General features: G+C 34.3%; 2 protein-coding genes and 1 long non-coding RNA gene across 6 annotated transcripts; 2 read left to right on the top strand and 1 right to left on the bottom strand.

Moving 5' to 3' along the window:
* The first annotated feature begins 12,050 nt into the window (after positions 1-12,050).
* LOC123573504 (uncharacterized) lies at positions 12,051-18,507 on the top strand. 4 transcript variants are annotated; one of them, XR_012435321.1, is made up of 3 exons: positions 12,051-12,273; positions 13,987-14,140; positions 18,264-18,507. It is a non-coding gene; the product is annotated as an uncharacterized lncRNA (long non-coding RNA). The 4 variants fall into 4 exon arrangements; XR_012435319.1 differs by lacking the exon at positions 18,264-18,507 and adding an exon at positions 17,096-17,516; XR_006698059.2 differs by lacking the exon at positions 18,264-18,507 and adding an exon at positions 17,093-17,516.
* Positions 18,508-40,212: 21,705 nt separating this feature from the next.
* Positions 40,213-54,778, top strand: CSN1S1 (casein alpha s1). Its single transcript, XM_015450112.3, has 15 exons — positions 40,213-40,275; positions 42,425-42,457; positions 42,902-42,922; positions 43,349-43,387; positions 44,161-44,184; positions 44,690-44,713; positions 44,800-44,841; positions 45,730-45,753; positions 47,107-47,139; positions 47,951-47,974; positions 48,946-48,987; positions 49,939-49,956; positions 50,431-50,472; positions 53,028-53,182; positions 54,409-54,778. The coding sequence occupies exons 1-14, from the start codon at positions 40,225-40,227 to the stop codon at positions 53,151-53,153; spliced, it is 543 nt and encodes a 180-aa protein (XP_015305598.2). The 5' UTR covers positions 40,213-40,224; the 3' UTR covers positions 53,154-53,182; positions 54,409-54,778.
* An 8,797-nt stretch (positions 54,779-63,575) lies between these two features.
* Positions 63,576-71,192, bottom strand: CSN2 (casein beta). The gene is made up of 9 exons (XM_015450111.4): positions 71,145-71,192; positions 68,878-68,940; positions 68,139-68,165; positions 68,006-68,032; positions 66,990-67,010; positions 66,854-66,898; positions 65,215-65,745; positions 64,612-64,653; positions 63,576-63,909 (listed from the first exon to the last, which is right to left on the bottom strand). The coding sequence occupies exons 2-8, from the start codon at positions 68,926-68,928 to the stop codon at positions 64,648-64,650; spliced, it is 708 nt and encodes a 235-aa protein (XP_015305597.3). The 5' UTR covers positions 68,929-68,940; positions 71,145-71,192; the 3' UTR covers positions 63,576-63,909; positions 64,612-64,647.
* Positions 71,193-72,089: the final 897 nt, after the last annotated feature.

Genomic DNA, 72,089 nt, shown 5'->3' with positions numbered 1-72,089 from the left:
TTGCTTTCTTAGGGACCCTCAGTCTTTGCTAGGTGTTATCCTTTGTTCTCATCTTTGTTGTATAAACAAATGTGACACATTATAATGACAGGAAGAGCATCAGTTTTAGATTTGCTTTGATTTTTTTTGTGAGACAAAAGTGAAGTGGTCACCTGGAATCTTTGTCCTGCAGCACCTTGGCTATACACCAACCACATAGCACCTAGGGACAAAATCCTAATTTAATTACACAGAATAAATAGTACAACAAGTAAGCAAAAGTCAGGTTTTAAAACATTAAATTGTAAAATTTTCTACAGTAAAGTATACTAATTTTTAAAGAATTTTTTTCAAAAATTGTATGAAGTGTGTTTCAACTGCTAGTTTGCACTCCTGGGACTAATAGGTGATCGAGGCCTTTAATAATTTATCAGTACTGGTTCACTAATTGTAACAAATGTACTACACTAAGGCATTAGTAACAGGAAAAAACTGGATATAGATGATATATGGAAACTCTCTGTGCCGTCTTCACTAATTTTCTGTATGTATAGAACTGTTCTAAAATTAAATGTTTATTAAAATAAATGAGATAATATATCTAAAAATTAGAAAATAGTAATGTTTCAGACACTCAAAGTATGCAAAACTCAACATTAAACACAAGAGCAGAAAATAAAAGAACACTTGGAGAAGAAAAAGTGATTTTTTTTGAAATAAGAATTGAAATTGAGGAAATTCAGATAAAATAGATTGAGGAAAACTATGGTGTATATAAATAATACTAGAAATGAGAATCAGTGATTTATACAAAGAAATGATTGAGAGACATTGAAGAATTCTTTTTTGCCAATACACTAAAAATACGCAGGAAATGGAGCTATTCTGGATAAAATATAACTCTACTCAATAATAAATATAAAGAAATAACTATAAATGCCACATTTTGATAACATTTGTTTAATATTTATTGAATACTATATGGTCATAACCGTTAAGAAATTTAACAATTTAATTAGTAATTAAATAATGCTAGAGCCTCCAAAGAAATTTAATTAGCAATTTACTAATTTACAAAAAATACATATCAGATTAAGATGGTTTTATAGATGAGGTCTACTAAATATTTAAAGAAAAAAAATTCCTGTTTTTAAATTTCTGATGTTAACAGTGATATTCCCTTTAGTTCCAGTAGGAGGAGGTAAAAACCTAAGAAGTTTTCAAGAAAGCTGACCCAACTGTTAAAAGCTAACAGCAAATCCCGACTTTGGAATTTATTTTAACTCCAAACACCTTTTTGTGACATACATGAAGTCTTTAAAAGGTGCAAAGTCTTACTTTATAGATTTAAGTATTCTCTGTCCAGTCCAAATAGAAATATTTTAATTTTTCATTTGGGGAATAGTTGTAGTGACCAAGTAATATTAATGAATGGACTAAGGAAAACTACAAAGTACCATCTTTACCCCCAGTACTCCCCTTTTCTCCATCACCCCACCCCTGCCTACCACACATACACACACACACACAAAAAAAACAAAATCTGGGGAGACTTAATAATCCTCTCTATACCTTATGTACTTGAGAAGTTTTGTGGGTAAGAAATCTATTTTTATTGTGATCCCTTTCTTTCCATAAAGGGAGTATCAACTTTGATCATTAGGTGACATCAAAGGGCAACATAATATACTCAGATGACTAAATGCAAAGTAACTGAAAAACTAAAGGGGTCTTGCAGTAAATCATCTTTCTTTAATTAGACAGTCAGAAATTCTGTATCTAGCTGGAAATAATATTAAACATTTTTTTATTTCCTAAAAGATAACCTATCATCCAAATCATAACAAATCCTTCAGTCATAAATTCTACAATTAAATACATGACTTCAGAATGTGAATTATTTTATCTTTCTTTGTTGAGAGATAAGCATTACCAATTTTATTTGTCTATACATTTCTATCATTACTGAATTAGATCCTAGACATTTAAACTCATCGGGTATTAGTCATCAAAACATACAAAGAAATTGTTAACTACAAGCATGTTCTTATTTGTACCTTTGAGTTGATGTCAAGGCTATGGGGTTAGGGATGAATATCTAATTCAATTTCAATTTCATTAAAAACAATGAATTTGTGGCCATGTATATTTCAAGTACTACAAGTTGCTGATGATACCGCAATGTCTCTACTTGTCCTCAAAGAATTTATTGTATGGAAAGACAAACATGTAGATAGTCAGTTAAAGTGTTGGTAAGATACAATGCTGATACACATGAAAATTAGACCTCAGAAAAGGGTAATGTAACAAACACTGGAAGGAAATTGATGATAAAGCAGGTGTAGGCCAGGCAAGAGCAAGAATAGAGTGGAATAATACAACATGGAAATATTCCAGGAGAAGGGAACAGCACGTGCATAGCGCTAAAGGAGTAAGAGCTTCATGCATTCTTAAAACTGAGGGAAGTCTGTTGTGATTGTATCCCTGAGAAAAAATGGATGATGCAGGGTGGTATGAAGTGAGGCTAAAGATCTAAACAAGACCCATATTATGCAGAGACTTATAGGTGATTTAGCTGTTTGATTATCATCCTAGAGCAATGGGGAGCCAGTAAGTAAACATACTTTAATAATTAAAAAAAAAAAATCCGCTTTGCACTTTACTGTAGTGGTGGCAAGGAGGCTCAAAGTAAATTTTTAGGTTTCTACCTTGAGAAGATGAGGACTCATAATATGAGAAATGACCAAAATATAGGAAATGGTGATCCAAAGATGTTGTACACCATCCCCCTCCACCATGCACACACACAAAGCAAACATGTAAAATGGCTGGAAAAAAAAATTCTGAAAATGTCAATCTATAAGGAATGGTTAAGGAAGGAAAGCTATCCAAGAAAACAAGAGGAAGAAAAGCAAGAAAGGTATTTTATCTTATTAGAGATATCATGAGAAGAGGAAATTCCTTGAAAATAAGAGGGTCAGTAATAAATGCTGCAGAGGAGTTAATAGTACACAGATTATAGAGGTCATTAATAGAGTACAGTCCTTGTGATACTCAGTATTGTGGAATATTTGATTTAAAGAAGTAGAGGGACCCTTGTTCTATCGAAAAGAGAAAAAGAGCAAAGGAGAGCACAGACTAATTTGCAGGTTTGATGGCAAGAACAGTGAATGCAGATCTGATGCAGTCAGGTTTTCATGGCAGAAAGACCACCAAATTAGCAGAATGGAAAATAGGAAATACATTAGTTTTTGTGGGCAATATTTATGATCCAGATGCCTTTGGAGCTCATAAATAAATAAAAGCAACAATGTGCATAATATTGCTGTTGTTGTTGTTGTTGTTGTTGTTGTTGCTGCTGCTGCTGTGTTCAGTAGGGTTCAACAGTCCTGTTGCTGGGATAGATAATTCACACCAGAGGCGTCTTAGATGGAATTGAAGGAAAATGTGTTCTTCTGGTGCAAACCAGATTTCTTTCAAAGCATTTCAGAGCATTCATTCAAGAGGCTAATAGAAAGGAAGGTTATATTTAACATGAAATTATAATTTCATGGAACAATAGTCGTTAAACTAATAGGTACATACCTGGGGGCTCATAAATATATTCTGAGGGCTATCAAACACATGTACTTTTAAGAAATCATTTCACAGAAATTCAACTTTCAATCATACTCTTCCCTAAACTTCTATTCAGCATACACAGGGTAGAGGCACCATATTAGTCCTCCTTTCTCACCCACCCTTTTACAATCACATTCCTTTTACTTAAAGGATAATAAAGACATACCCTTTATTCAACCCAAATCTAAATATAATATGTTGCTGTAAGATAGAAATGAAAAAAAAAAAAAAAAAAAAACCTTTGGGGCACAAAATAAACGAAAAATTCAAACGATAAGTGACAGCAAATCCTCCTATAACCAAGGCACCAGAAATCCTATCACTCATGTCATTAAAAGAAGAATTTCTACTACAATTTCAGCTTTTTGATAAGTAACAAATATATAAACAAATGCGTATATGTTGTTTTGATCAAACACACAAGAATAATTCAAACTACATGCATATTTTAACATTAAGACAAGTATAGTCACTAAAAATATGTTTAAGACTACTAATTTTCATTGTATTAATGCAGTCTTATGATTGAGGAGTATAAAAGTATAATTAATAGAAGGCTTCCTATGTTAGAAATATATGATATTGAAATAAAATTATGTACAATAAGTAAGAAAATGGATGATGTATATTTTCTGAAAGCTAAGGAAGAGCTTGCTCATGACTTTTATTTATTTATTTATTTATTTATTTTTTTGAGACAAAATTTCACTCTTGTTGCCCAGCTGGAGTGCAGTGGCGTGATCTCAGCTCACTGCACACTCTGCCGCCCAGGTTCAAGCGATTGTCTACCTGAGTCTCCTGAATAGCTGAAATTACAGGTGTCCGCCACCATGCCTGGCTAATTTTTTATATTTTTAGTAGAGAGAGAAAGGGTTTCACCATGTCGGCCAGGCTAGTTTCGAAATCCTGACCTAAGGTGATGGAGGGCATCAAATTGTAATAGTATTTCAATTCCTTTGATTATTTTAAAAGATTGACGTCACCATTCTTTTTCGAATCAGTACATACAATGTGCTGAAACTAGATCCAATGTAACTAAATTTATGATAAAAATATTTTATATTGACATAATTATGTATAAAGGATTACATAATTTTTTAAAAATTAGCAAGTATATAATGAAAACCATTAAAGATGTGGAAAAGCTATGAAGACCATGGTTAAAGAAATTAAAATGGAATTATGAAGGTTTTAAAAGAAGTGTAGGAGAGGTCAGTAAAAGAAAATACAGGTTTTCTTTTTGAGGTTAATTACTTGAGGTTAATATGTGGGAAAGTGTAAAGGGCTGAGAGAGTTGCATGGCTAGTGCTCATATGTCCTCAGTGGGTGTTTGTTGAGTGACCAATTTTTACAATGGTGTTTATTATGGGAAAAGTGAAATTTCTTTTGTCATTGGTTTTTAATATATTATAGTTGTGCATATTTTGAAAGTTTCTGTCTATAAATCAAATAGTAGCAACACTGTCAATCACATTTACATGTAGGCAATACTTCAAACAAAATTTTAGTTAAAAAACTTTCATTATCAACTCTAGAAAAGGTATAAAAAGATGACTGTTTTTATGTACAGATAAGCTTGCATCAAGATAAAAATAGACTTGAAAAACCAAACCCAACAAAGGATAATTTTTCAGAATTTGTTAAACTGCAGAGAGAGGAGGAAATGAAATATAATACATATCCTTCCTTTAGGTAAATTTTAGTTTTTATTTAATAAATGAATAAAATACTTTACAGACTTTTTCAAAAATAAGATTCTATAGCCAAATTTAATCTAACTTAAAATTTTTAATATTTAGAATTTTAATATTTTTCATTTGGGGAAATTTCTTCCTTATAAAAATTCAACCCTTCCTGGTTGATGCTTAACCATATTTTTTCTTTCTTTTTTGTTCACATGTTTTCATAAATAAATTGGTCTCCCATTCGAATCAATTTATCCTGAGTACATATGTAGGCCAGTAAATTATTTATTTTGAGGCTTCATAGAATTTGAGTTCTCTGAGATTTTAACAGAATTGAGTCCTGCTCTGAACTCTAGAACTCCCTCTACATCTGATCTGCGGCTTCTCAAGATTAATTTCCCTTCTGACTATAGACATCCCTGTCAACAGAAATTATTTTTGAGCAATCATTTTTCTCTCATATTTTACAGGACATTTCTCATATTACAGAGTATGAGTGAATAAGTGGATCTTTCTTATTCAAGTGAAAATATGTAAAGGAGCAAATTATTCAATTATAACACTTTATATGTCACTTAAACATGTGTTTTTAATTCAATTTCATAACACACTAGACTGATGTAAGGCTAAATGAGATCAGGAACCAAAGACCACATCTCACACTGAGGATAGTAATCTCAGTTGTTGATTATTAATTGTAAAATAGGAAAATTTATGCAACTAATAGTATTGTTTCAGCATGAACTCTCCAAACTGTTTAAAGTTCTCTTTGTATATATAATTAAATGGAAACTGGGCAAAAAGAAATTGAATAAGGAGGAAATGTTATACATCTACATTTTGACGCATAAAATTTCATTTGAAATGTTCATTGCAATGTTATTTTTAATGAGAATTTTCTGATTTGCTGTACTATACATAGTATATGCTATAATATACATGATTCTGAGTGAAATTGCCATACAGTATTACTGAAAGATAATACTATATGAGCTGAATCACAAAATGTTAGGCTCAGAAGAAATTCTTCAGGGTTTTTAGACCAATAACTTGCATGCCTTGGATCCTTCTTGAACATCTCCTGTAAGAGACGACTAGTCTAGGTTTCAACACATTTATTGAGGGGATCTTATCTCAATACAAAGTATTTCAAAATACTGTTACCCAGACTAATTTGTAAGCATTCAAAATACTTAAATGAATCAAAAGAAATAAAATGATATCTATTCTATTATATATTTAAAATATTCCACATCATTAAAGTTTTTTAAAAAATTGAGAACCTAATGAGAGTAAGGAAATCAAAGGATAACAAATGATCTCACAACTTTAGGGGTAAACTTTAAAACAAAAATGTATCTCAAACTAGTACCAGATTACAGTTTTGTTAAATACGCTCTATTTTGTTATGTATTATTTTATACTTCTTTTCAGAGGTACTCTTAGTTATTGTTTTCCAACTATTATAAAATGAAGATTATAATGAAATTCACAGGAAACAAATTTGGCTCCTTAGAGCAATCTTTAGAGTATGTGACAAACGGAGTTTTAAAAATTGATCCATTGTCATCATGAATATACTTCCTTGTCTCTGTGGAAAGCATTTAATGTGATGTTTTAAATGTCATACCCTTTAACTTTATCTCTCATTTATGGATTCATTCAATGATTAGTCACTGTCAACCGTGTCAGGCAATGTGTTCTTCCTTCCCGTCAGGAACTTACAGCTTAATCTGGAAAAAAAAAAATAGTAAATTACTAGTATAAGTGAAACAAATGTTAAAATAAGGATAGGCATCAGAGATTGAGAATATAGAGGAGAAATATCTAACTCCACTTTAGTTGTCATGGAAGGTTTAGTGTTCTAGACAAGAGAGTGACATTTTAGATTCAAGCTTTGAAAACATCACAGAAGCTGCAGTGTGGAAAAGTTGTCTACTATAGAAAATGGAGAGAGATGGAGACAGTGGGAAGATTACACTGAGAAGAATGGAGATACAGTAAATTTGCAAGATACTAAGAAGGAAGGTTTGATAGAACTGGTATTTAATTGAATGAAGGGTTACTGAAAACAGACAAATCAAAAAACAGACGAAATCTTGGTCTGGACCCCTAGTTGCAACTGACCTTTTTTGTGAAAAGAGTATCATAGACGATAAAATTTTGCTAACCCAACAGATTAATATAATGTATTATTTTCTTCCTTAAATTCCCATTCACTTAACTTGCCCTATTATTTTGTATTAATATACAATTTCTGGGTCTTCAAAAAAGTATTTTAATGTTTAAAGAGATATGTTGGCTGGGCGCAATGGCTCACACCTGTAATCCCAGCGCTTTGGGAGGCCAAGACAAGCAGATCACTTGAGGTCAGGAGTTCGAGACTAGCCTGGCCAACATTCTGAAACCCTGTCTCTACTAAAATTACAAAAATTAGGTGGGCATGGTGGCAGGTGTGGTAATCCCAGCTACTCAGGAGGCCAAGGCAGGAGAATCGCTTGAACCTGAGAGGTGGAGGTTGCATGAGCCAAGATCACACCAGTGCACTCCAGCCTGGGTGACAGAAGGAGACTCTGTCTCAAAAAAAAAAAAAAAAAAAAAGGTCACAGGACATTTCAAATTCTGTTTTACATTTTTCAACACAGTGATCTTGAGAATTCAGAGGAAGGGGTTGCTCTTTATTTCTAGAGAGGAGACTCAAGAGAAATTAACAAATCAACATTTAAAGAAGAACCGATACCAATCCTATGAAAACTATTCTGAAAAATAGAAGAGGAAGGAATACCTCCAAACTCATTCTACAAGGCTAGTATCACCCTGATACCAAAACCAGAAAAAAAAGGAAAACTATAATCCAATATTGCTTATATATTTTGATGCAAATATCCTCAACAAAATACTAGCAAACCAAATTCAACAATACATTAGAAAGATCATTCACCATGACCAAGTGGGATATATCCCTGGAACGCAAGCGTGGTTCCACATATGTGAATCAACAAGGTGATACATCATATCAACAGAATGAGAGATAAAAACCATGTGATCATTTCAATTGACGCTGAAAATATATTTGATAAAATGTAACATCCATTCATCATAAAAACCCTAAAAAAACAGAATATAAAAGGAATATACCACAAAACAATAAAAGCCATCTATGATAGATGTACAGCTAGTATCAGACTGAATGTGGAAAACCTGAAAACCTTTTCTCTAAAATCTGTAACAAGATAAGAATGCTCACTTTCACTGCTGTTATTTAACATAGAACTGGAAGACTGAAGACCTAACTAGAGCAATGAGACAAGAGATAAAAAAAAAAAAAAAAAAAAATGTGCATTTGAATTGGACAGAAATAAGTCAAATTATCCATGTTTTCAGATAACACAATCTTGTACTTGAGTAAACCTAAAGACCTCATCAAAAAACTATTAGAACTAATAAACAAATTCAGGGCTGGGCACGGTAGCTCACACCTGTAATCCAAGCACTTTGGGAGGTCAAGGCGGGCAGATCACGAGGTCAGCAGTTTGAGAACATCCTGGCTAACATGGTGAAACCTTGTCTATACTAAAAATACAAAAAACTAGCCAGGTGTGGTGGCAGGCGCCTGTAGTCCCAGCTACACAGGAGGCTGAGGCAGGAGAATGGTGTGAACCTGGGAGGCAGAGCTTGCAGTGAGCCGAGATCATGCCACTGCACTCCAACCTGGGCGACAGAGCAAGGCTCTGTCTCAAAATAAACAAATAAAAATAAAAATAAACAAATTCAGTTATGTTGCAGGGTACAAACCAACACAAAAATCAGTTGCATCTCTATATGCCAACAGTGAACAATCTGAAAAAGAAATCAAGAGAAAGTAATACCATTTACAATAGCTACAAACAAAATAAGCTACCTGTGAATACATTTAATAAAAGAAGTGAAAGATCTCAACAATGAAAACTAGAAAGCATTGATGTAAAACACTGAAGAGGATACACACAACAAATGGAAAGATATTCCAACTTCATGAATTGGAATAATCAATATTGTTAAAACATTCATACTACCCAAAGTAATCTACAGATTCAATGCAATCCCTATCAAAATACCAATGACATTCTTCATGTAAGTAGAAAAAGAAAACCAAAAACTGAAGTTCATTTGGAAACATAAAAGACATCAAATAGCCAAAGCTATCCTAAGTAAACAGAACAAAGCTAAAGAAATCACATAACCTGACTTCAAATTATACTGCAGAGCTATAATACACAAAACAGCATGGTACTGGCATAAAAACAGGAATATAGACCAATTAAACAGAATATATAACCTAGAAACAAATCCAGACAATTACCGTGAACTCATTTTTCACAAAGGTAACAAGAACATACACTAGAGAAAAGACAGTCTCTTCAACAAATGGTTCTGGGAAAACAGTATATCCATATGCAGAAGAATGAAACTAGACCCCTATATCTTGACACTTGCAAATCAAATCAAAATGGATTTAAAAATTAAAAACTTCAAACTATAAATCTACTACAAGAAAACTTTGGGAAAAAAATCTCCAGGAGATGGGACTAAGCAAAGATTATTTGAGTAATATTCCACAAGCACAGGCAAGCAAAGCAAAAATGAACAAATGAAATCACATTAAGTCAAAAAACTTCTCCACAACAAAGGATACAATCAACAAAGTGAAGAGACTACCCACAGAATGAGAGAAAATATTTGCAAACTATCCATCTGACAAGAGATTAATAACCATAATATATATAAGGACCTCAAACAACTCTATGGAAAAAAAAAAAAATCTAACAATCTGATCCAAAAAACGGGCAAAATATTTGAATAGACACTTTTCAAAAGAAGGCATACAAATGGCAAATAGGTATATGAAGAGGTACTCAACATCACTGATTATCAGAGAAATGCAAATCAATACTACAATGAGATACCTCATTACAGTTAAAATGGCTTATATAAAAAAGACAGGCAATAACAATTACTGGAGAAGATGTGGAGAAAAGGGAAACCCTGTACACTGTTGGTGGGGATGTAAATTAGGAAAACCACTATGAAGAACAGTTTGGAAGTTCCTCAAAACATTACAAACTGAGCTACCATATGATACGGCAATCCCAGTGCTGGGTATACACTCCCCAAAAAGTGAATCAGTATATCGAAGAGATACATACACTCTTATATTTGTTGCAGCACTTCTGCACTCCTATGTTTGTTGGAACACTGTTTACAATAGTTAAGTTTTGGAAGCAACCTAAGTGTCCATCAACAGATAAACAGATAAAGAAAATGTGGTACATATACACAATGAAGTACTATTCAGCCATAAGAAAAAATGAGATCCAGTTATCTGCAACAACATGGGTGGAACTATAGATTGTTATGTTAAGTGAAATAAGCCAAGTGCAGAAAGACAAACATCTTATGTTTTCACTTATTTGTGCTATCTAAAATAAAAACAATTGAACTCATGGACATGGAAAATGGAAAGATGTTACCAGGGGCTGGGACGCATAGTGGGAGATTGTAGGAGGAGGTGGGTATGGTTAACGGGTACAAAAAATAGTCAGAAAGAATGAATAAGACCTTCCATTTGATAGCACAACAGGGTGACTATAGTTAATAATAACTTAACTGTACATTTTAAAATATGGAGTATAACTGGATTGTATTGTTATGCCCAGACCGTTTGTTCCCCAAAGAAGACCACCAGAGTCCAGAGTCAAAGCCAAGCGGCAAGGATCTTTACTACAAGTTCGAACTTGGTCCCTCCATTCCACAGCATACAAGAGGGCCTCAAACAATGCGAGTGCTTGCTTTTTATAGCCTGATGTAAACAGGATATGTAAAGTTACAGGGAACAAGGTAATTCTCTCGGTTACAGAATTACAATTGGTTAACATTATACATTTAGCATTCCTTATCGGAGATCTCCCAGGTGATGTTTTTCTGAAGTTTGAAAGAAATATGGAGGAATGTGTTTGTGCTGGGCTCAGGAAGTTGGGAGATATATGGGGGATGTGCCTCATTCCTTTCAGTATGTAATTCAAAGGATAAATACTTGAGGGGCTAGACACCCCATTCTCTGTGATGTGCTTGTTTCACATTGCAAGTCTGCGTCAAAACATCTCATATACCCTATAAATATATGTACTTACTATGAACCCACAAAAATGTAAGAATAAACAAACGAATAAATTAAAAATTTGAAAAGAGAAATTAACAAATCATATGAGAAACATTCATGCCCTGGATGATTCCACTTGTAATGTCCCATATTTGAATGTTTTTTTGTTTTTGTTTTTGTTTTTTTCCCACTGATAAAAGTTTGCTTTTGCATATACGGTCATTATATATCATAGTAGTATTTGTCAGGCCTCTGAGTATAAACTAAGCCATCATATCCCCTGTGACCTGCACGTATACATCCAGATGACCTGAAGTAACTGAAGAATCACAAAAGCAGTGAAATTTACATGGCCTGTTCCTGCCTTAACTGATGACATTGCACCACAAAGGAAGTGAAAATGGCTGGTCCTTGCCTTAACTGAAGACATTACCTTGTGGAATTCCTTCTATTGGCTCCTTCTGGCTCATCCTGGCTCAAAAAGCTCCCCCACTGAGCACCTTGTGACCCCCACCCCTGCTCGCCAGAGGACAACCCCCTTTGACTGTAATTTTCCTTTACCTACCCAAACCCTATAAAACAGCCCCACCCCATCTCCCTTTGCTGACTCTCTTTTCGGACTCAGCCCTCCTGCACCCAGGTGATTAAAAAGCTTTATTGCTCACACAAAGCCTGTTGTCTCTTCACACGAATGTACATGAAATTTGGTGCCGTGACTCAGATCGGGGGACTTCCCTTGGGAGATCAATCCCCTGTCCTCCTGCTCTTTGCTCGATGAGAAAGACCCACCTACTACCTCTGGTCCTCAGACCAACCAGTCCAAGGAACATCTCACCAATTTTAAATCGGGTAAGCGGCCTCTCTTTTTATTCTCTTCTCCAACCTCTCTCACTATCCCTCAACCTCCTTCTTCTATCAGTCTTGGTGCCACACTTCAATCTCTCCCTTCTCTTAATTTCAGTTCCTTTCCTTTTCTGGTAGAGATAAAGGAGATGTATTTTATCCATGGACCCTAAACTCCAGCACCGGTCACAGACTTGGGAAGACAGGCTTCCCTTGGTGTTTAATCATGCAGGGACACCTGCCAGATTATTCACCCACATTTCAGAGATGTCTAACCACGCAGGGATGCCTGCCTTGGTCCTTCACCCTTAGTGGCAAGTACCGCTTTTCTGGGGGGCAAAAACCCCCTGACTCCTTCTCTCCCTGTCTCTACCCCTTCTTTGCTTTTCTGAGGGGCAAGAACCTCCTGACCCCTTTCCCGCTTTTCTGGAGGGCAACCCCCCCCCAACCCCTTATCTCTGCATCCTGACCCCTTTCCCACTTTTCTGGAGGGAAAGAACCCCCCAATCCCTTCTCTCTGTGTCTCTACTCTCTCTTTTCTCTAGGCTTGCTTCCTTCACTATGGGCAACTTTCCACCCTCCATTCCTCCTTCTTTTCCCTTAGCCTGTGTTCTCAAGAACTTAAAACCTCTTCAACTCACACCTGACCTAAAACATAAATGCCTTATTTTCTGCTACAATGCCACTTGACCACAACACAAACTTGACAGTAGTTCCAAATAGCCAGAAAACAACACTTTCAATGTTTCTGTCCTACAAGATCTAAATAATTCTTGTCATAAAATAGGCAAACGGTCTGAGGTGCTTGACATCCAGGCATTCTTCTCCACATTGGTTCCTCCCTCGTCTCTGTTTCCAATGCAACTCATCCCAAATCTTCCTTCTTTCCCTCCGGCTTGTCCCCTAAGTCCCAACCACAAGTGTCGCTGAGTCTTTCTAATCTTCCTTTTCCACAGACCCATCTGACCTCTCCCCTCCTTACCAGGCCGAGCTAGGTCCCAATTTTTCCTCAGCCTCTGCTCCCCAACCCTATAATCCTTTTATCACCTCCCCTCCTCACACCCGGTCTGGCTTACAGTTTCGTTCTGCGACTAGCCCTCCCCCACCTGCCCAGCAATTTCCTCTTAAAAAGGTGACTAGAGCTAAAGACATAGTCAAGGTTAATGCTCCTTTTTCCTTATCCCACCTCTCCCAACTCAGTTAGTGTTTAGGCTCTTTTTCATCAAATATGAAAAACCCAGACCAGTTCATGGCCCGTTTAGCAGCAACCCTGAGATGCTTTTCAGCCCTAGACCCTAAAAGGTCAAAAGGCCGTCTTATTCTCAATATACATTTTATTACCCAATCTGCTCCTGACATTAAATAAAACCTCAAAAATTAAATTCCTTCCCTCAAACCCCACAAGACTTAATGAACCTTGCCTTCAAGGTGTATAATAATAAAGTAGAGGCAGCCAAGTATCAATGTATTTCTGAGTTGCGATTCCTTGCCTCCACTGTGAGAGAAACCCCAGCCACATCTCCAGCACACAAGAACTCCAAAGGCCTGAACTGCAGCTGCAAGAAGTTCTTCCAGAACCTCCTCCCGCAGGAGCTTGCTACAAGTGCCGGAAATCTGGCCACTAGGTCAAGGAATGTCTGCAGCCCAGGATTTCTCCTAAGCCGTGTCCCATCTGTGCAAGACCCCACTAAAAATCGGACTGTTCAACTCACCCCGCAGCCACTTCCAGAGACTCTGGAACTCCAGCCCAAGGCTCTCTGACTGACTCCTTCCCAGATCTTCTCAGCTTAGCAGCTGAAGACTGACACTGCCTGATTGCCTCGGAAGCCTACAGGACCATCACAGACCCTCTAAGTAACTCTCACAGTAGAAGGTAAGTCCGTCCCCTTCTTAATCAATACAGAGGCTACCCACTCCACATTACCTTCTTTTCAAAGGCCTGTTTCCCTTGCCTCCATAACTGTTGTAGGTATTGACGGGCAAGTTTCTAAACCTCTTAAAACTCCCCAAGTTTCTAAACCTCTTAAAACTCCCCAACTCTGGTGCCAACTTGGACAACATTCTTTAGTGCACTCCTTTTTAGTTATACCCACCTGCCCAGTTCCCTTATTAGGCCCAGACACTGAAACTAAATTATCTGCTTCCCTGATTATTCTGGGGCTACAGCCATTCCTCATTGCTGTCTTTTCTCACAGTTCAAAGCTTCCTTCACATCCTCCCCTCATATCCCCCAACCTTAACCCACAAGTATAAAATACCTCTACTCCTTTCTTAGTGACTGATCATGCACCCTTTACCATCCTATTAAAACCTAATCACCCTTACCCTGTTATGCCCGGACCATTTGTTCCCCAAAGAAGACCACCAGAGTCCAGAGTCAAAGCCAAGCGGCAAGGATCTTTACTACAAGTTCGAACTTGGTCCCTCCATTCCACAGCATACAGGAGGGCCTTGAACAATGCGAGTGCTTGCTTTTTATAGCCCGATGTAAACAGGATATGTAAAGTTACAGGGAACAAGGTAATTCTCTCGGTTACAGCATTACAATTGGTTAACGTTATACATTTAGCATTCCTTATCGGAGATCTCCCAGGTGATGTTTTTCTGAAGTTTGAAAGAAATATGGAGGAATGTGTTTGTGCTGGACTCAGGAAGTTGGGAGATATATGGGGGATGTGCCTCATTCCTTTCAACCCTACTCAATGCCAATATCCCATCCCACAGCACACTTTAAAAGGAGTAAAACCTGTTATCACTCGCTTGCTACAGCATGGCCTTTTAAAGCCTGTAAACTCCCATTACAGTTCCCTCATTTTACCTGTCCTAAAACCAGACAATACTTACAGGTTAGTTCAGGGTCTGTGCCTTATCAACCAAATTGTTTTGCCTGTGCACATCATGGGGCCAAACCCATATACTCTCCTATCCTTAATACTTCCCTCCGCAACCCATTATTCTGTTCTGGATCTCAAACATGCTTTCTTTACTGTTCCTTTGCACCCTTCACCCCAGCCTCTCTTCACTTTCACTTAGACTGACCGTGGCACCCATCAGGCTCAGCAAATTACCTGTGCTGTGCTGCTGCAAAGCTTCACAGGCAGCCCCCATTACTTCAGTCAAACCCAAATTTCCTCATCTGTTACATATCTTGGCATAATTCTCATAAAAACACATGTGCTCTCCCTGCTGATCATGTCCGGCTAATCTTGCAAACCCCAACCCCTTCTACAAAACAACTCCTTTCCTTCCTAGGCATCGCCAGTGGGGTCAGAATTCTTGCACAAGAGCCAGGACCGTGTCCTGTAGCCTTTCTGTCCAAACAACTTGACCTTACTGTTTTAGCCTAGCCCTCATGTCTGCGTGCAGTGGCTGCCACTGCTTTAATACTGTTAGAGGCCCTAAAAATCACAAACTATGCTCAACTGACTCTCTATAGCTCTCATGACTTCCAAAATCAATTTTCTTCCCCCCACCATTGCTCAAGACAACGCTTATGCTGATAAGGTAGCTAAAGAAGCAGCTAGCATTCCAACTTCTATCCCTCACGGCAGTTTTCCTCCTTCACATCGGTCACTCCCACCTACTCCCCCACTGAAACTTCCACCTATCAATCTCTTCCCACACAAGGCAAATGGTTCTTAGACCAAGGAAAATATCTCCTTCCAGCCTCACAGGCCCATTCTATTCTGTCATCATTTCATAACCTCTTCCATCTAGGTTACAAGCCACTAGCCTGTCTCTTAGAACTTCTCATTTTCTTTCCATTCTAGAAATCTATCCTCAAGGAAATCACTTCTCAGTGTTCTGTCTGCTATTCTACTACTCCTCTGGAATTTCTCAGACCTCATCCCTTCCCTACACATCGAGCTCAGGGATTTTCCCCTCCCTGGATGGGCAATTAGACTTTACTCATGTGCCCCAAGTCAGAAAACTAAAATACCTCTTGGTCTGGGTAGACACTCCCACTGCATGGGTAGAGGCCTTTCCCACAGGGTCTGAGAAGGCCACTGCAGTCATTTTTTCCCTTCTGTCAGACATAATTCCTTGGTTTGGCCTTCCCACCTCTATACAGTCTGATATCGGACCAGCCTTTATCAGTCAAATCACCCAAGCAGTTTTTTAGGCTATTGGTATTCAGTGAAACCTTTATATCCTTTACCATCCTCAATCTTCAGGAAAGGTAGAACGGATTAATGGTCTTTTAAAAACTCATCTCACCAAGCTCAGTCACCCACTTAAAAAGGACTAGACAATACTTTTACCACTTTCCCTTCTCAGAATTCAGGCCTGTCCTCAGAATGCTACAGGTTCCGGCCCATTTGAGCTCCTGTGTGAACATTCCTTTTTTTAGGTCCCAGTCTCATTCCAGTCACCAGCCCAACTTGAACTGCACTCCAAAAACTTAGATAAAGCCTAAAAACTTAACAACCAAGCAAGTAATTATGCTGAACCCCCTTAGGCTCTCTCTAATTAGATATCTTAGGTCCTCCCAATTCTTAATCCTTTAATACCTGTTTTTTTCTCCTTCTTTTATACAGGCCTTGTGTCTTCCATTTAGTTTTTCAATTCATACAAAACAGCATCCAGACCATCACTAATCATTCTATACAACAAATGCTCCTTCTAATAACCCCACAATATTGTCTCTTACCACAAAATATTCCTTCAGCTTAATCTCTCCACTCTAGGCTCCCACGTTGCCCCTAATCCCACTTGAAGCAGCCCTGACAAACATCGCCCATTATCTCTCCATACCACACCCCCAAAATTTCTCCTGCCCCAACACTTCAATACTATTTTGTTTTATTTTTCTTATTAATATAAGAAGGCAGGAATGTCAGGCCTCTGAGACCAAGCCAAGCCATCGCATCCCCTGTGACTTGCATGTGTATGCCCAGATGGCCTGAAGTAACTGAAGAATCACAAAAGAAGTAAAAATGCTCTGCCATGCCTTAACTGATGACATTCCACTACAGAAGAAGTGAAAATGGCCGGTCCTTGCCTTAAGCGATGATATTACCTTGTGAAATTCCTTTTCCTGGCTCATCCTGGCTCGAAAGCTCCCCAACTGAGCACCTTGTGAACCCCCACTGCTGCCCGCTAAAGAACAAGCCCCCTTTGACTGTAATTTTCCTTTACCTACCCAAATCCTATAAAACAGCTCCACCCTTATCTCCCTTCGCTGACTCTCTTTTCAGCCTCAGCCCGCCTGCACCCAGGTGATTAAAAAGCTTTATTGATCACACAAAGCCTGTTTGGTAGTCTCTTCACATGGATGCGCATGACACTACCAAGTTACTGTCTTGATTCTATTCTCTCTATTAATATCTTTCCTTGATTTCCTAGCTATATTTTGTCTCTTTTATGTGATGATAACATATTTTGGGATAGTAGTCTTTTTCCACCTTGACTACAACTAATATTGGGCTCATTTATTTCCCTTTGGACAACCTAATGTCCATAAGCAAGACCCATGATTTAAAGTATCTTTGCATTAATCATTATCAGTTTGTACAATATTCTGGACAATTTACGTTATTAACAAATAGTGGTGAATGGATGAATAAACAATATTTCTGAGGTTGTGTTTTGTCCAAACTCACATTCCTATGGAGCCAAGCAGTTAATAACGAAGAAAATGAGTGAATCAGGCTAAACGTATGTTAACGGAGAATTGCAGGAAGTGAGTTAAGTTGAGAGTGCATAACTTGCTTAAAATAGATACAACTCGACCCCTGACCGAGTTGTACAGATTCCCTGTAGGAATGTCAGACCAGTGTTTTTAGGTCATCGATTTCTCAAGAAACACAATAATTACTAAATTATATATCATGTTTTTAAATGTTGCAAACGTTTGAATGCTTCAGATCCCCCAAAATTATTCAACTTATGGGACACCATTTAGCCATCATTTACTCTACAAAGTGTGCTGAGTGAGCCAGATGCTCAAAAGTCTTTTTTTTTTCCCTTTTTCCTCTCTTCTTTCTTCCCAACAGGTCTCTGACTCTTATCCCAGATGCCCTTTCTTCAAATATCTTTTCACATATTAAATTACTTCCTACCTCCGTTGCCCATATTTTCAGGTATGGTCCCATAAACAGAGGTAGTCTGCTTGCAGATATCATCACCATTTGATTACTTTCAAAACCAACTATCTGATCTCATACTAGGTGGTTGCAGAAGGAATTTAAGGATGAAGATCAAGGAAGATTTTGGATTATCATTTGAAATAGTGAACAGGACATAGCGTCAGGCTAACGTCCTCTCGCCATTAAAGGGAAAGGATAAGTTTGAACCTCCTGGGCTAGGAGACAAGATAGAGATAAAATATATTGTAAAATAGAATTACATCTAAAAGTAAAAACTTGATGAAACTGATTTCTGATTGGGATTGCCAGGGACTTCAACAGCTTTTGTGGTCCTGAGTCAGTCATGTACTGGTTATGCATGATCTATGGTTGCTACTCAGAAATTTCAATCATATTTAACAACCATGTTAGTTTTCTGAATATTACATATAAATATTACTTTTAGAATTACATTTTTGAAATGGAAGTGCATTTTTTAATCTAAAACAGCTGATCTATGTCCATATTCATAAAATGAGACATAATAGCATTATTGATATCACTTCATTACTTTTGTATCTCTACTTCTTTCCAAATACTAAAAAATATTAATATTTTTTTCTGAGGTTACTTTATGCTTAAATCTCGAAAAGGGTAAGTATTAATAACTTTGTCAAATTATAATTTTAACTGTGAGAACCGGATATATCAATATTAGATCAGCAGTAGAATAACATTGATTAGATCATATAATTTGAATAATTGTCTACTTTTTCGCTCCTCAATACTTTTGAGACTTTCAATTTAAAGAACATATGTGAAATACGTATAATATGTGTATAGTTTAAAGTATAGTTAATCTATGTCAAGAATTAAAAGAGCAATTTGTTCTTTTTTCCCATTTACTTGTTTAATTTTGGCTGAAGGAAGATAACAATGCTGGAGATCTCAGGTCAGGGAAATATTCCTTGCAAAAAATTTCCTGGTTCTGTCTACTTTAAAGTGTTGCCAGTGAGTTCAGAACATTCCTAGGAAATACATTGTATTTATTTTCTGAACATGTTATCTGTAACATCTTAATTTCCTAATGCATCATTTTAACACTTTTCATTATTTCAAACTCATGAATTATTGTACACTAAACACATAAACAATTTTCATCATCCTTATTTATGTTTAACTCATTCTATAAAGCTTACATAATTATGCAAAGCAATATCCATAAACTGAATATATTTAGAAATTACAAAGCAATGGGCTGAGCATGGTGGCTCACACATGTAATCCCAGCACTTTGGGAGACTGAGGCAGCAGATCAGCCTGGTCAACATGGTGAAACCCCATCTCTAGCAGAAAATAAAAAAAATATATACAAAAATTAGTTGGGCATGGTGGCGGGTGCCTGTAATCCCAGCTATTCAGGAGGCTGAGGCAGGAGAATCGCTTGAACCCCAGAGGCGGAAGTTGAAGTGAGCCGAGATTGCTCCATTGCACTTCAGCCTGGGAGACAAAAGTTAGACTCCATCCTCGCCCCCCCCTCCAAAAAAAAATTACAAAGCAATGAATGTACTCCTGCAATTTCTTTTAACAATTACCACATCCCAAACACTAACTTTAGATCAGTGAAGGTAGAGGAAGTGACAAAGAGAAAAAATAAATTTGGCTTCTTAAAATAAGAATAGTTTAAGGAAGTGTGATATATCAATGCAATGTGTAAAAATCTTTTTATTATTTAATCTCTAAGTTTTGATTTGGATATTATTTGTCTTTTCACTTCTGAAAATCTATTTATTTGCCCAATACTATGTTTTAGATTATTAGGTTTCATTAGTAGACAACACTGCAAAAAAGACTCATCTTGTGGTAGTTATGCTGTAAAGAAGTATAGGTAGAAAAAACCTATTAATACATATATTAGAAAGTATATATTAGACTACAAGATGGTACAGGATATTGAAGAGAAAAAGAGAGAAAGAAAAGGAAAGAAAGTAAGTAAAGGAATGGAAAAGCAGGCTACAGGGCACTGGTATGGTGAGCAGCGATAGAGCTGTGAGGGCACATTGAGGTGCCACAGTGATACAGCTGTGAGATGTCAATGAGACTAAGGTACATGTCACCCAGTATTTGTTAAATGGAAAATGAGATTAATTGTCTTTGCTACAAATTTATGTATAATTTCATTTAACAAAGTATTATAATTAGATTTTTTATACTAGTGTAAATAGTTTTCTAAAAGAATCTATTTAATAACATGGTCTCATACTACAAACATTTTTATTTTTATTTTTTAAAATCTGAATGAAGTACAGGAATTTGGAATAATTTTTGTTTGGTTTTGGATAAGCAAAAAGGACTATTCTTGTTTAAAATCATCAGTTTTATATATCCCCAGGAAATGGAAGTCTCCAGAATATTAGAGGATTTTGAAACTTCTTTCTGATTCATCTTGGACTGTTAACTCCTGGCATTTCCCCTGGGGATGGCATCAAAATGTCTTAATATTGAAATTCTTTTCTTGCTTTATTTTTTCCAAGCATGAACACAGACCTCCCTCCACTCTTCAAGATATCATTACACAAAGCTGTTGAATATATCATCATTTCCCCACACTTGATGTCAGAAGGGAATATTTCAGAAAAAAAACACACACACTAAAACCAAATTATGACATGAAGGTTAATAAAATCTATGAGGTAAACTCCAATAGTCTCTCAGGAGACATCATTTTTCTTGTACATATCTTAGGGCCATATGTTGGAATTTACCTCTTTTTAAATGAGTTATTCATAGCCTGTCACTTCTAGCTAAATTCAAGACTCTCATATCCTTATTTCAAGGTGACTGATGAAAGCCGAAAATCAACTAGCATATAAACATTGTCTTCACCCATAATAAATACTCTTTTACTTCATCTTGCAGAACGGTTCAACAGATCTTATACCTAAACTTTACCAATCAAGACACTGCTACATCTTTGCCAAATTAAACAAGTTTTTAAGAGTCACACACACACAAAAAAGAGAAATGTCTGCCTTTATTTTATTTTAAAGAACATTTTTATCTTACCCAATTATACTAAGATATGTGGCTTGATTTTGAACAGAGATCTATTTTATACCTCAGCTCCTTTTTTTTCATTATTTGTTACTTCTTTCATTACCTCAGCTCCTTTTTTTTTCATTATTTGCTACTTCTTTAATTTAAAGATCTGTATATTTCAACGGTTTGAGAAAAAAATCGTGCAAAGGTAGAAAGATGAAAAAGCAAAAGTAAGTTTGAGAAGTAGCAATTGTGCAGTTGACTGAAGCAGAGGATGGTAAGGAACGAATTGTGAGAATTCATTACAAAGATAATTTTGTGACAAAGAAAACGTATGTGAATAATGCCAAGTTTAGACACAATTGGCCAGATGCTGTGTATGGAATAAAATAGAAACTTGAAAAGACAAATGGTGCAAGTTGTAGAAAGTTCCACTCTAATAAAGAAGATTGAGTTATATCAATTGTGTCCAAATTACCAACCTGGAACAATGATTTGTTCATTCACAGGATCCTATAAATAACTGTGTAACAATGCCGTTGCCTTAGTTCTGCCTTTTGAAATATAGTGCCATTTTATATAGTGTCTAGAAACAAATGCAACATTATCTTTTTAAATTTAGTATGTGTTCTATTATTTTTTGAATTCTTCAGACTATCCTTTGCTTTCCAAGACTGACCCTGACTAGCTACCTCAATTGCCTGAAACAGAAAATTGGAAAATTAATAAAACAATACATCATAATCTTAGAAAAGTTACATTAAATGATTGTGTTTAAATGTGTAGATTTTCTTGTTTTGTTTTGTTTTGTTTTGTTTGCTTGTTTTTTGTTTGGTTTGTTTCTGGCACATGCTCTTTTTCCATAGGTTTTCAAAGAGGCATCAAAGATGAAAACATTTTTGGTTATTCTATTATTGCTTCCAGCAAAGCTTTTAGTTTTCCTCTGAATGTTTCTATATGTTCTATTTATTCATTATATTTCTATTCCAGTTGCTTTAACTATTAATCATAGCATGAACTGGAGTCAGACAAAAGGTTTCCATGTTTTCCATTTCAACCCTCAACTTACTTATACCACAAAAATTTGAAGATGAAATTGTTTCTTCTTCAAATTCAGCATAATCTGAATCATAACATAAAATGTAAGAATTAACATTTTATATTATTTCCTTCACAGGATGTGTACCAGCAACATGGTATTAATTTTATCACCATCCAAAACTTTAATGAACCTCTGCCATTGTCACTTTGGTAAAAAGCAACATACTAGATAAAAACAGCTGAATTAAATTAGAAAAACATAGTCAGGTATTACTAAATTGCCCTATGGGTAGCTAAATAGATATTCTTTCTACATATATATTTAAGTATATATATTATATACTTATATACTTAAGTATTTAAGTATGCATGTATATCAGAATATACATATATATTTTTGTATATATTCTGTCTTTTATTTTCTATGTGAAGAGGGTAGTGGCAAAGGCCTGCTAGTCACCCTTGGCATGCATGCTCTTGGTTTTCAAAGAATTTCTCAATTTAAACAGGTTGTAAAAATTATTTATTAAACTGCACATATTTTAACAAACTAAATCACAACTTTACTTGTGGACAGTCTGAATTTCCTAATGGAATAAAACTTGGCATCTCTAATCTAATACCCAATACCCAATGTTTGGTATCGTGTCATTTTATGGACATGAACACTTCTTCTGCAAGGAAGACCAGCTCTATGTCTGCCAGGAACCTTTGTTTCAATAGTTAAAGGAGAATATTATGTAAAGTGCATTAATAACCTGTAATTTACTATTTTTGCTTGTGCAACATGATTTTATTGCTATATGACTATACTATAGTATAATTCTACTGCTATTATAATATTGTATAGAATTCCGTTGTTATTATAATATTACAGTCAGAATATTTTTCTGATTACTCAATTTAAGTGACCCAATATGATTACTGGGACATTAGATCTCTATAAGCAATCAAGTTTATCATAAGTAATTTTTTTTTCTTGACTTTCTGTCCTCAGAGACTGTAATGTCTAATTTAATTGGTCTATTTATGTGTTTGCTCATTCAACAATAATGTGTTAGTTGAATCTGCTGGGTAGTCCACATTTCTAGATCAAAGATAAAGGACTTATCTTTATTACCATGAAAATTATAATTTCTCTCAGTTATGAGATAATATAACCTATAGACTATACCAGATGCTGGAAATGTAAAAGTCTATTTCTTTCCTAACAACTTCTAGAAGCTCTTGCTCCATGGTCTGTCCCCCATTTGTGTTATGGCCAATGAATGCCTCATGTCTTAATAACTTTCAACTTGAACTAAAACTTCTTTTCCATTGGGGATTGATCATTTTTTTCAGGATGATAAATGAGAAATTATGCCTAGACTTGCAAATAGAAAACGTAAACCACTGAAAGGTTGCCAGGATATCATTACAGGAAAAGAAATCTGTGTGGAACTTCTAGCATCAGAAAGTGAGAGCATATGACAACCAAGGCATATTTAAAAATTTGAGATGCACCAGTAAGATTCCATCCTAGTTATTTGTACCAGAATTTCCCAGTATTTTCAGGAGATGTAATGATAGGTCAAAAAGAAAGAGTTTTCAAGGCCAGGTACAGTGGTTCATGCCTGTAATCCCAACACTTTGGGAGGCCGAGGAGGATGGGTCACCTGAGGTCAAGAGTTCGAGACAAGCTTGGCCAACAGGGCAAAATCCCGTTTCTACTAAAAATACAAAAATTATGTGGGCATGGTGGCACATACCAGTAATCCGAGATACTCAGGAGGCCGAGGCAAGAGAATTGCTTGAACTTGGGAGGTGGAGGTTGCAGTTAGTTTAGATCACACCACTGCACTCCAGCCTGGGCAACAGAGCAGGACGAAAGAAAAGAAAGGAAGGAAAAGAAAGGAAAGAAAGAAGAAAGAAAGAAAAGAAAGAAAAGAAATGAAGGAAGGAAGGAAGGAAGGAGGGAGGGAAGGAAGGAAGGAAGGAAGGAAGGAAGGAAGGAAGGAAGGAAGGAAGGAAGGAAGGAAGGGAGGGACGGAGGGAGGGTGGGAGGGAGGGAAGGGAAAAAAAGATTTTTCATATTATTGGGAGATAATATAGTCTATACCTTTCTCTTAGAAATTTGTACAACAGATTAGTAAATCAAAGGCTCTAAAAGCCCCGGTACTGAAGAAAAGAAAAAGCTCTCAGCATTTAACCCAACACTTGTTAAATGTATTTGATTACAGTGATGTTTTCCTTTTTACCTAGTAACATTTAGATACTTAGTTTGCAAAATGCAGATTAGAGTTAGAAGTTTAGCACCACAGAGAGGAATAAACATAACTACCTCAAGACTCCTATAAAACCACTGATTATTAACTACACAGTTGTGTGTGTGTGTTGTTTTTGTTTTGTTTTGTTTTGCCCTGCAGAATTCTTAGCATGGGATAACTCTGACTGCTAAGAAAGAAAGCCACATCATTTCAAAGCATGTCTCTCAAGGATTGTGGTTTCTCATCCAACTTTTTGGAAATATGGAAAATATCCCATCTTACCGTAACTACTCTCACATTTGTAAGGATGAAAATACCTTTCATGGTGCATGAAAAATAAAAATACGATTTCAGTAATCCTTTATCACAGATTTGAGAAAAATATCATATTTCTTCAAAAGAAGGCACTTTTCCAACAATGTTTCTTCGGATCTCAAAAGCAGTAAGCCAGAAAAACATGTGATTGCAGAGTACTCCAAATTTCAAGTTAATTAAGTAAATTAGAATAAGCAATATTAATCTATAACATATTAAAGAACTTAGAAAATGAAATGCAGAGATGTTATTATTTATTTCATCTCAGTCTATGGGGACACATTTATCTCTGTATTCTATACATATGTGTCCAAACATGGTAGTAGGTATAAATGTCAAGACAAAAATTTCTCACATTTTAATAGAAAAGTCCAAAAATAAAGAAGTAAATAAGTGTATACTATGATTACAATATAATAAATAACATGTAGTTGTTGTCTACAATATCTACTCTCTTATAAATGTGATCTAATTACAACATTTACTATTCTGTACAGTAAAACTCTCTTATGTGTTACTTACCCCCTTTAACAATAAATGTAATTTTAACCATAGCCTATGCATACTGATAATGCTAAATTTGTGTTACTTTATGTATCACAAGAATTTGCTATAATTCATCAAACATAAATGATTTGCTGATTATTTAAGTCACTTACTTATTTTACTTATTTTTTACTTATTAGCAGAAGTAATTGGAAGATTTCCATGTTTGACTAGGATTTGTAACATGCAAATCCTCAAACTTCCAGTTTTAAATAGCTCTCAGAATGTCTTTTGGAGATGTTGGTTTCCTCTATTATGTGTGATATTAGTGTGTTGGTATGTGTACTACCTTATTTCCTGCTATGCAAGCTAAAAGAACCAAATCCTAATTCTCCATGCTTTGTTATAGCCATGTATGTTTAATATCAGTTGTCAACATGGTTGGATTGAAGGATGCCTAAATGGTTGGTAAAGTATTGTTTCTGGGTGTGTCTGTGAGGGTGTTGCCCGAGGAGATTGACATTTGACTCAGTGGACTGGAAGAGGAAGACCCACTCTCAATGTGGGTGGGCACCACCAAAAAGCTGCCAGCACAACTAGAGTAAAGCAGCCTGAAGAAGGTAGCATAGCTTTTCTTGCTGAGTCTTCTGGCTTCCTTCTGTCTCCTGTGCTGAATGCTTCCTTCCACTCCTCCTGCCTTGGGACATTAAACTCTAGGTTCTTTATCCTTTGGACACTGGGATTTGCACCAGGGGTTTGTGGGGACTCTCAGGCTTTTGGCCACAGTCTGCACTGAAGGCTGCACTGTTGGCTTCCCTGGTTTTGAGACTTTTGGACTTGGACTCAGTCACTTCCAGTTTCTGTCTTTCCCGGTTTTCAGATGGCCTATTATGGGACTTTGCCTTGCACTTGTGTGAGCCAATTCTCCTCAATAAACTCGTGTGTGTGTGTGTGTGTGTGTGTGTGTATACACACATATATATGTGTGTATATATGTGTGTGTGTATACACACATATATATGTGTGTGTATATGTGTGTGTGTGTGTGTGTGTGTGTGTGTGTGTGTGTATATAACTGGTTCAGTTCCTCTGCAGAACCCTGATTAATCCAAGCCAACAAGGTCCATGGCCCAGAGAATCAGATCCTCTCTCTTGGTAAGGCAAATCTTTATTGAATAACCCAAAAGGGAAGACAAGTTTTTATATTTTGGCCCAACTGCTGGGTAATGGTCAAACTATTTCAATGAGATACCCTTGCTGTTCTACCTTATACCTTTCAGAGATACCTTGATTACTTAATATAAGATCTCCAGTAATTCTGAATTCTCCTCTCCAATACCCTTTTCTCAAGATAGCCAGAGCCGGTTTCAGTTACTTACAACCAACAACAAACCCTTGGGGTTAGAGAAGTCTCCTGCATTCTATAATAAATATTAGGGGAAATTTATATGCTAAGAGGGAAGTGATGAGTATGATCCAGGATATATTCAAATGGTGACACTTCGAGGTAGACATGTATCTAACATTTTCCTAACCACCTAGGAAGTGATACTTCAACAGTACCACTGCTATAGTTTAGGTATTTGTGTCCCCACAAAGTTTCATGCATCAAAATCTAATCCCTAGTGTAATAGTTTAAGAAGTGGAGACCATTGGGAGATGATTAGGCCATGATGGCCTTGTACGCATAAATTACATTAGTACCTTTATGAAAGAGACAAAAGACAGCTAGCTGGTTTCTTCCACCATGTGAGGATACAGGAAGAAGGTGCCATGTATCAGCAATGTGCCCTCATCAGACATCAGACCTGCTGGTATCTCAATCTTGCACTTCTCAGCCTCCAGAACTGTGAGAAATATCTTTATTTTGTGTATAAACCACTCAGTCTATGGTATTTTGTTAAAGCAGCCTGAAAGGATGAAGACAACCACCAAGCTGAATGGCTTTAGTTTCCCGGGATCTCCAACGTCAGTATACACCCTGCAAGTCTACTCTGTCCAGACTGTGTTCTGTTTACTGTCGAAATCCTCTCTGGCTCCCAAATTCTAGATGTCCTTTTTCTCTCACCAGCATAGTCCTAATCGCTTCTAAGTTACCTATTCTAAAAACCAAAGCAATATTTTTAGAATTACTGAGTATAGAAAGTTAATTTATATCTTGATTGGGGCAACTGATTGGCTATCGAATTCTAGATATGAAGCAAGCAAATAAACAAAACCTAAAACCAGATTAATATATGTGATATAATGCTATTGGTCATATAGACTAAATAAATTTTGATTTAACAGTAAGATGAAACGTTGTAGAGCCATTCAATGGGATTGTATAGAACTGTGATTTTCCAGGTTTGATCCAAAGGGCCTTAAGAGAGCCCCAGAAAATGAAAAGATCAATATTTCATCAGTAAAGAAAAATAGTCCAATCAAAAAAGTTTACAACTATTTGTTTTATGTTTTGAACTTTGAAGAATGAGATCAACTGCTTAAAATTTGCTGAAAATTAATAATCTGTAAAAATGTGAGAAAATGATGATATAAGAAAAGGTGAAAATAAGCGATTTATGCAATTTAGGTAAAGTCCTATACGTGAGCTTCATATACATAAACCACAGAGCTAATGGGTAGCAAAAGAAGGTAGTTATCAATACCAGCTATGACCACATGACTAGTTGCAGAAATGAGGACTGTAATTGTCATGAGTATTTCCTTACCGATGATTAGTTATTTGGTCAATTATTTTTGTCACTTATTTCTCTTATTTATTTTTAAACATACTATATATATTTAACTAATAACTCAATCTACAACTGCTCTTCAATAAGACCTTATAACTCAAACCTTATACCTCACTTTACAAATTAAACTTCTAAAACTGACTTTATTTTATTAATCTATTTGATTATAAAAATATAAATAATAAAACACAAAGGTATTATAAAGTCATTTGTAGGAATCCACTCACAGCTCAAATATTTATCCAGGGCACAGCAAGTCTTTTGGGGTATAATTTACAAAATAAAGCACAGTGCTTAAGTGTGGAGGCTCTGGATAAATCCAATTGGCACAGCTTCCAACTTATGCACGATACCTGAGTGCCTGACTCATTGTAAGTGTTCAATAAATGCCAGCTCTTGCTATTATTGGAGGAATATAATTGCATCAGAGGGTAGGCATGACAATAAACAGTTCATTGTAGTCAATGCCCTTCCTTGTCTCCTTGAGTGAATGCTTGGAAACAGTAAAAAGGCAGCCAGAAACATGGCTTGTAAATTGCTGAATCAGGGAGGAATACAACTCCTATATCCTTCTTATGGAGCTTCCAGGCAGAGAAAGAGGAAGTTCCTGAAGGTACTTGGATTGAAACAGTTCGTGATCATAATGATTTGAAGCAACAGGAGGTAGCTATGACATCCAGGAAAGAGCTAGAGTGAGGTGAGGTGGGGTGAGAGCATGACAGAGCTTCATCTCAAGGCCCATGGAAAGAGAGTGTCAACCTTTCATTCTTCGGCCTTGCTTATAAGGAAGGAGAATTGCCAATTGTCAAAATCATGTCCAAATTTCTTTTTGTACTGTATGGCCTTCCATGCTCACTTTTGGCCTTTCTTTCCAAGTATATCACCTATCACTTCCCTTATTAACACCATGGTACATCCACTTCAAATCACTGCCATCAGCACACCTTTCTGCCTCCGTATGTAATCCTCTTCTTCCATCCTGACTTCCTCAGCTCACCATCCTATTCATCTCTTAAGACTTCTCTCTCAATCTTTTCATGTTTAGAATGACAATTCCTCTTTTGCACTCCTCCCAAGTTCTGATATTCCTCGACCACTATAGTGTATTTCAAAATATAAAATGCATTAATTTATGTTTGTTTCTCTGACCAAATTATTTTAAAATTTTAATGTCACGTCTCTACATACTGGTTATTAACACTTATCTGTAAACCTCTCCTCTCACTCTCAATGTTTCTAATATTACACAAATACTGATAGTCCCTTCAAATTCCTGGCCACTGCATCCTATCACATGCTGTCTGTTTTGTGAAGTATGGACTTCTTCCATACTTTATTTCTTTTGTGAGCCACTTAGAAATTAAATCCTGAGATAAATTTTACTTGTTAATTTTTTTAAGAGACAGGGTCTTTCTCTGTTGCCCAGGCTGGAGTACTGTGATGCCGTCATAGATCACTGCAGCCTTGAACTCCTGGGTTCAAGTGATCCTCCCACCTCAGCTTCCCAAGTAGCTAGAAGTATAGGCACATACCATTATACCTAGCTAATTTCTTAATTTCTCTTTCTTTCTTTCTTTCTTTCTTTCTTTCTTTCTTTCTTTCTTTCTTTCTTTCTTTCTTTCTTTCTTCTTTCCTTCTCTTTCTTTCTTTTTCTTTCTTTTTCCTTCCTTCCTTCCTTCCTTCTTTCTTTTCTTTTTTTCTTTTTCTTCTTCTTCTTTTTTTTTTTTTTTTAAAGGGATGGGGTCTTGTTACATTACCTAGGTTGATCTTGAACTCCTAGCCTCAAGTGATCCTCCTGTCTTGGCCTCCTGAAGTGCTAGTACTACAGGTTTGAGTCACACTCCACACAGCCTACTTGCTAAAACATTTTATGAATTTTCACGGGCCTCTGTGAAATATTTTCTGCCATACTACACTCTTCATTGCTACAATGCATAATAACTACCAATGTTCAAAATCTTCTAAATTGCTGTCTCCTCTTCCCAATTCACCTCCATGCAATCCCTTTCCCAAAACATGCTAGCCCCACAGTCTTCTTATAGCCACTTTTGCTGTGTCCATCAAAATTCACTTATATTGCTAGTAACCTTTTCCATCTCCTTTACTTCCAAGAAAGGACAAAATAAAAACCCAAATTAAAATCACCCAATTTTATAACCACTTCTACTTTCTGATTACATTCTGCACCAGTTTGTTCAAGTGGCGTCCCTGTCTTGACATATCTGTCATTCCGTAATTTGGTCCTCTTTTCAGTCTTACTGTGGCTATCTACAGTCCTTCAGGGTCTCTAGTGAACCTTTCACATTCATAGGTTTCTTCTTCATTCCATGTTCATCCCAACCTTTTTACTTAAATGACCTTTACCTCACTTTCCTTAGCCTTTTTCCATTAACAAGATTCTCTATCTTAAAACAAACAAACAAACAAACAAAAACTCTAAATGACTCTCAGGCTTTACTTCCTATTTGTAAAGGTCTTCCCAGCTATTCACATTGAATTATCATGCTTTATCTTGATATTTTTATAATGTCATTTATGTTGAATAAATCATCCGTAGTGAAATATTTTTAAAGCTACCATCTAAAGACTGATTTGATTCTTACAAAGTGATAAGTTTAATCATTTCCTATTTTTAGACTGGTACTACTTACCTATTATATTATTATAGTTAAGGTTGACAAGTTTCTTTTTTAAAATTGTGGTGAAATACACGTACAATACAAGTTACCATTTTATCCATTTTTAGGGGCACATTAAATACCTTTACATGGTTGTATAGTCATCACTACCATGCATATCCAAAACATTTTTCATCTTGCAAAACTGGAACTTCATACCCATTAAACAATAATTCGCATTTCCCCTTCTCCCAGCCCTTACAAACCATCATTCTACTTTCTTTCTCCATGCATTTGACTACTCTAGTTACCTCATGTAAGTGGAATCATACATAATTTGTTCTTTTATGACTGGTTTACTTTACTTGACATAATGACATTAAGGATCATCCATCTTGTAGCATGTGTCAGAATTTCATTTCTTTTTCAAGGGTGAATTATATTCTAAGTATATACCACATTTTGTTTATCTATTTATTCATTAATGGATATTTGGATTGCTTTTCCTTCTAGTTAATATGAATAATGCTGTTATCAGGATGGGTGAATAAATACCTCTTTTATACCACACTTTTTTTTGCAGGGTATATATCCAGAATTGGCATTACTGGAAAATGAGATCATTCTATTTTGAGAAAACACGATGCTGTTTTGCATAGAGTCAATGGCATTTTACACTCCCACCCACAGTGCACAAGGTTTTCAATTTCTCCACATCCTCATCAACACTTATTATTTTCTGTTTTCTTTTTTTTTTTTTTTTTTTTTTCTTTTTTTTTTTTTGAGACGGAGTCTCGCTCTGCCGCCCAGGCTGGAGTGCAGTGGCCGGATCTCAGCTCACTGCAAGCTCCGCCTCTCGGGTTCACGCCATTCTCCTGCCTCAGCCTCCCGAGTAGCTGGGACTACAGGCGCCCGCCACCGCGCCCGGCTAGTTTTTTGTATTTTTTAGTAGAGACGGGGTTTCACCGTGTTAGCCAGGATGGTCTCGATCTCCTGACCTCGTGATCCGCCCATCTCGGCCTCCCAAAGTGCTGGGATTACAGGCTTGAGCCACCGCGCCCGGCCTATTTTCTGTTTTCTTACACATGTTATTTGACATGTAATAACTGTGTATATTTATGATGTACATACTGATGTGTGGATACATACAATGTATAGTGATCAGATCAGGGTTATTAGCATATCTATCATCTCAAACATTTATTATTTCTTTGTGTTGGAAACATTTAATATCCTCCTTCTAGCTCTTTGAAGTTATATAATGTTTCTGTTTGCTATAGTTATCTTACACTGGTATAGGACACTGGAAATTATTCCTTCTATGCTTTAAAATAAATCTCTCCCTATCTTCCCATTCCTCCTCACCTTCCCAGCCTCTAGTGTTCTCTGTTCTACTTTTGAGTTCTATGAGATCAATGTTTATTTAGCTTCTACATATGAGTGAGAATATGTGGTGTTTAACTTTCTGTTTCTAACTTATTTAACTTAATATAATGTCTTTTGGTTTCATTCATGTTGCCATCAATGACAGAATTTCATCTTTTTTATGGCCAAATAGTGTTCCATTGTGTATATATAACACATTTTCTTTATTCATTCATCTTCTGTTGGATGCCTATGTTGATTCTATATCTTGGCTGTTGTGAATATTGCTGCAATAAACATGGAGGTGCAAATGCCTCTTCAATATACTGTTTTGAGGAAAGCAGCATATTGAAGAAATGACCAGCAGTGTGATTGCTAGATCATATGGTAGTTGTATGTGTAGTTTTTTAAGAAATCTTTTTATCCTTAAATTTTTCAATCCAAATATGTCCTTTCTGTTCAATTATTTACTTTTAGGCACATTAGTACATCCGTATGGCTGCCAAAATCTTTTACTAGCTACTAAAATTTAAGTAAGCACTGAAGCATTCTTATTATTGATATTATTATAATAACTAAAAGGAAAAATGGATACAAAGATGTTGATTGGATTATGTTGAATTAAGAAAATTGTATATCTGAAAGTCTACAGATTTTTGAAGAAATATTATAAAGTTTGTCTTTAGCAATCCAATGACACTTTGTTCTACTAGTTTTTCTCACTCTCATTCCTTCTCTTGATGGCTTAAGTAAATTCATCTTATGTGTATTTAGAAATTCCCCTACTAGTTACGATTTACTTTCTCCAACAACTATCCAAGGATATGATATCTTGTATACAATGGGTGCTCTCATTGAGTCAATGAATAACACGGTATATCTGAAAGAGCATAGGCTCTGATGTTGAAAGGCTTAAATTGCTATTTACTTGTTAACTGCTCTATACCTCCTGTGGAAGTTAATTTATTTAAGTTATAAAAGCTTTGACTTTCTTATCTATCAAAGAAAAATTAACATCTGCTTTTCCAATAGTATGCAATTCTTATGAGTAGCAAATAGAATAATAATTGTAAAAAGACTTTGATTATTTTAAAGAACCATATTAATTAATTATGGAATAACACATTACATTCTGATGATGAATGGCTTAGTAACCAATCTGGTAAACCATGTTTCTGTTAGCCAATAGGGTCTATTAAATGCATTATACCTCCATAATAACATTATACAAAAATATCCAATGCTTAGACTCAGGAAAGTATATCAATTACAAAAACTATGTTCCAGCAAGTCAGAGAAAGAGATATTTCTGATTGGTAAAATATATATATATATCTATATATATATCTTTATTCATCAAATTATACATTTTTTCAGAAAGAACTTACTATAGTAAAATGAGTAGGATGTGGTTATCACAGTTGAATTTTCATCCAGTTTTCAGGGATGTATTGAGTAGGCCTCATGAGTGGCAAGAGGAATGAATTTTTGATTGGTGGTAACAGAATAGTGGTAGTATAGGTATTATGTAGGAAGATAATTGTGAGGACATCCTACCTACAAAGACAGCATAGTGTTGAGTAAAGAAATGCTTTATTTTACACATTGTGATGCAGGTAAACAAGTTCATAAAAACATGCTTCAGTTTTTTTTGTTTTTTTTTTTTTTTAGAGGTGGAGTCTCACACTGTCACTCGGGCTAGAGTGCAATGTCAGGATCTTGACTCACTGCAAACTACGCTTCCTGGGTTCAAGTGATTCTCCTGCCTCAGCCTCCTGAGTAGCTGGAATTACAGGTGCCCACCACCATGGCTGGCTAATTTTTTGTGTTTTTAGTAGAGACAGGGTTTTACTATGTTGTCCAGGCTGGTGTCGAACTCCTGATCTCATGATCCACCCACCTCAGCCTCCCAAAGTGCTGGGATTACAGGCGTGAGCCACCGCGCCTGGCCTCAGCATTTTAAAATAACTTTGTTTTTATTATACATGTTACATGTTTCTGCTATTTTCTTGTGCATTTTTCCAATGGTGTTTTATATAAAAATCCTCACTATCATGTGAGTTGAAAGGAGAAAACTAAATATTACATTTTCAAATCTACCAGTTCCTTCATACTCAGGGTGTTACATAGACCAACAGCAATTCTCACCTGAGAACTTGTATAAAATATAGAATTTCAGGATGTACCTTAGACCTAATGAATCTGACTCTGGATTTTAACAAGATACTTGGGCGATTTATAAACATGTTAAGGTTTGAATAAGACTGTTTCAGTCTTTATCCCATAAAAAAAATCAAATAGTACAGGATTTCATTAAGCAAAAGTTTAAAGTTCTCTTTTCCACGTCCCTCTTACATGTCATGGCAAACCTTTTTTATTCATGGTCTCTATTAGAAACTTTCCTTTTTTCCTTCCAAACATTTTCTATGTATATACCAATATAAAAGCTTAATTCATGAATTCTCCAAAGTTTCCAAATTCATGAAGTATGAAGATGAACTGGGCACAAAGTAATGAGTTTTTTTTTTTAATTTTTCTTTAAAAAAATCATGTTCTAATAATGTGTAATCTTAAATATACATTCATCTTATTACAGGCACTTTTCTAAAGGTACAATCTAACTTTTCCTCCTAATTACGTAGAAAGTGGATGTTACTGAACATTTGGGGATGCTGAGGCACAACAATTTAAACAAGATTATACAGTTGGTTAGTGAGAGCCAGGATTTAAACTCACAATTTAACACTGGAGCATTGCATTACAACCACTACATTATAATTAACTTACTAAGACTGTGTGCTTTATTTTAGAACTCCAAGGACCTATTGACAGAGCATCGCAGACTTTTAAAAGGCATTATTCTAATTGCAAGCATGAAAGTAAGCATAGGTGCTATATATCAGTGCTACCATATATTCATACTAAATGAAAACTTCCTGAAAATAACTCTATTTTAGTTTCTATTCAGACAACACCTAAGCACATTACTAAGCATCCATTATGAATTCTCTTTTAGGTTCCAAATTGTATGTGAGTTTCTAGAGAAAAACAAAAATATCTTTTACATTTCTCAGTAAGGTTCTTTCTTGAAAGTTAGCCGTTTGCTGCGTAATAAAAGAACATTTTCCTAGAAGACTTATCAATCTTTTATCAAATGTCCTGGGACAACTATGACAAATTACCTTTGAAATTTCATGCTCTGAATTACTGACTTCAACAAAATGAGTCTCTGAGAGCAGGTTTCAATATGAAGCAGAATGTGTAGCAGTAATATACATAACTTTGCATAGTAAAATTTACCACTTGACATAATATGTTTTCCTCAAAATCTATCTATTGCTAATGAGGTCTCCTTTTATTTTTGTATGTATTAATATTCTTTTTTTTTTTTTTTTTTGAGACAGAGGCTTGCTCTATTGCCCAGGTTAGAGTTCAGCAGCACAGTCTCAATTCACTGCAGCCTCCACCTCCCGGGTTCAAGTGATTCTCCTTCCTCAGCCTCTCGAGTAGCTGGGATTACAGGCAGGCACCATCACGCCTGGCTAATTTTTGTGTTTTCAGTAGAGACGGGGTTATGCCATGTTGGCCAGGCTGGCCTTGAACTCCTGATGTCAAGTGATCCACCAGCCTCCACCTCCCCAAGTGCTGGGATTACAGGCATGAGCCACTGTGCCTGGCCTGTATGTATTAATTTTCCAATGAGTATGAATCCTAAAAAGAAATAAGCTTCCTGTAGTTGCCCCTTACCTGATCTATTTCCACTTTCCCTTGTTTAGAGAATCTGTTGGAGGTTCAAAAGTAGTTGTGTCATTTGACTAGAGTGTCCGTGTCATTTGACAAGAGTATCTGTGTCCTAGTATTCCTGGAATAGTCCTGGTTTATGGTGTTGTCTTATTGTAATTATTAAGAGCTGACCCTTTCATTACTAGAAGTGTTGAACATTGGATGATCAATTACATGTTGAACCTACATGTGACCCTGTTACACAGAAAATTAAATACTGACTTTCGGAAGATAATTTCATTTTGTATTTATTTATGGGACAAATCCCTAAATATATGCTTCAAATGGAGCTTTTTTAATGGTTAGAACAGACCAAATTTAACTGATAAAAGCATACAGAAAATTATCAAGATAACACATTAAACCTCAGTTAAAATCTTGCAGACTGGGCATTGATTGCACAAATCTACAGTAATCATATAAAATCATATTTTCTCAAATTATAGTGGATAGTCATATTGTACAATAATAATGATTTATTTTTTTAAAAGGAAAACCTGCTTAACCCTCTGTAATTACTAATAACTAATTGAGGCAAAGTAGAGATTGATCCTTATCTCTAGGGAATTATAGATTAGTATTTATTTATTTATTTATTTATTTGAAAATAGAGATGGGTTCTTGCTATGATACCTAGGCTGGTCTCAAACCTCTGGCCTAAAGCAATCCTTCCAACTTGGCCTTCAAAAGTGCTTAGATGACAGACATGAGGCACCATGCCTGGCCGCATTACAGATTTTTAAAACCCTAAATTTTGAGTTCATGAAAATTTCTAGAGCTGCTATGTAAATTCACTAAGAGGTGGTTTGCCTTATGATGTAAATTAGACATTTGTAATTGTTTACTTGATCCCCTATGATGTCAAGGCTTCTTATTATCAAATTCATCTAAGGGGCCTCATTTGATATGGCCAACAGTCTTAGTTGTCCTCAGGTACTCCATACTCCAGAGGCCCTGTTCAAATCTCTATTTTTGAACTTTTTGTAAAAATTAAAATTCTTTACTTTTTGAGGGTTAATTATCCGTCATACTTTGAGGCTGGAAATTTTGTGTTGCTCAAGTTTTAGATCCCCAATACCTTGTCCAGCACTTTAATCTTTCTGAATAAATAAGTAAATAAATGAATGAACAAATGAGGATACAGAATCTTTTCATAAATTACAGTATATTTTTATATAGCTTGATTTTGAGTTAGAAGTAAAATAAATCAGTTTTCCTGGATACACTTCTGGGAAAAGACAAAAGCAAGGTATTATAATGCAGCTGATGCTTGTCCTCAGCCTCTTAAATGAATCACAGTGAATAGGAAACACTAGTAAGTTATTGAAATTGATGTGATGTAGTCAGTAAGGAAGACACTAACTAAAGAGAACTCTAATATGGAAAAGTACGTCTCTTCTGATCCCCAATCTGAAATTAACCAGTCTGAAACTTCTTTTAACCCAGAATAATGCCCTTTTCATGTGACTGTGAAAAGGCTGTAAATATCATTATTATGTTTTTATTACCTAAAATAGATAGTATTATTCTTTTCCTGTAAAAGAGCAAAGTCGCAGTCAACAACAGTTTTTAAAAACCCTCTCTATTACAGATATTTTGCTCAGGATATAGTATTTTTCTACGTTGTATAATGATAGTTAACATAAAGGAACAGAATTGGGGATAGGAGAGAGGCATTTTCATTTTTTCCCTTTATTTACTTTAAAAAATAGAAAATCAGAGGTATGATATACTTTTCCAAAATCTTTTAAAATTATAATTAATGAATAAATATTACTTCTAATTAGACAATGTTATAATTTGTTAAATACAAACTATCACAACCAATATGCCTAAAAGAAAGCAAATAAAAAATTGTCTGATGTAGCTTAAATACCAACATATAGGGCAGTTGGATTTCCTTATTTGAAAAAAAGATCAGAGCATATACAGTATAAGTTAATCCATAAAGCAGATAGTCACAACAAACAATAGAGGACAAGTTGCATTTTAAAAGGTAAATAAATGGTGAATTATTTTAATGGCCTAGTATACCGATAAAAATTGGAACATTTCTAAGACCCCATTTTGTCCCCAGGATTTCCATTACAGGAATTGAATTTTTCAAAAGATATACAGAGAATTGTATTAATATGTTCCTGTCAAATTATAGATTCAACATAAAATCATGTTTTTATAATAGCCATACTTTTGGAAATTTTTGTATTTTAATTTTCAATAATGCCACTTTATTTCTTGTGTAATCTGTTATCATAGCATGAATCACTCCCTGTTGAAAGCTCTCAGAATTTCCTGGGAAAGGAATTGGACAGAAAATTAGTTTCCTATTTGGGAGAATTCTTAGAATGTAAATAAACCTATTGGTTGAACTGAAACCACAAAATTATCGTTTTCTAATTACCACATTTAAATAGCTGTGAAGCAAAGAGATAGGCCATCATCTTGATCATCAACACACCTTGCTTCTCTCCAGTCTTGGGCTTAAGGTACTGCGTTTACATACAGTAAAATTACTATCATTTTATATTTTACACTTTCTTCCGCTATTTACTAAGTATATTTGTAACTTTTCCATATGTTTACAAATATTAAACCTTCTTATGATTTGCTGGCACCTTAAAAATCCCTTTGCAAATTTTGATACCATTTTAGAACTTTAGGGGATGAATCAATACAGTTTTATAAAAATACCAAATCATTTTTTGATAATTTTGTAACTAAAATATTACATGTTTTTAAAGTTGATACATAATTTCAGTAGAGACTTGGGGTAAGGTAATTTAAATTATTTTTACTTGATTCTATGAGAAGTTGTTATGCAAATAATTTATTTTTGTAATTACCATAACAAAAACCATTTCTAGCAGAATATTTCAAGGCCATTTTTGTTTCATGTCATTTGGGTAATAAAGTTAACTCTGCAATGTGTTTATCTATAATAGGTAATTAGATATAGATGACTACTTTGTACTGATTATTAAATTTAGATATTCAGAAAGACACAAATAGTAAATTTATTTGGGTTCAAAATATGCCTTGTTTATTAACACATTTAGATTCTAAAATTTGTAGACTGAAGCAATATATATAAATGTCAACATAGTATGTTGATTAATATGTGAACCAATAGCATGTGTGACCTGATTTTTTTTCTAATGATTTCTCTGGAAACCATTTTCCCGGTACATGTGAATGTCCATATTTCTGGGTGCTTGCAACTTAATGAAACTAAAGAAATCAAATATAAGACATGTCAATATTTTGATTCTATCCAATTCAATCATCTTCATGCATTTATGTCATGAATATTCCAATGTAGCAAAACATGAAGTTATGACTAGATTATTTTTAAAAATAATTGAAGGAGATGAATAGCTTTTACATAACATGCAGACAGGATTTTTCATGAAGACTCTAAAAGAAAAGAATGCTCTCAAATAGATTTAAAAGAGAAACTCATTTTCAAAAATTTTCAATCAAATTAAATTCCAGTTCTCAGTGGATTTTACTTTATTGCTCACTTTAGAAAATCTGATTTGTGATCTAGGAGGAAAAGTGTTTTCTTTTTTCAATTGTATTTCAAAATTAGCACTTCTCTGTTTCTCTAAGCCCATATTATTACATTAAGGACAAAATGTCATGTTTTAAAGAGTTAGTGAAGAAAAATGTTTGTACGAAATAAGTATTTCTGAATAATATAAGAACTATGACTAGAATGATAAACATTGATATTGAGTAGTAAGGTTTTTAAAATCTTAAGTTTATAAAAATTCACGTTACAGCTCCTCAAATCAGCCTATTTTATCATCATTTGCTCCTTTGTTGAAAAATCAAGGGTTTTTTTTTTTCAGGAAATAAATTTAATATAATATGCTATCTTCAAACCACACTGAAGGATGGTGTTAACAGTTTCTAATTCTCCATACACCTTTCTAATTTTCCAGTACCTTTAAACTAAGGAATGAGTCATCTCATTAACTTACCATTCTCTACATCACAATAACAATGTTTTTAGATATGGTGTAATCTCCTGTGGTTTCTAAGGAACCACTCTGATCACCTGGTTTATGGCTATCCTTTCAATTGGTAATTCAACACAAGTTTTATGTGTAATTTTATATTGATAATGGAAAACAAGTTGAGATGATTAATAAAGTGTAAAAGCAACTTTATGTAAGCCATGAAATAAATAAATAAATAAATAAAAATAATACTATCTAACTCTTTCTTTTTTTGTCCTCTTACATAGGCTTTTATCACCATGAAGCTTCTCATTCTCACTTGTCTTGTGGCTGTTGCTCTTGCCAGGCCTGTAAGTTCAGTAGAGAATTTAGAAAGATTTAGATTCTTGTTAGAAATGACCTAACACTTCATCAAATATGGGATACCCAGAGGAATAATCTTCAAGCACTGCATGATCTCTAGTTGGCCTCTGAAGGCTTGACAATAGAAATACAGTAATGCTTCCCATTTTCATCATTGTTATACAGTCCACTGAGAGCCATAACTCTGAATAAAATGTCTGGCTTGAATTATAAGCACCCCACAATAAAAAAGAGCTAAAAATTTAAAAGTAAGAAAAAGAATAAGGTAGTGCACAACATAATAAGTAGCATCAAACAATGTGATTAGGCCTGTTCCTTGAGTCTACTACAAAATTCTCATGTTTCTAAAAATGTAATAGTAATCCAACATTTCTTTACCAAATATAACACAAAGCCACATATTCCAATGTATCCTACTTTTGGAATCAAAATCAAACCCTCATCTGAGATGGCTTGTGTCAACTTTTCTTCCCCCCACAAGGGATAGAAACCTGGGGTGATTCAGCTGATTGAGTGATCAATTTATTGTGGTCACTGTAAACAATGTAAATAATGAAATTAGATAATGTATATTAAAATTACCTTTCTTCTCAAAAAGAGTGTTTATATCAATTAGATAGGGATGTGAACCAAAAAGTTTCTCTATTCTCTTGTTATGTGTAGTTAATGAATGAGAAGAATAAACACCTGACTGAAAAAAACATCAGTTTAGAGGGATGATTGGAGATATTTGGACACTGAAATTATCTCATACAGAAGCAAAATTTCTGAAATGCAGATATAGTCTGTTGTTTGCACTGACAGACTTGTTCTCTAAATTCCCCTTTGGAAACTGCAGAATCAATCATTGTCAACTTCTGAACCAATAGTCTTTGTTTATGCTATAATCTAAGCATCAATAGAAAGAAATCTCTGCTTGCAAGTTACCAAAACAATGATACATCTTCCTCAGGAATGAACCATCTGAGCAGTTCTTATCTTGTCATTTTACCAGGAAGTGGGGAAAAGCAGCCCAGAAAATAGATGCTACACTTTTATTCCAAAGGAAACAATAGAGTTATGTGTTTGTTTGTTTATGTCACTGTTTAACATGAAGTCTATGCAGATTGAGATCAATTGTCATATAATTTAAGTGATGATAAAAATAAAACCTAGACAATATACCCAAAGGATTATAAATCATGCTACACCCAAAGGATTGTAAATCATGCTGCTATAAAGACACATGCACATGTATGTTTATTGAGGCACTATTCACTATAGCAAAGACTTGGAACCAACCTAAATGTCCATCAATGATAGACTGGATTAAGAAAATGTGGCACATACACACCATGGAATACTATGCAGTCATAAAAATGGATGAGTTCATGTCCTTTGTAGGGACATGGATGAAGCTGGAAACCATCATTCTCAGCAAACTATGGCAAGGACAAAAAACCAAACACCGCATGTTCTCACTCATAGGTGGGAATTGAACAATAAGAACACTTGGACAGGGGAAGGGGAACATCACACACTGGGGCCTGTTGTGGGGTGGGGGCAGCGAGGAGGGATAGCGTTAGGAGATATACCTAATGTAAATGACGAGTTAATGGGTGCAGCACACCAGCATGGCACATGTATACATATGTGACGAACCTTCATGTAGTGCACATGTACCCTAGAACTTAAAGTATATAAAAATAAAAAATAAAAATAAAACCCAAACATTTGAATTAGGAAATTATAATTTGACCAACATTTTTTTATACTAGTTTAAAATCATCTTTAGAATTTTGGTGTAATATAAATAATTCAGAAAACTAAATAAATTGTTTATTATTCTAACCCAGAATTATAAATTCTAACCCAGAATTTTTCTTTTTAAAAGATGTTTTACATAGTTTTCTCAACTCCCAGCCACAATCTAAAGAAAGGAAATGATTATTTTCCTTTGATATTTGTCTATAAGATAATTATGATTTCTTTTTTTCCACTGTATTCCCAGAGAAACTTGGTCTCTGACAAATATTGTTATTAAAACACATACCTTTTGGAAATAGCAGTGTCAAAAATCATCATATGTGTATTATTATATTGTTACTGTCATTTTAGTTACTTTTTGTTTTACAATTCTTGCATTGTTTTTCACAGAAACTTCCTCTTAGATACCCAGAACTCCTTCAGGTAAATACTCTATTCTGCATTCCAAGAACTCACTCTAATTGTGAAGTGTATACTCCAAATGTGCTCTTCCTTTCTCTATGAAACAGCCTGTTTCACTTTTGCTGACGCACCATTTCTTTAGTTCAAGCACTGCCAGACGTAATTTGCTCTCACAAACTTAGAGGACGACACACAGACTTAGAAAAAAAAAATAATAATAAAGGTCTTATTTTTATCCAAGAGAAGTAGTTAATTAAACAGAATCTGTTGACGTGCTTATTTTAATGTATTCTTGCTTTTTTTCATTGTTACACATATTCAAGCCTGTGATTTACAGTTTGGTCTCATTAGAGATGTTGAATCTTGAATTAGTTACCTCTATCACAACTTTCTATGAGCACAACTAATCCTACATTCTGTACTGCAATTGGAATAATACCATTTTAAACTTACTATTTTTTACAGAATCCATCAGAGAGCAGTGAGGTAAGCTCTGTTTATGAGGAGTCAAGATTCTCTCTTCCTTTTGCTCTCTTTCAGTTTGCTATCATGCATGTTGATTGTCTTCTTCTTTACAATTTTTATTTCCCTTCAAATGCATCCAACAACAACTTAAGTACCTGGATTGCTCTCTCAATTCTGTTTGATGAAATTCCTATTCAACTTCTTAGTTATTTTGGTAAGCATAGGCTTATTAAATTTCCTGGCCTGGTGAAGAAGGAACTAATTAAGGTGTAGGTGTTCTTTAGATTGTAAAATTAGATCATAAAACTAAAACTAATTATTTGTTCTTCTACCCTAGAAATCTGTTGGTTTACCAAATTAAATGGAGTATTTGTGTTCAAATGGGAATAATGTGGGGTTTTTTTGGTGTTTTTATTATTTTTATAATTCACAATTTAATTTCAATAGGAAATTATCAAAGAAGGAAAGTTTCTCAGGCTTGTTTTGGTAAGTGTTATCCATTTATTCTTAAAAGAAGAAACATTTTTCTGGGAAAAAATATTTAATTTATATTCATAATGTTTTTTTTTTTTTTTTTTTTTTTTTTTTTTTTTTTTTACTGGGTGCAGTGGCTCACACTTGTAATCCCAACACTTTGGGAGGCTGAGGCAGGATTGCTTGAGCCCAGAAATTTGCGACCAGCCTAAACAACATAACCAAACCCCATTTCCACAAAAAAATTTGAAAAAAAAATAGTCAGATGTGGTGCCATGCACTTGTGGTCCCAGCTACTTGGGAAGCTGAGGTGGGAGGGTCACTTGAGCGTGGGAGGTTAAAGCTGCAGTGAGTCATGATAGCACCAGGGCAATAGAGCAAGAAACTGCCTTAAAAATAAAAAGGTTTTTTGTTGTTGTTTTGTAACCTAAGTTGATCAACTCTTCCCATCATTCAGTCACCCAAACGCCCAAAAAGAATATAGAAACAAGATATGCATATATTAAAGAGTCACTTTATATTTTCATTTGTACTTAAATGTTTGCCTCTCCAAAACATTCTGCTCTCCTTTCCATGACATATGTGGAGGTTTACAGTTTCCTTACTCCTTATAATAGAATGCTCTTAACTGTAAATAATACGTATGTGTCATATTCTCTATAATTTTTTGACTTAATTGCTGAGTAGAAGAACATCATATTTTAATTCAAGGACATTATCTAAATGATTTGATAGATAACCCAACTATGAATGAATTTTAACATAACCTTTTTTTTTTTTTGTAGCCTATACCATTAGAATCAAGAGAGGTAAGAATGACTCCACGGAATATACGGTACAATTAACAAAGGGAAGTAAGTGTTAAGATCAGGAGACTCAGAACAGTGCCTAAAACAAAGTGAAAGTCAAGGATAACAAAATTGAGTGGAACAATGTAAAAATATTGTTAATTGCACACTTACATAGTAGTCTTACGCAAAGAAAGTGTAGGGAAACACCACTTAAAGGTTAGAAATGATACACTAAGGAATACTAGCTCTTTCATGAAAAATAAATTTATTTTTAAATTTATATCAGCACTAATGAATTCTGCTGAGAATGCTAGAGATTGCTGATTTGATTGACTTAATTTTGTAGTGGGAAAGACCATTTAGGGTTAGAAATGATATAATAAGGAATATTAGTTCATTCAGGAAAAATAGATTTATTTTTAAATTTGTATCAGCACGATGTGAAGTATAGTTTCTCATAGATTTCCACTCATTTATGTCTTGTTTCACTAATATTGTTTATCTTTTCTTTTTTATCCCTAAGGAATACATCAATGGTATGAACAGGGTAAGAAGCATCAACGAAATTTAAATTATGTTAAAAGTTTGTCTTCATGAAAACATATTTTACAAGGTACACTTTATTGATTTTAGCAGAGAAAAGTTCTGAGAGAAAAACAGAGTGATGAAATCAAGGTACCAAAGTTTTTCTTGAAAGAGTATGACAAAAGTATATATTCTTGTAGTAGCAAAAAATGTTTTCATTTAGGAAAAGAAAAAAACATTTTTCTATGATTTTTTCCTTTCCTTGAACTTTTCACTCATACATTTGTAGTGACTAATGAATTCTGCTGAGAATTCTGAAGATAATGATTTCTTGACTTAATTGTGTAACTGTGATGAAACAAGGCATTAATGTGAATGAATGAAATAGCAAATAAACAAATAAATGCAATTATGTGTTCATATTTATCACCAAAATTAAATGAATGCTTTATCAAGGGTATTATATGAAGTAATACAATATCTGGCTCAAGAATATTTACATAGTCATACTCCATTATTTTCTTTAAACGTAACGTCTTTGATTTGGATTGTCTACTAGTTTTTTAGTAGAATTGGTATTGAGACAGCAGGTGCTCAAACTTTATGAGATAAAATATAAATCTTCTTAACAATCTTTCATAACTGACTGACTGATTGTCTTGGCAGGATGCTAGTGAATTAGTGCTCTCGTTTAGCCCAGTTGTATTTACTTCATGAGCTTCGGTGCAGTGTTCTGCTCAGTGTCCAGAAGCTAAGTATTAAAAGAGGGAAAACAAAAAGTCATGCTGGATAAAGGAAAATGTAAACTTGCTTTCACTGATTTACTACAACATAGAAGAATCCAAAACGTTTTATTTAAATTTCAAAATGCAGGTTCAGTTAGCTCAGAGATAAGGTAGGCAGGCTTTTTAGTTTTTCTTATTACTTTGATATTGTCTTTTTCTATTTTCTTTGACATCCATTTTATTTGGTAATCATTACTTTTGTATTTGACTATTTGCCATGAAAAATGAAATTAATTATCTTTTCTTTCTTAAGAACCATGTTATGGCAGAGTCTGAGGTAAGACCCGTTCATTCTAGTGAACTCTACACTTATGTATCACACATAGTATATGCAGTATGCTTCATTTTAAGAAGAGTGTCTTCTGAAATTAAGCAGAATAAGACACTGAATTTTAAAATGTTAACATCTTAATTTTAAATTAATTCTATTCTAATTTTAACTTATTGGACTTCTCAAACAGAAATATTATACTCAAGAATGTACAATGTTGTGCTATATAAAGTTGAAATTGGAAGATGGAATTTAAGCCATTTAAACAATAATTAGTAAAAAGATTGCTTATTCATTTAAATACAAAATAAAAACAAAAGGTGCATGGATGTTTAAAATGAGAGTCCCACAGAACGCTGGCTCTGACATCCCAGGGCATGAGATTACTTTTTAATTTTACATACAAATGTATGCGTGTAAGATTTTTACATGAGTATATCAGACACAGGTAGTGGGCGTACTACCCAATAGGTATAGGTTAGTGCAAAAGTTATTGTGCTTGTTTGCCATTAAAAATAATGGAAATACTATTAGGTTGGTGCAAAAGTAATTGCAGTTTTTACAAAGTAATGGCAAAAACGTCAATTACTTTTACTACTTTTGCACCAACCTAATAGTTTGTCAACCCATGTCCCTCTTCCTCTCCTTGGACAGAAAGAATCTATTGCAGCAATTACCTAGGATCAGTGAGCTACACTATTTACAAATATATTTTTTAAATGCTGACTTATTGCATATGGTTAATCAACCATCTCCAGAGATAAAGTCTGTTGAATATTAAAATTAATCTGTTAAAATATGTATGTACTTGGGAAGTAAAATTATATGTATATATAAATATAAACATAAAGGACTTTGAATAAAAAATAAATATTTCAAAGTAAATATTTTTAAAGCTAAATTAATTTTAGTTTCATCTTAAGGTTGTGTATTGTATTTAATGTTTCCATTTTATTCACATCAAAGAAACCCCAAGGGCAGATGAGAATAGATGTTTAACCCAGGGTTATAGGTACCCAGCTAAATACGGTTCTTTCTTAGAGGTTTCATTTGTGTCACAAAAATCTATGTAAAATTTGCATTCTACTCAATGATAAACTTGTGTTTGTTTTCCTAAATTAAAAACTATCGCTTTTAAGTTTTTATGTTCCCAGATAAGTTATTAAACCTACAGCCATAAATTTTCAAGAAAAATTGACACTCCAAGAAAATACAATATAGTATGCCTGAATTTTCCCATACCATTAATTCAATTACAATGTTACCATGGTAAGCATTTCACCATGATGGTATGGAACTAGTTTCCTTCAAATTCTAAAAATCCCAGGGTATAGTTGACACTAGTTTTCTTTATTTTAGAAGACGGAATCTAGCATCAGTTCATCAAGTGAGGTAAATAATTTTGATATTAATTCTGAGTCCCAATTAATTTAAAACATTATGAAAACTTGTACTGTGAGGATTACATATCCCATAAGGTCTGATTGTACAAGGCAGTGTATATGTGGCACTATTCTAGTTTTAGTATGTGAGTAGCTATCCAAAAGAAGTAAGAAAGCAATTTTTTGTCAGAGACAAATTGACATTATTTCTGGGCAAACAATTTTATCTGGCCATCTGTGATGTCCAAATTATTATTTTTTAACCAATTACTTTGTCCTTCACAGATTTTGTTAAAACTCAATCTTATCGTTAAAAATTCTAACAGTTACAATGCTTATAAGCCAATGAAGTAAACATTTCATAAACCATTTAGAATTTAACCAATTCTAGGTTAATCAGACGTCGGTCTCCTTTAACTACTCCCCACACTTTGCCCTGTGTTAATCTTGAGAACAAAAGTCGTACTACATAAAAAGTGGTGTTGTTTTTCCTTTGACTTTGGGAGAAGACCTTCATGCAAGTTACCAAAATAAAACCAACTCAGTTAAGTGGGATTTCTGTTAATTGAATACAAATCATTACTTCACCTCCACCCCCAACATTCGGAGCAATGTAGTGGTTAAAGCAGTGAGAAAAGGAAAAGCAATGTGATTATAATATGTGCTTTAAATTATTAATCTTGTCTCAGCTTTTGGGGAATTTATAATGAAAATCAATTTACTGTAATTGTTTAGTAATAGTTTTGTAGATTCATATTTTAACTTTAAATGTAAATTAATGTCCTGAAATTAAAACTATGCATATTTTTATTTTTTTAAAGGAAAATTCTCTCAGTAAGTCTGCGGTAAGATATGTTTGCTAAATTTAAAATATATTAATATTTTCCAGGATAAATTAAAATGCACTTACTTTCACATATACAGACACACACACACACACACACACACACACCCCCCAAGGGAAGACATACTATACCAATGCCATCTGAAAAAGTGGCATTAAAGATTTATCAAAGGCAAATATACCAAGGAAAGAGTGAGAATGTTGTATTGATAAATTATTTATCCTTTTCAATATCTGCTAGACTTTATTGTAAGTAGTCTGATGGGATCTAGATGCTTTCTTATTCCCCTCTAAAAATAAAACTAGTAACTTTTTTTATCCTGGGTATCTAATTCACAGTTTCACTTGAATATTTGTATTTTATAGTCTCCTTTTGAATCTACATAACATAGTATTTAAGTGGCAGTTTGTAGATTTGGTTACACTTGAGTTTGACTCATAGCTCTACCCACACATATGTGATGTTGAACCGTTCACTTTCCCAGTATAAGTCTATAACTAAACCCCAAAATGTCAATAATAATAAATATTAGATGATGTAAAGCAATTAATGCAATCCATGACACAGAGTAAACTATAAATAAATGTTGGATAATATTTGAAAAATTATTTTTCCCTATCCATTTAATATTCTAATCTAATTTGGCCAAAGTTAAATCTTCACAGTCAGCAAATAAAAAAGTTTTAATTTTCTTAATAATTCTGATATATTGTACTAAAATTAGCTGTTACTAATTTATATCAGACAGAATTATAATTTAAATTCAAGAAGTTGCTTTTTAAAATGTTTTTAAAAGGGAATAATGGAAGAGGTCCAAATTATTTGGGGTAGAAATGGCACTCAGGTTTAATAGTTCCTCATTCTCTACCCTTGGGGAAGAGCATTGTAAGATTCTTGTTTCATCATATGAAAGTGATGGGGTTGGATTGAATGACATCCAAGCAATTGAGAATATTTTTCTTTTTAAATAGGAACAGTTTCGTAGAATGAACGAATACAACCAACTTCAGCTGGTAATATTTTATTCATTATAATACAAAACCATATTCTACTATAGAATTAAAAGAAATTTTAAATTGAGGCCACTTCTAAATATATTTTTATTTTTATTAAGAAATTATTTATTCTAACCTTGACCAATAATTGGCATATTATTTGTATGATTGCCTGCATATTTGCTGGCAATGCTCGTTCTCTTTATTTCTGGACTAAAGTTGTATATCTTATCCGTAATTACTAACCAGGGAGAAAGTGAGTACATTCTACCACAAATTCACTTTTAACCTCCCTGATGATACATTCTGGTTGAGAATTTCATAAATATGCTTACCTGTGAAATCACAGATATGTCAAATAAACTTTCCATTTAAGGAAACAGGAATGCTAAACATCAGATTTGCTTCTGTCAAAACTCACATAATCTGCTTTTCATTGGTTTCAACCCTTTTGAGTAACATATAAGTCTTTCTTTAGGGAGGACAATAAAAACCTTTCAGTTACTATGAGCAAATTTGACATAATGAAGACTTTGGGAAATGCTTTGTTTTAATTTAGCAAAATTACATGCTAGCATTTTTAATCGTTATCAATAGAGGAAGATGAAAATCAATAATGAATTTAATTTGGACCCTAACTGTTACTCTTGTTTCCATTTTCAGGTAACTTGTGTTTAAAATAGTATCCAAATAAATTTAAACATATCAGTGCCCCAATAGAATTCATCATTATTGATCTAGAAAATTACCTGAATAATATATTTTAGTACCATATATATGATATGGCTAGTATGTAACCTCCATAACTGTTAGAACCAACTGGTCCTCCTGAGAGATTTTGTAATATTTTACAGTGTTGTCTCGAGTATTTAACATTGTCCCTGAACAAATGAAGGTACCCAGCAAATGTTTCTTATTCGTGAGTAAATAAAATGAAAATACCAAAACAGAATGTTTTCTCCTCCCTAGCAAGCTGCCCATGCCCAGGTGAGATTATTTATTAAATCTAAAATATTTTAGTATTTCCTTCACGTGTTATATTTTTATAATGCATGCTTCTTTTTTAACATAAATATATTCTGAGAGAGTGTGTTCTACCAACCCTACCTGGTAATATTTTACTTAAAAGTCGCAAAAGATAAAATTTAAATAATTAATAAATAGCCATAAATAGAAAAACACATAGTCCTAGAGAAGCGGTAGGCTATTATTTATCCTCAGAATATGAACCTTACTAATTGTTTATTTTTCCAAGCTATAGTGAGCTTAGCCTTTGGCTAATTTCTTTTTCTAACGTTAGAAAATAAAAAGTGCTTTGACATTTTTTACTAATTTTGGCATAGAATACGGTCTATTCTAAATTTCATGAATGATGTTGTGTACATTTCCGGTGCAATGTAAGATAAATGTGTTATACCAGAAGATGTCTAAGTAATTTAGAATGTGTTTCCTTTTATGCAGGAACAAATTCACAGAATGAGTGAAAACAGCCATGTCCAAGTGGTAATATCTTGCTTAATATATTACAAAACAATAGTATTTTGTTAAGCTTAAATATGTTTGCTCTTAAATAGCCCCCTACTCTTGAAGATATTTTTTTTCTTCTCAAACATTTCTAACTCCCAACTTAAATCTCAGTTCTGACAGCTTCTAAGCATATGGCCTTGAGCACATTGTATATTCTCTTGGACTTTGGTTTCTCATTTGTGGAGAAAATAATATGTGTCTATCAATTTATTTCCTCCTCCAAAACTCCCATGTCTTAATGTTTACAGTGATATGTCGTGTCTTCACATTTAAAGATAATAACTATATGTTTAATTCAGTGGCTCTAGTCCATTAATGATTCAATTTATATACAACATACTAATTAAAAAAAAAAAAAAAAAAACTATGTAAAGAAAGCCATGGAACATCCTTCGTATGAATGCAACTAGAGAAAGAAACTTTTAGTTCCTCATAGCACATCAAATTTTACCCTCAGTTTTTGTTTGTTTGTTTGTTTGTTTGTTTTTTTGTGACGGAGTTTGGCTCTGTAGCCCAGGCTGGAGCACAGTGGCGTGATCTCGGCTCAATGCAAGCTCCGCCTCCCGGGTTCACGCCATTCTCCTGCCTCAGCCTCCCACAAGTGCTGGGATTACAAGCGTGAGCCACCGTGCCCGGGCTTTTTTTTTTTTCTTTTATTATGAAATTCTGTAATCACTTTACAAAGTAAAAGGAAAATAAAGTAAAAGGAAAATAAAGTAAAAGGAAAATAAAGGCAAGCATTCTCTTCATTTGGGCTGCAAAGAATTAATTGGTCCTAACTTCCCATGTAAATAATAATAATAATAATAATTATTATTATTATTATTATTATTATTATTATTATAATGAGACAGATTCTCACTCTGTTGCTGAGCTGGAGTGCAGTGGCGCAATCTCGGTTCACTGCAAGCTTTGCATCTTGGGTTCTAGCGATCCTCATCCCTTAGCATCCCAAAGTAGATGGGATTACCGGCACGCATCACAACGCCCAGCTAATTTTTGTATTTTTAGTAGAGACAGATTTTCCCCATGTTGGCCAGGCTAGTCTCAAACTCCTGACCTCCAGTGATCCGTTCACCTTGGCCTCCCAAAGTGCTGGGATTACAGACATGACCCATCAAGTCAATGTAATTATTTTTAAAAAGATTGTGACAACTATATATGCATTTTTCATATTAATGAGGGTTTGGGGTAGCAATAATTTGACCTATCCTCGTGTTCAGTTGGATGTAAGTTACTAAACTAGTGCCTTAGTTTGTTTTGCGCTGCTGTAGCAGACTATCACAGACTGAGTAATTTATAATGAACAGAAATTTATTTGGTTACCAGTTGTGGAAACTGTAAGTCCAAGATAGAAGGGCCAGTATCTGTCAAGCGAGGGCCTTCTTGTTGCATCATCCCATGGTGAAAGAGCCAAAAAGAATACACAAGAGAGGGTCAAACTCAGTCAAAACAAGCTCACCCTTGCAACAATGAGCCCACTCTTGTGATAATAGCATTAATTAAATTGTGAGAACAGAGCCCTTGTGAACTAATCACTTCTTCAAGGTCCCACTTCTCATCAGTTTGCATTGGATGTTAAGTTTCCAACACATGATCTTTGGGAAACACATTCAAATCATAGAAACTTATTTCTCTTGTCTCTGTCTCTGTCTCTGTCTCACTCTTCTCTCTCTCTCTCTTTCTCTTTCTCTCTCTCTCTGTCTCTCTATTAAGAACAGGGCCAGTTCTGTCTTGAGGTAGTTACCTTATTTTATCTTAAAAAGTTCCAGATATTATATTTGTTTTGATCTTTACATAGGCAGGTGTCCATAGCAAAATTTTAAATGCTTTTAAAGTTTTTCCTAATTCCAGCAAAGAACTTCCACCTGAATATGTAGAGAATTATATGCAACTGTTTCTATGTGCAATTCAATTGTTAGTACATAGAAAAAATTAAGTGTAATCTCATTATGAATTAACAGAGGCAACTATTCCAAAATTATAGAAAGGAAAATAGTTTTGGCCCCAAAACTCTAGTGCTTGAAAAGAACACTGGCCTAGGAATTAAAGAATTATTATTATTATTATTTTCTGTTCCTGGCATTTCTGAAAGACAGCTGTGCTGACCCTGAGTGCAGGGCCTGTACTTTGACCCAAGTGGCTTTAAGGAAAATTATAGATCTAAATAGCAAAAATACCCATGAGTTTATAAAGTAAATAATAATGAAATGTATGCTACTAGTCTCTTCTGGAGTCTGATAAAGTGGACCTGTGAGTAATGTGGGTTCTTGGAGTTCAGTCTTAAATGGTGTCCTTAAAAAAGTGATTTATTCATTGCCCCTCAGGTTTCTTAAAAGAGCACCTTCTGAAAGTTTCTTCAACATGGTTCACCATAGAAGATTTTGATTTATTCTTTTCCCTCACAGAGTAATCATTTTTTATGATGCTAACGGGCATCTTGGAAATGAATGAAATGTATTGATATTTTTCAGGGATTGAAAACAGCAATTGCTCATACACTGTTGCTTTTCAAATGTTTTTCCCTCTAGCCTTTCCAGCAGCTCAGCCAACTTGCTGCCTACCCCTATGCTGTTTGGTACTATCCACAAATCGTGCAGTATATTCCTTTCCCACCATTTTCCGACATCTCCAATCCCACCGCTCCTGAGAATTAGGAAAAAACTAACGCCATGCTACAGTGGTGGTAAGTTCATTTAAATTACTACATGTTGATGTAGTAATCAAACTAATGTGTACCAAACTAATCAAATAAAATAGCTTGGAGAACATACCATAAGAACAGATTTAGATTAAACATGGCAAATCAATGCCTGCTGTAAAGGACTAATATGTTCTGAAATGGAAAATTGATAATATTTTCTGGCAGCTGTAGCTAATATTATCAATTTCTTAGTAACATGTGGAGCAGTATTATATATTCTATAAGTGATACTTATTCTAATGAGAGTGGAAAATAACTTCAAGTTAAAAATATAAAGGCTTCTGACATGTAATTCAACAATATCCTTTATGAGCTTTTACTAATCTTTAGTGACTTCTTCCTGGTTATACCAGTGATAAATATAAAAACACTGGGTAGGTAATATAGCACATATTTTGGTGTTCAGTAGTCCAAAATTCAAATCCTGACCTTTTTGCTTACTTGAAATTTTATAATAATCCTTATTTATTATAATCCCTAGGGTGATCAAATGCAGTAATCTTTGTTAAGCATATTTTGGGCAAAATAAACACTGAATAGGTAGAAGTGTATTTTTCTTGATTTAGCAAACTTTTATTGCTGACTTCCTTTAATCACATGATTTTAACAATTTTCGTGATTTCAGAAGAATTAACTAAATTCTCAGGAACTCCACAGTTAGGGCCCTCGGTAAGTTTGGAAATTATGTATCTAACCATTGATCTTATTTTTATGGTCAAATAGACACCCTTAACAAGTCACATAGTGAAATAAAGTTTTAGTCTGTCAACACCAGTTGAAAAGGTCTGTAAGTTTAATTATTTTCATCCACTACATTGGAGCTTCTAACTGTGTATGTGTGTGTGTATGTGTGTGTATGTGTGTGTGTATGTGTGTGTTTCCTTTTCCAGTAGCGGAAACTTCCCTTCTAATACATTAAACCAAGGAAAATGATCAAACACTAACCTATGTGAAAGCCTTTTACACTAATTGCCTCGCCATATCTTCAACGATACCACAAAACAAAAAAAAAATTTAGTAATAAAATTTTCATTGCAGTTTAAAAACCAAGAGCGATGGATATGTATGTCAGTAACAGGAAAGCATAAATAACATTGTGAGCTTGTCTAATATGAAGAGAAAATAGTAAAATGTGTTCTATCATAAGAACTTTTCTTTTCTTCAAAAATATTTGATATAACTCACCACATATTTATTTCTATTTACAGATATGACTGAAAAGTGCATTCTCTGAATTTCTCCTCTCATGAAAAACCATCTTATCTGAAGACTTGACTGTTGTTTTAGAATAGTAAAATCCCATATTGAAGGAAATTGTTCTTTTTGAGTTATCTACTTAATAGCATATCATTCTTTTTCTTAAGCTAAATTTTCCTATAGAGTTTCTTGTCTAAATTTCAGTTGTATCATGCCATATGGAGGGCACCTAATCAGAGGGTATTAAAGTCCTTACTAAGTTTCTCTAGTGGACTTTTTGTTTAAAAGGTCTTTGAATTGTCAATTCTGTAAGTGCCATCATTTAAAATAATTTTATGCAGTGACAGAGATTGTTTTCTTTTTCCTTTTCAATAAATTACACTTTAAGGCAAAATCCCTATTTTCTGTCATTATTCAGCAGTATTTACATAATCATCTTAAGAGTCTTTGCATATAACATTTGTTTACATTAAATTAAAATCCATATTTTCTGTCATTATTCCATCACCAGTATTTACATAATCCTGTTAATAGTGTAATGTATGTAACATTTTGTTTTCATTAATTTTTTTATGACACTTTGAATCACATTTTAGTGAAGATTTGTAGAACTGTTCACTTCTGGCTGGCACTAGCAGCCAGATCATAAAAGGCATTTGTAAACTTGTCCAATGTCTTTAATGTATAGTCAGTGGTTTGTAGAACATTTTCCATGAGGACATAGTCAGAGCTGCGGAGAGAAACAACAGTGTGGCAGTTGTGGGCACACTAGAGTTTGATCAACCTGATTATACAGTTTACTTATGCCATCTGGACCTGTTTGAGTCCAATCCGGTTGGTTATACATAAGTTTATGGCTAGAGAAATAGATAATAGTCATTAAAAGTCAACTCAGGAACACAGTAACCTGGTGTCCTTCAGAGCTGAAGTAGTAGCTATTTCTCTAAATAAAAATAGTTACTTGTTCCAATATTTTCAAAGCCCCAGGTGAGATTTACCTGGTAAGGTTTACTCCAAACTCCCCACACCAACCAATCTACCATGATCCTTTAATGACCCATTGGATCCACCAGATCATAACACACAAGTGAAAAAGCTTCTCACCCCATGGCCTAGACCATCTAGATAGACACCAGATGCTCAGTATTCTACCAAATTTACATACTTTAGTATTCTACTACATATATAGAAAGAATGTAAAATGATAATGTATTCTATATGTATGGATAGAATATTCAGAACACTGTTTTATGTGTGTGTGTGTGTGTGTGTGTGTATAAAACACCCAATATTTTATGACTTAAAAATCTGAAGAAACCAATTTAGCATTGGGTCCCCTGACTTCTCTCTATGTTAGGAAGTACAAGGAGAAACAACTTGTTTTCTGATCTAGAGAAAGCCTGTCAAAATACTGAGACTACTGGGCCTGCAGGAAATTAATGGAGGAGGCAGGCTCCTGCATCTTCATAAAATATATATCTGCAAAGGCCAAATAAGAAAACAGAATAATATTATAATATGATTCACCACACTTGTATTATTTTAGTCTTTAATATTCATGGCATTTTCCCTATAGAGGCAATACTGCTTTTGATTTATTCTTCTACTATAGAAAAAGACATGATAATGATTTCTAGTCAGTCTTTGTTGACCTCCTTACTGCATACAGCAGGGAGGCAATATGGGGATTAGTTCAGTTTATACGTATTTAAACTATATACTAGGGCCGGGCCCAGTAGCTCACATAATCTCAGCAGTTTGGGAGGCCGAGGCAGGCTGATTGATTATCTGAGGTCAGGAGTTCGAGACCAGCCTGGCTAAGACGGGAAATCCCGTCTCTACTAAAAATACAAAAATTAGCTGGGCGTGGTGGTAGGTGCCTGTAATACCAGGTAGTTGGGAGAGTGAGGAAGGAGAATCACTTCAACCCAGGAGACACAGTTTTCAGGAAGCTAAAATCATGCCATTTCACTCCAGTCTGGGCAGCACCAAAGATTGGTTTCTTCAGATTTTTAAGTCATAAAATATCGGGTGTTTTATCCACACACACACACACACACACACACACACACACACACACACACATACATAAAACAGTGTTCTGAATATTCTGTCTCAATCAATCAATAAAAATAAAAATAAACTATAGTCTCTAAACTGGGAACTTACCATGAATGGCTTAGTCTGTCATTAGGCTAAAAAGAAGGCAAACTCTGTTGGCAACACCGTCTATTACTAGGCTCAAAGAAATCCCCACACGAACACCAGATCATGGAGACATTATTCATTCCAAGGAATTTGTGGTAAGAGCATGGATTCAAATATCTGTAAGAAGATCAGTTAGTTCCCTTTCTTCAAGTAAATATCCAAAACTTATAGACTCATGGGGTAAGAACCAGGATTAGATACAAGATGTTATAATAGGACCCATCCTATAGATCTTTGATTTTTCTCTTCATTCAGGGAATATGAATTCATAAACTTCTTCTTATTTAGAAATTGGGAGGTAAGAAGGCTCATTAATTTTTATATAGCTTGAACCAGAATTGTGTTCACCAGTCATAAATATATTTATATTTTTAAATCAAAAATCACTCGTGTTACTGTCATTAATTTTCTGCCTGGAGATATGATCATTAGTCTCAAACAGAAATCACTTCTGGTTTAACCATTTATCATGAAATAATTATTTATCTCTAAAATTTTAGCTACCACTTTGGTTTAGAAGTTTACCTGTTACCATCTTACTTTGAAACCAAGCTTAGCTGTTTCCACTTTCCCTAGCTCAAAAAGGCAATTTCAATTTCTCCGTGCCTCTCACTAGAGTTTTTAGTCAACTACACTTGGGTAGAAAATAAAAGTACTTAAAAAATACCTTTTAATATTTATTCAGGGTGAATAGGTGAAATGATAGTCATCTATGCTTTGTCTGTAAACATGTGGATGTATAATTAGAATTAAAATATCTATCTATAGATGTTTCTGAAAGTTTCTGTTTTCACTATGACTAAAAACTATTTTGTACTGCCTCATTTCACACGAGTAAGATAATGGGTGCGAAAAAAACATGAACTGAAGATTGCATGACTCCCCCTTCCACTGTACTTTCAAATCCATTGTTGACATTCAGGTATACAAAAATCCAAGTGTGACCTGATATTAGGACTTATAGAAAAAAAAATTCATTTGTAAAATCTCCTGATTTTAATGTCAGTAGTTTTAATATACAATGTGCAGTCTTGTTCTCCCCAACGAACCAAAGTTCACTGACCATATTCGGATCCTAAGATACCAGTCATATACTCTGCTATACATTAAAGGAAGCCTTTTCTAGGTTTCTGTTTGCTTGGTTGGTTGGTTGTAATTTGTATTTCCAGTTGACATTAAACTTGAATCTTTGTCATGGTGAAGCAACAAGAAAGAATGGGAAATTAAGGTAACCATTAATGAAGATAAACAAAAAATTTATTATTTCATCATGTAAAACAGGTGCAGTGTGAAGAATTTCAGAAACATTTTGGAGTGATGGGTTCACTAATTTTTCCATCTATTTCAATATATTATACTTAGAAATTGGGGTTCTACTTTCCTAATTTTCACAAGACCTACCAAGTTTTTGAATTCCTGTTATTTTAATCATTATTACTGAATGTTTGTGTCCCCTCTACATTCATATGTTTAAGACCTAATCCCCAATGTGACTGTATCTAGAGGAAAAGCTTCGGAGAGTTAATTAGGTCATGAGGGTGAAGCACCTCTGAATGGAATTAGTGCCTTTATAAGAGACACCACAGAGATGATCTCTTTCTCTCTGCTTTGTGAGGATTCATCGAGAAGGCAACTGTCTGCACACCAGGAAAACAACTCTCACCAGATACTGAATCTACCAGTGCCCTGATCTTGGACTTTCCAACTTCCAGAACTATCAGAAACAAATTTCTCTTGTTTAAGCCATCCAGTTTATTATGCTATTTTGTCATGGCAGTGCAAACTGACTATAACATAAATTGTGTAATTCAAAATCGTGGTCTCAGATTTTTGTCAAAAATTTAAGTTCTGTAGCTATAAGTAGTGAAAGATCTATTAGCATAGAAACATGGCATACATGAATTGGATTTGATTTTGTAAGGGCTCTCATAGTACCAAGTGACAGAAATAAACTTTCTCTCAAATTGACAAAAACAAGAAAGGAATTTTTAAAATTATGTCATAACAAATTACAAGAGTGAAATACAGTTGTATTTAAGAGCTTGAAGGTGGGCATTAACTCTTTTGTCCATCTCTCATTATTATTCTTTTCCGTACTGACTTAATTTGCAGGCTATGTTCATGTGATTGAAAAGATGGCTTGCCCAGATCTTGAGACCTGACAGTTATTCAGAACGTAAACCCAATGGAAGTGATCACATTGCAGCTTCTCTGAGTGTTCATACATCAGTAGAGCAACGCTAGTTGGTTCTGCTGGTAGGAAGGGCCTCTTCCTTTGGATAAGGGACTGTGGTTCCATGATAACCCCGGGCCTGAATTATAGGCTTACTTATTTAGCTGAGAATCATTAAACTCTTTATTCTTCATGTTAAAATACACCAAATTGAAATTGTAAAATTTCATATTAAATTTGGTACATTATTTGAGCTTTTATTATTTTAAAAATTTCTCTCTTGAAGAATATATTTCAATGTCTTCCCATTTGCAAAAGTTGCTTCCAATAATTTCAGTAAAGCTAAGATTTTCTGGTTCTTCATTTGTTAAATAATTTGAGCCAAGATTTCAACCAGTTTTTTAACAAAATCTAACCAAAATCTTGATGCCTTCTTTTATTAGTTTCCAAGGACTGCTGTAACAAAGTGCCATAAACTAACTGTTCAAGAAAAAAGCATAAATTCATTCTCTCACAGTTTGGGAAGGTAGAAGCCTAAAATCAGTGTGTTGACAAGATCATGCTCCCTTTGAAGGCTTTAGGGAAGAGCCCTTCTTCTGGTAGTTGCTAGCAGTCATCGGCATCCTTAAACTTGTAGCTGTATTTCGTAGCTGCATCATCCAACCTCTGCCTCGATCTTCTGAGGCCATCTTTCCTCTGTGTGTGTGTGCACACAGTCCCGCCCCTCCCCCACCTTTTTTTTCTCTCTCTCTCTTTTTTGAGAGAAGTTCTTTGTCGCCCAGGCTGAAGTGCAGTGATGTGATCTTGACTGACCACAACATTCGCTCCCCAGACTCCAGCGACGTTCCCACCTCAGTCTCCCAAGTAGCTGGGACTATAGATGTGTGCCACCATACCTGGCTAATATTTGTAGGTTTTGTAGATACAGGGTCTCAGCATGTTGCCCAAGCTAGTCTCAAACGCCTAAGTTCAAGTGATCCAGTGAGTGTGGTTTTCCGTGGTTTATGTTATTCATGCATCTAGAATATGCTTGCATGACTAACTCATTACAAGAAACCCTGATCAAAAGCAGTGTTGAGCTTCCTGGCACTGAGGTGATTTGAACGACCTCCAGTGGTAGATTGAGAATTGTAGATGAAGCCAGCACTGACAAGGATTTTTTTACTTGACCCAACATTACTCAGGCTCCTAAAACTTCTAGGCCCATCTGTGTACTTCCTTGTAAAATCTAGTTTAAGCAAAGAACTTTGCTGAGTCTGCTTAGCAATAATCCTCCATGCTTGATATGTGATTCTCTTCAATATCTGATGTGGTTTCTCATCCCCCACAATTTCCCAGGTAATGTCATATGGGCCTATTCTCAGCAAGAATCCTGTTAAGTCAGCCTAACCAGAATCCCCATGACCTCTGTTGTTTCCTCTTAGCAATTTTTCATTCACTGACCATCACTCTGCTTCTTGGCTATAAATTCCTATTTGTGCATGCTGTATTTGGAGTTGAGCCCAATTTGTCTTTCCTAATGTAAAATCTCATTGTAGTGATCCCTGTACCTATCTCAATAGTTATGAAGAAAGTCTTCCTTACCATGCTTTAATAAATGTCATTGAATAAACTTTGTCTTTCTCATTATATACCTGAAAAAAGTAGAACCACTAGTCACATGGTATGCAGATGTATATTTTACATTCATTAAAATATAAGACTGGTCATGTAGCTAGAATATGGCTGCATGACTAGCTCATACTGTCGTATGAACCTACAGATTATTTTATTGGTTGTCTTTCTTACTGACTTGAAGTTCTTTATATATTTTAGAAACAAGCAGTTATAGTTTTTGCTAATATACCCTTAACTCTGGCTTGCCTTTTAATTCTCTGAATGGTTTCCTGTGATGATCACTTCTTTAATGAAGTCAAATTTTCAATAATTTATGGTATTACTGTGCTCTTTGTTATTGTTAATAAATATTTTCTGAATCCAAAATAGTAAAGATATTTTCTGTTATCTCTTGGAAGTTTTATTGTTTCACCATTCACACTTAGATCTGTTGTCCATCTTGCGTTGATTTTTGTGTATCCTATGATGAAGGCATCAACACTTAATTTCTCCATAGGCGTATCTGGTTGGCAGCTTAATCTACTCAGTTTACCCGGTCAGGGATTGATATTATTCAAAGCTGAGTTTCAGTGAGGTTTGTCTATTCTCAGTTCAATTTTACTGGTGAAGTATATTTTTTCATCAACTCAACAAATATCTTGGGAAGTTTTCTAGTATCCGTCATCCTTGACAGGTCTCAAGCCCAATTTTCATATCCTGAGTCTGTGGGTCAGCTTCTCAGGCTCTTAGTTTGTGCTCTTGTTATTGAAAAATGCCTAGCATTTAACAAAGGCACCCATGGTGGACTTGTCTTTAGGGCATAGTTTCTTCCCAGTCTTACAAATGCTTTTTAACTTGCTAGCTCCCTAGTGTTTTCAAAAGACATTTTTCAAGTATTTAATCTGTATTTTCTAGTTTTGTTCACCATAAAACTGGTTTAAATAATCTAGTCTATATTTTCTGAAAAGAACATCCTCCCCCCAAAAAAGGTTTTGAATGAATGACTGATTTCATCTTTTTATTTTGTATGACATACTACATAGATTTGAGAAAACCTACGCTCATAAATGATAATTCTGGTTGCTTAGTGAGAAACACCTGCAGAAGGGACAACTGGGAAGTCATTTTGGAGGCCATTATAGTATTTCAGTAAGAGATTATGATGATGAATCAATATAAACTATTAATAGTGGAGCTACCGAGCATTGGAGAAATTCAACGTATATTTCCTAGGTTGAAATTTCTATACTCATTAATAAATGGATGTGAAATGTGTATTAATTTCCTAGTGCTGCTTTAATAAAATATCATAAGCCAAGTGTCTTAAAACAACTGCTATTTGTTTTCTTACAATTCTGGAAGCTAGAAGTTCAAAATAAAGTGTTGATAGGTCCATGATCTCTGAATAATCTAGTGAACAATCAGTCTCATGCCTTTCTTTTAACTTCTGGTGCTGCCAGAAATCTTTGGTATTTATTGATCTGTAGATGCATCACTCTGATCTGTGCTTCTGTTGTCACATTACATTCTCCCCTGTTTCTGTCTGTGTCTCTTCTTATAAGAGTAACAGTTATACAGGATTAAGGGCCCGTATCACTCCAGTATGACCTCATCTTAACTAATTATATTTGAAACTAACCTATTTCCAAATAATGAGCTTCCAGAAAGACATGGCATTTTGTGGGGCACTATCCAACCTAGAACAAAGATAAAAGAATAAATCAATAGTGACTGTTAAGCTTTTAGTTTTGACGACAGAGGAGAGTGTAGAGCTATGTATTGATGTGGAGAAGATTGATTAAAGATCATGTTGGGGACTGGATTCAGATTAAGAGCTATGCTAGGTCATGCCAGGTATGAGATTTTAATTAGATACTTAGATGTGGAGATCAAGAAGGCAGTTGAGTGCATAAGTTTTGAGTAACAAAACAAAGACGTTTGGAGATAGAGATTTGGAAGCTATTAGCATAAGAATGTACTTAAAGCCAGGGAACTGAACAGGATCAGCCAGGGTAAGGCTAATCTCTAGGGTACTCCAACCCTTAAGGATTTGGAAAAGGAGAAAATAGAAGAAGGAAAACTGAGAAGTGTCTCTTGAATAAAAGAAGAAACCAAGGGTTTATTAGGTTAAGGATTTCCAATGAAGAGAAGAATGATGTTTCAAGGAAGTAAAGATGACAAATTCTACCAAATAACACTGAGAGGCTGGGTAAACTGAACACAAATTAGCAATATGAAAATTATTGATAACCTGGAAAAGAAGTGGTTTCAGTGGGGGACAAAAATTTGATTGGAGTGGGTTAGTAATAGAATAAGATATGAGATATGGAAACAGCCCAATGGATACTTTTGCATGACAACTGATATAAAGTAATCCAAATAATTGGGAGAGGTTTGGAGGTAGTGTTAAGGATGCAAGTTTGTTCTTTAATGATGGGAGATACTATAGTATAAGGTCTTCCATGATCCTTATGCTATAACAAGGGACAGGGAAATACTGGAAATATAAGAAAGATGGGATAATTGCTAGACATGAGTCACTACATAAACTCAGGAAGATATAATTGAATGTACAAGTGGAGGAGTTGGTATAGAAAGAGAGAAAATTAATCACAATAAACAACTACTTCACAGTTAGAATTAATGGCTGTCAGAGTTTCACCATATTAACCCAGTTCATTTTGATTTGTTAGAATGCTTTGGTGCTGTGGTGTAAGCAATGTCAGCAATGTGGAGCAATAGAGATCATCTATCACATACTATACAGTACACTAATCATGTTACTAATATGTGATCAAACCTTCAGTAAAATTCTTTGCAATATTTTATCCATGTGGGAATTAAAGCTCTTACAGCATCACGTAGCTACCCTGTGGCAAGTTGTGCTTCAGGTTTCACATTTAAAACTTTTTCCCCGGGTCACCACAAAATTTAGCATCCAATGCTGGATCATTTTGAAAGTGAAAGGTGTAGCTATAATAATGACACTGGGAAAATAGGCATAAACCAAAACTTTCTATAGCAAGTGGAGTATAAAAGCATCCTTTCTTTTCCTCCACTGTTTGATATCTTTTCATATTCAACTCAAAACATTCTATTCAATTTCGATGCATTCTTCCAGGATTATTTTGAACATCAATAATAAATCAAAGGTAACTTTAATGAGGTCGATTAGGTTTGAAAAAAAGAACAACTTAAATATGCTTAAGGATAATTTATTGAAATGACTGGAAAGGAAATAGATTCTTCAAGAAATAATAATAAGCACAATTCCAGAAACAATTTGTATATATATGTTTGATATGTTTGTAGCATTTCCGAATGAATATTGAACTTCTGTGGTACTAGTTAAATTAAAATTTGGAAAATGTAAATAGTTCATGAGTCAAATTTCAAATTAAATGAATGACATATAATATATAAAATAAATAAAGGAATAAAGTTTTTTTCCATATAAACTCATTCAAACATACTTAATTAGGGATAACATGATACAAAGGTGAAAAAGGCATCATATTTCCAGTCTCAATCAATTCTGTGGAATAGAGAGCAAATATACAATTAGTTATGTTATAACATGTAAATATTCACCTCTCTTCACTTCTAACTTTGGTGTGACTAATTCACACAATAAATTGTATTGCAAACGCATTCTGTTGTGGCTTGGAAGCATATAAAGTTTGCATATAACCAAATATTAGCGAACTTGAAATTGCTTCGGTGAAATGTCTAGTCTTTCATAATCATAAAAGGCTTTACATCTTAGAATTGCAATACTATTCTCTCCTCTTTTTAACGTTTACATTTGGAGTAATTTGAACTCATGAATTAAAAGATAATTTTAAGTAAAGTAAATACAAATTTTATGAAGGGTAGGTTGGAAATAAAAATGCAAACAGGCTTTTGACAAAGGCTCAAATGTATTTCCATAAAAGTAAAATAAAAAAGATATTCTGTTTTTCCTAAAAATAGTGATAATCAAAGGTAAGTATATGGGCCCTTGAAAGCAAGTCAGTCAAATCTGTCAATAGTACATAAATAAAATTAAAGTTATTTGAAATGCAAAAGATAGATAGTTTCAGGTCAGTAAATGATAGTCAACCATTAAGTTGATAATTAATAAAAAAAGTTCTTATATGTATGAAATTTTCACTATATTGGTCTTCTCTAGAATTAAATGTGGAAAGACATCATGTATAAAAATGATCAATTTTATCTCCAAACTCCCAAAACTTACCAAAAATGAGGAGGGAAAATTAATTTTGAAATCCTCTTAGACCTTAAAAATAAACAAATACAAATAAATAAATAATTAATTAGCCTCTTAGTAGGAAAACTTGCCTTAAGAATGTCATAAGTAGTGAAATAAGCATCTCAATCTTTTGCCTTCATATATACTTACAGCAAAAACAAGATGTGAACTAAGGCTTGTATAAAATAGATGTGCACAAGGAAAATGATGGAACATTTTTTAGCTCTTTTATTCCAAATTCAAGCATACTATTAAATTTAATTCTGGCTTTTGTAAGCTTTAATTACTTTATCTAAATCAGAATTCTCAACAGACTAATTAAATCAGAATTCATGCAATAGCTTTTTTCTCAGCACTCAGTTTCCTCTACACAAAGAACGAGAATAATTATATTAGAATCTCTGGGTAGGCATAGGCATTGGGATTTGTGGGGAAAAGTTCTCCAGATGATTCTATTGTATAGGTAAGCATTAAGAATCACTTATCTAAACTGCTTTATTATTTTCATTTACTCTACATTTATTCTTTTATTCTACCATCCCATACACATTTTGAATGAAACAGCAAAGTCAGTAAATTTGTACTTACCCTAATGGGGTTATGAACTGGGGCAAGTGGCTGAGTCACAGGGTAGATCTGGCGGGTGGGATCAAGTAGAAGTTCTTGGCTGAGCAGAAGGGCTTGAACAGGCACAGCTCTCTGAGGGTAGGGCACCACTTGCTGGGGGATAGGCAGGACTTTGGGCTGAGGAACAGACCACAGGGGCTGAGGGGGAAGCGCAAGAGTCTGAGGAATAGGCTGAGGGACCTGGTGCATCAAGGGCTGGAGCAGAGGCAGAGGAAGATGCAGATTTTCAAGATCAGGGAGTTTTGGGATTTGAGGCTCAAAAAAGGGCATCATTGGAGATTTATGGATGGGCATCACTCTGCCTTTAGTGTAAATAGTGTCTTTAGCTTTAGGGACTTCCATTATTTCAGGCTGAGGGACAGGCAGCACCACAGCAGGCTGAGCAAGAGGCAGAATGTTTTGTGGAAGAAAACCATAGGGGATAGGCTCAACGAATGGATAGATCAGAGGCTGTGGCTGGAAAGAGGGGTCGATTTTATCCTGGCGTTCATCCTGGAAAGAAGGAAAAAGAATCTTTGAGTCCTTGATTCAGCTATAATTGCCATTCATAATGAATTCATTTCTCTCTTTTAGGCAATGATAAATGAGTAGAAAGAGAGGAAGAAAATATTTCACTTATTTTGTTAAGAAATTATCTTGAGTTATGTGAGGAAAAATGAGTAAAATGTTTGTTGAAAGATTTTAATCCACTCACTTCATGGGTAACTACACAGGCCAAAGTGAAATCAATGTTTGGATATTTCAGAAACATTCTTTTAACCTTTTCCTGAATTGCCTGTATAGCTGTAACTGTACACTTTGGTCTTCAGAGAGAATTTACTTTTCAACACAGTTGTGCCAATAATAGACCAAATTGTTTTCACACAGTGAAAAGAGGTCAGTTTAAAAAGACTTAGAGGGACAATTCCAAGGTTCATTTTTGTTTTGTTTTGGTTTGATGAAAAAGAAAATCAGTCTTAATTTGTGGCTTATCTCAGGAAGTGATTTAACACCAGCCAAATTCTTGCGTTCCTTCCCTTGGGAGAAGATAGTCTCTTGAGTCTTTCAAGAGACATTGATTTTTTTGTTTAAAATTGATTTTAAAAATATTTTATGTGATACCAAACAATTCATTGATACACAAAGCAACTGAAAATTGTGATTAGGTAAACATATCACCATAAATGTAATTTAATGAAATACAGGATTTTGTGTTGTCCATACGGGAATGAAGGCAGTATGGCACAAATTCTACATAGTTTATTTTTTACCAGCTGTATACTCCTTTTCATTACCATATCCACCTTGAAAATAAGAGGATCATAGTTCCCAACCTGGAAATGTTCCCACCAATGTGCGCTTGTTGAAAACAGATATACCATTAGTAATATCATTATGTATTTAGTCTATATTCCAGAAATTAATTATGAGTTTAAAAATGCATGCATATCCTAGAAAATATATTGACTTTATCAATGTTTAATTTTTTTTACAGTGGTTCGTGGGTATATGGCATTTATTTTATTACCATTCTTTAGAATCAACATATACATTATAAATATTTTTGTATGTATTATACTTTATGATAATTTTAGAAATATACTTATCATTAACAAATTACCTCTCTTTGCTGCTGGTCCTCATGTTTAACCTTCTCAACTGTCTGCTAAAAATAAATCATATATAAAAATATGTTACCATCTGTAAAAATTAGAGGAAATTTTGAAAATATGTACATTTTAAATGTGAAAATTTACCTTGTATTGTGTAATAGATTCCTATGGAAAAATATAAAATAAAATTAGATTTAGTTTTAACAATTCTTACTTTGCAATATAAATCAGGAAATAAAGGCATTAATTGTTTGATAATATCATTAATAACTTTGTATAATCATTAAAGCTTATATATTAAATTGTTCTATATAAGCTTGTTGTATAAAAGAAAGTCAGATGAATGCAGTCAAGAAGGACATGGCACAAAAAAAGCAATTAATAGATGCTAATTTCTCTCTACCACCATGCTCATCCCCTGACAACAAATGATCTCTAAAACCCCATTTGGTTTTTTAAAAAAGGCAATACTCTTTGAAAATATATTCTAATAACAATTGATACATTATGATCACTTCAAATGAATCAGAAGAGTTAAACATTTCCCTTAAGGATCATATAACCTTCCTGAAGAAACAGAGTCTATTGAGGTACCATTTACTTATCAAGTGATCACACACCCAAGAAGAGAGGTGTAAGAATAAATATCTACCTGACTCTCTCAGGTAGATTTAGGACTACACTAAATCTCACTTATTTGCTAAAGTGGCAATTGTAATTATAAAATGTGACCTTTTTCATATCTGCTTACCTACTGCTTAGCAAGCTCTTAACTATCACTCGCATCTCTATCTTTTCAGTTTGTACCACAGCTCCTAGTCGATGTCTGACCCATAGAAGACCCTCAATATATGCTCAAAGTGAATGAGTTCAGAGTAAAGAGAGTTCAAGGCAGAAAACAGGACTGTATGGTTCATTAAAAAAGAAAAAAAAAAAAGAGGAAGCAACATAACACAATTTCAAGTAGCAAGCCAATTTAGAAAGTTCCAGAATGTTGTATTTTCCAGATACTTATTGTCCTTAAACATATATAAAGGAAATGTATACTAGAACTTATATGTCATTGACATAGTGGCATTAGCTTAACTGCCATGATGTAACACCATAGAAAAATAGCACAGGATTTTACTCTTCTAAAATTGGGCAGAATGTTAACTTACCTCACTGCTTGAAAGATTTTCTACAGTCTGTGGAAAAAAAAAAAAAAATGACAACCAGCTACATCTTCTAGATCATTAGAGAATTTTACTATTTTATGGTTCATAAATTTTCTCTAAACAAAAAAAATCTTACCTCAAAGGATGCACTGGATTGTTCCTTCTGAAAAGATGTTTAAAAATTCAGTTTCTACAGCTAACACATTGTTAAACATGTATCCTACTTAATTTTTACATCATTTATGCAGATCTATCTCTTTCACAAATGTGACAAATTAAAAATGTTATATGACTTTTGAGGCTTGAAAGGTAATTGCTTTAATGTCTTTTACATTTAGTAATTTTTATTAATATACTTTTATCTTACATTTATTAAAGACAGTTTTTGATGGTTGAGTCACTTTAATTTGTATTAAATATTTTTACTATATTATTATGAATGTATGATTAGGATTATGATTGTGTCTGTACTTCATCCTATGGATGCCTTTGTATAGACAGACTTGGACCCAGTGCCCTAGGCTATAAGATATATATACATTTTATGACTGGAATAAGATATGTTTATCTAGGTTGAGCATCTGTGGAGTTATTTATGCATGTATTTGTTGCCATTTTTATGATTTTTTATTACTTATTGATTTGTTTGCTTTTTCTTTAGTGACTAGCAGCACATTGGTGTCGGAAGCATTTGGAGCACTATAGGAAACTGTTGAGACAGTGGGTAAATATAAATGATTTTGATAGAAGTCAAGATAATTTTCATGAAATTCTTCTTTATTATACAGTAAAAAATGTTGGTGATGTTATTCTCTACAAATAGGCATATAGTCCACTATTTCTTGATTTTTATGAATTTTTTCTTGTGCACATACCTCCCTTGCAAGAGCAAGAGCCACCAGGCAGGCAAGAATGATGACCTTCATGGCTACTAAGTCCTGTGAATGGAGAAAAAATTGAATAGTGATAGATTGGTTAATTGGATATATTTCTTATTTAGTTAGGTAAGGTTACTTTTTATAAAAAAGAGAGATAATGTATGACAAAAATGTCTACATTTTAGAAAATAAATAGAATAAATACTAAATAGAAGTTATATCATATGACTCAGGTCAAAATCTATTCTGGCTTGCTATTCTCATTTATCAAATTCCAAACTTCATTGCCAACTATTCAGATATTTCAGCTAACAACTCATCCCCACTTTTAAAAACGTCCCATTTGCAGTATTGATTTTTCAAAAGGCATAAAGAAGTTATAAATATATATGGAAAGATTTATTCATTAATATAAAAATATTTCCTTAGAATCTGTTCTTGCCAGACACTGTCTAGGGACCAGGACTGCAGCAATGAGCAAAATATTACAGTCCTGATATTACTCCCTGATGGAGCCTCAGTTCTACTGGAAGAGACTAATCAAGAAAATGTGTACAAAAAAGTCACATTTTATTTTTATATTTTTATTTTCACTAAACGGTTACCATGAATATTTTAGTTTAATTATTTCTCCTCATTTCCAATAAGACTGAGATTTTCATTTTAACACTTTCCTTATTTGTGTCACTATCCAGAGAATTGTTGGACTATAAAGTTTGTTTCTTCTCTGTTTATATCCATCTTCCCCACATAGCTAATAATATCTGTTCTCCTTTATGCCCCATGACTTTAGAGATTATACACTAGGCTTCTTCTCTTCTCTGTATTAAAATGTACACAAAGGTCTCTTGATGATCTGCCAAGGAGTCAGGACCTCTTGCCCACTGTCCAGCTTGGGACTACCTCTTCTTGTGAAATATATGTTAACATTTATGACCAAAATATACGAAATCATCTCCTTGTTATGTGTTCTTACATTTTTTTAATTCCAAAATAATGTTTATGCCACAATATTACTTGACACTCAAATCTTCATTTTCAGATTTTGAAACTCAATTTTTGAACTAAAAATACTTCATGAAAAAAGTCTCTAATTTATTTGAAAAATGTTCTTTTCAATATTTGAAAGTTGAACATAATTCTCTCTATTATGGAAAATAAATTTTTTTCTAGATTTTTTATGAATGTTAAATATTTTTTTATTAATTTTGCTTTGCCTAAGACCTCCATAAGTTTCCAAATTTTTTATGTCGGGGTTCAGAAAAAGAATATAGCACTCTATTTTGTATATAATTGCACTTAGGGAGGATCCCACAGCATTTTCTATATTTTATAAGTAATCTGCTTATAAACTTTACTAATTTTATTACTAATCGACTAATATATACTAATTTTATATGCTAATATATAATTACTATACTAATTTTATATACAAATATACTAATATATACTAATACCAATTATACTAATTTTTATACTAATTTATATACTATAAATATACTATATACTAATTTTTAAGTCAGAGTTTCTTTATCGACTGGTACGCTCTGAGCTATTTTCTTTTATATCATCTATTATCTTTGTTTATGGTTTCCAAGTCTTCTCTACCCCATTAAGAATTTTCTTACAAAGTAAATCACATTGTTTCTTTTTAACTTAATTCTGTATTTCTGTCTCATTTTAATATTGTTCTGAAATGTTACAAAGTAGATAATAAACTGGGAAATTTGAGGCTCTAGACAAGTTTGATGAGTAAACTCTTCTGAAAACATTGTTTATAAATATTTAAAGTAGTAAATGCCCTCAAACCATTCCCTCTATTTCTTGACTCAGTATGCTACTGCTGTAAACTACCTGTTGGATAAAGCTTTTCCAGTAATTATTTATCTACCCACACTGTAATCTAAGTATATTTCTTTTTATGGCTGTGATATGCTAAATCAAATTGGAAGATTAATTCAAAAATGAATCTCCTTTTAATATTAACTATGAACTAGCCTCATACTAAATATACATATGCATAAAATTAGTTATTACATTTTCTTAAACTCGTGAAGGCTATACGTCATTGCAATTTTTTTACCAAATTCTTCTGGGCACTTCTATCTTTTTTAGCCTAAGTGTTAAAAATAATTTCAGTACTACCTTAAATACTTTTATTTCAAACACTATATTTTAAGCAACTATGTTTTTTCTATAGCTCAAGCTACTTTGAAATACGTGGTTAGGAGAAGATACAACAAATCCGTATCTAAAATTCTTACCGTTTTTCCAAGATTGAAGAGAAGTGAAGGTAGTGCTGGACAGATGATGGTCTATCAGCTTCTGTGGCTGTTTATATACAATATTTAACGACATGCTAATTTTGTGGTTTGAAATAAGATCAACAGTGAGCTTTAATTCCAAGAAGTCCACATGATTAGAAAATGATTTCTGCCTATTATATGTCCCCACAAATTCTGGGGATCATTGTAACAAGGGAACAATTCACAAGTTGATAAAGGAAACCTGTCCAGGAAATGCAACTGTTCAATAACAACAGACAATGACTGGAGGACAGTGACCCTCTGGCCCTGTCCCCAAGTTATTATGGACATAATTAGATCTCTTTAGGGCTTAGTGGGGCCTTGAGATTTCAGTTGTGGGAAAATTGTGTGTGAACGCTAGAGATACACAGGGCTTCACAAAGGCCACAGTTTCATGTGAACCTGAGCAGTTGTCAGTGCTTTATGTTGAAATGAAAAACTGACAAGATAACAAGTCCGTGATGGCAAACTGTTATTTGAGGCAAACTGTTTTTCTCCCAGGGCCACTTGATTTGGAAAAAATATATAAATTATTTAGTTAAAACAAATATTTTATACACAAGATAAATAAACTTTCCTCTGTAATGAAACAACTCAAAGAAGGAATCTGGGTGGCTAGTAAAGGCAAAATCTTCAGTAAATCTGTAATAAAAATTTTGCAAAGTATCACAGAGTTTTATTTACCTTTTAATATTGATTATCTCTTTTCATGTCAAGCATAATTATGATAATATTAATGATGGTTATTTTTTACTTAGTTCTAACCCTTTGCCAAGCACTAAGCAAAGACGTTATCTTGTATAATCTTCACAAGAACATCATGAGGTAGCTCTCCTCTCCATACTTAGGTTGAGAAAACAGAGATGCCAAAAGATTAAGTAACTTGCTCAAAACTATATTGTT

This window comes from Macaca fascicularis, chromosome 5 (genome assembly GCF_037993035.2).
Source record: "Macaca fascicularis isolate 582-1 chromosome 5, T2T-MFA8v1.1".
NCBI classification, from domain to species: Eukaryota; Metazoa; Chordata; class Mammalia; order Primates; family Cercopithecidae; genus Macaca; species Macaca fascicularis.
Note: the sequence above shows the minus strand (reverse complement) of the source record. Positions and strands in the feature narration are given on the sequence as shown.

Excerpts from the sequence above, each read along its gene's own strand:
- CSN1S1 (XM_015450112.3), top strand. The coding sequence starts at position 40,225 with ATGAAGCTTCTCATTCTCACTTGTCTTGTGGCTGTTGCTCTTGCCAGG. Across the intron at positions 42,458-42,901 it reads GATACCCAGAACTCCTTCAG|AATCCATCAGAGAGCAGTGA; the intron begins GTAAATACTCTA and ends TATTTTTTACAG. Across the intron at positions 50,473-53,027 it reads AAAACAGCCATGTCCAAGTG|CCTTTCCAGCAGCTCAGCCA; the intron begins GTAATATCTTGC and ends TTTTCCCTCTAG.
- CSN2 (XM_015450111.4), bottom strand. The coding sequence starts at position 68,928 with ATGAAGGTCATCATTCTTGCCTGCCTGGTGGCTCTTGCTCTTGCAAGG. Across the intron at positions 68,166-68,877 it reads CTCTTGCTCTTGCAAGGGAG|AAGGAACAATCCAGTGCATC; the intron begins GTATGTGCACAA and ends ACATCTTTTCAG. Across the intron at positions 67,011-68,005 it reads AAAATCTTTCAAGCAGTGAG|GAATCTATTACACAATACAA; the intron begins GTAAGTTAACAT and ends ATTTTTCCATAG.